General features: G+C 48.1%; 1 protein-coding gene across 1 annotated transcript; it reads left to right on the forward strand.

Annotated features, from left to right (window-relative positions):
- The first annotated feature begins 33221 nt into the window (after positions 1-33221).
- Positions 33222-36859, forward strand: LOC146177487 (uncharacterized). Its single transcript, XM_084580474.1, has 3 exons — positions 33222-34247; positions 35476-35606; positions 36411-36859. Exons 1-3 carry the CDS (start codon positions 33300-33302, stop codon positions 36775-36777), a joined length of 1446 nt encoding a protein of 481 aa, XP_084436600.1. The 5' UTR covers positions 33222-33299; the 3' UTR covers positions 36778-36859.
- Positions 36860-72089: the final 35230 nt, after the last annotated feature.

A 72089-nucleotide genomic window follows, 5' to 3' on the forward strand; every position in this document is an offset into this window, starting at 1 on the left:
ACTGGTCACGCAGATAGCCAGGCTCCAGTGGACTCCTACGGGGCGCTCGCTTCTTAGGCGACTGGGACTAGGTGCAACTGCGAAAATCGAGAATCGTACTGCGATCATACCGGACGCAATTTGCCAGACGCTAAAGGTTACCTCCCTTCCCCGCAACATGAACCCCAACTTGTATGTAGTCCGTAGAGCAGCCCGGGCGAAGTATGTACAAATAAATTTAGCTACAAGATCCACAACGGTATACACGGACGCGGCTCCGTATACAGGAAGCTCACATAACAGCGCAATGGCGGTAGCTATTGATTCCAACCTAAAGGAACTAGCTAGCGCCTCAGTCAGGGAATGCACGGTAACCAAAGGGAAAGAGCTGGCCGTTGCTCTTGCGGTGGTAGCCGGGTGTCGAATCAACACGTCCCTTACCATTCTTACAGATTCGAGAGAAGCGTGCCATAACTACATGAACGGCCGCATAGGTCGCGCCGCGCTCAGGCTCCTCCAGAGCGCGATCCCATCAAAAGTCAAACACAACATCTACTGGGTGCCAGGACACACCGACATAGCGGGGAACAAACGCGCCGATGAGGTAGCTCGAGGGTACACGAGCCGAGCTTCCCCCCAATCGGACGATCTACCCGAGCGAGTCGGCCCTACGTACTCAGACATTCTGAACTACTATAAGGAGGGGGGGGGGGGGCGGATCTGCTATCCGCCGCCTCATCGGGATCTAAAACAACAGGAGGCAGTCTACTGGCGAAGACTGCAGACAGGGACATTCCCTAACCTGCATATGCTAAGCAAAATTTACCCGTCACAATATCGGGACACCTGCCCATGGTGTGGTAGCAAACCTTCGTTATACCACATCACGTGACAATGTAGAAATACCGATAGCTTTCGTAAAGACCCAAGTGCGGAACAGTGGGAGAGCCGGCTTTCAGCGGCAATTTGGATTGCCAACTTGGTCTTATCCAGCACGCCCAGCGAGCAGCGAAGCTCAGCGGAGCCCTGGAATAGGGGCACCGACCCTGTGAGAAGACGGAAGTTGGACGTCTTCTGCTACTAGAACAAGACCTTCCTAGAGAAACTAACGTATTTCCTATCCTATCCTACACGATTGTTAATTATTTTCTCACCTGTTGGACGTCTTCTGCTACTAGAACAAGACCTTCCTAGAGAAACTAACGTATTTGCTATCCTATCCTACACGATTTTTAATTATTTTCTCACCTGTCATACACATTGTTTCATGCGGTGTTTCACAACTTTGTTGATGTTTTATTATTTTTAATGTTGTTTTCCATCATTATCTGTGAATAGGCTGTAATCAACGTTCGACAAGTGTTGATATGTCTTCGTTTCCTCCTGATGTTTTGTTCTCGGTTTCCGCACTAAGATGCAGTTTTCTTCCCGATATCAGCGGATATATATGCGCGCTTGTATCCACCGTTTTCTGTTGTAAAAGTTGGAAGTTGCGCTTCCTTTCTATTATAATCATCATCATCATCATCTTCAGGCTGACTATACGCGCAGAGGTGAAGGCCTCGCATATTTTGCTCTAATTAACCCGGTTCTGTTAAGAAAACCCTATGGCCAGTCACAATCGCATTATTGATATGGTGCCGGAAGGTGAGCCCCCCAGGTTGGAAGGCGTCCCACATGTTACTGGGGATGAACAAAGGGCGATTCCTAGTAGCTCCAGGACGAATGAAGCGGCTGGGTTAAAGCCAAAAGTTGTGGATGTCTCGGGAAGCGTTCGGAAAAGTACGATGTTGCAAGGAGGTATATCACATAGCAACTTGGAATGTAAGATCTATGACGCAAGGTAAACTGGATATCCTCAGGCGAGAAAAGGACAGATTGAACATTGATATATTGGGTATCAGCGAGCTCAAGTGGACCGGATTGGGAGAATTTAATTCCGGCTACCATTATGTCTTTTATTGTGGGCACGAATCCAAGAGAAGGAATGGAGTCGCTCTCACAGTAAACAGAAGAATGGGCAAAGCAGTGATAGATAACAACCCCATAAACGACCGAATGATTTCGCTTCGGATCCAAGGCCACCCTTTCAACATAACAGTTATCCAAGACTATGCACCAACCACTACTGCTGAAGAAGCTGACGTTGAGAGATTTTATGCAGACCTGCAATGCCTTTTAGACCGCACTCCATTATCAGACGTCCTTTTTCTCATAGGAGACTGGAATGCTAAGGTGGGGAGTGAAGAAATATCCGGAATTACAGGCAAGTTCGATCTTGGTGAGCCAAATGAAGCTGGGCAAAGGCTAGTAGAGTTTTGTCAAGAAAACAACTTGATCATAGCGAATACGCATTTTAAACCGCACAAGAGGCGCCTGTACATATGGACTTCACCGGACGGTCTGTACAGGAATCAGATCGATTATATTCTTTGCCAGCAGAGATCGAGAAGCGCTATACAAACAGTAAAAACAGGGCCTGGGGCCGATTGTGGCACCGATCATCAGCTTCTTGTTGCAAATTTAAGCTTCGATTGAGGAAAACGTTTAAAACTAGAAGGCCTTTCAGGTATGACCTGGGTCAAATTTCACCCGAATATGGTGCGGAAGTGAGGAATCGATTTCAAGAATTAGATATAGAAGACGAGCCTGAAGAGGTGAGGACTGATGTTCGTGATATAATTCAAGAAGTTGCTACTAAGGTAGTTCTAAAGCAAAAAAAAACGCAAGAAAGTAAACTGGCTACCTAAAGAGGCTTTGCAAATAGCTGAGGAAAGGAGGATGGCCAAAGTTATGGCGGAAAGAGAAAGATACAAGGTTCTCAATGGATTTCCAGAAAATAGAAAGAAGAAATAAGAATGCCTTCCTGAACATACAGTGCCAAGCAGTTGAAGACAACAACCAATTAGGAACACAAGAGCTCTGTATAAGACAATCAAAGATATCAAAGGAAGATTCTGTGCTGAGCTGGGCGTGATAAAGGACAAACGAGGCAAGGACCTCCCTGAAGCCTCACAGATAAATAAGAGGTGGCAGGAATACACGGAAGAACTGTACAAGAAGGAAGGTAGGCTGCAGCAGTATGTGGATCGGGAAGCTGGTTTCGCAAGGGCAGAGAAACTAGAGACCAGATTGCCAATCTTCGCTGGATCGTGGAAAAAGCAAGAGTTCCAGAAACCTATCTACTTATGCTTTGATTGTGCTGAAGCGTTTGACTGCGTATATCACAGCAGATTGTGGCAAGCTCTCCAAGAGATGGGAGTTCCAATTCACCTCATCTGTCTCCTCAGGAACCTGTATGAAGGGCAAGAGGCTACAGTCAGAACTGGGCATGGTCTTACTGATTGGTTTCCGATTGAGAAAGTAGTGAGACAAGGCTGCATACTGTTGCCCTGCCTATTTACCCTTCATGCAGAATGCATCATGAGGGAGGCCGGTCTGGACGAGTCTTCAGCTGGAGTGAAGATTGCTGGAAAACGTATCAACAACCTTAGGTATGCGGATTATACCACTTTAATGGCAGAAAGTGAAGTGCAACTCAAGAGACTTCTGATGCGCGTACAAGAAAAGAGTGAGAAGTTTGGGCTTAAACTGAAAATTAAAAAGACGAATATCATGGCGTCTTGCCCCATCAAGTCCTGGAGCATCAAGGGACAAGGAGTGGAAGCTGTGACAGATTTTCTCTTCCTGGGCTCCAAGATACCCACGGAAGGAGACTGCAGCCATGAAATTAGGAGACGCCTGCTTCTGGGAAAGAGAGCCACGGTTAGCCTTGACCGCCTAGTAAAGAGCAGAGACATTAATCTGCCAACCAAGATCCGTATAACTCGTGCTATGGTCTTTCCAGTTGTGATGTATAGATGCGAGAGTTGGATTTTGAAGAAGGCTGACCGCCGAAGAAGTGACGCGTTTGGATTGTGGTGCTGGCGGAGACTCTTGAGAGTTCCTTGGACTGCCACAAGATGAAATCAGTCGATATTGTCGACCATAAACCCTGACTGCTCATTGGAGGGTCAAATTATAAAGTTAAAGCTCAGCTACTTTGGTCATCTGAGGAGAAGAGAGGAGTCGCTGGAGAAAGATTTGATGTTGGGAAAGGTTGAGGGTCGCCGGAGAAGGGGTATGCAGTGAACGCGATGGTTAGATGGCATCTTCGAGGCGCTGCGAGATGAAGTTATGTGGTGTTAGGGAGATAGTGAGAGACTGCAAAGCATGGCGTGACATGGTCCATAGGGTCACGAAGAGTCGGTCACGACTGAACGACTGACCTGAACTGTGCTAGCTGCTTCCACTTTACACCGGCGAATTTCTTAATCTCATCCGCCCACCTAAGTTTCTGCCGCCCCCTGCTACACTTTCCTTCCCTTCGAATCCAGTTTGTTACTCTAAGCGACCATCGGTTATTCTCTCTTCGCACTACGTGTCCTGCCCATGCCCATTTCTATACTTCTGTCCTACACATATACTTTTTTCGGTTCGTCTTTCAAGCGCACAACATTCATTAAGTATCACGTACTAACTAGCTCACGAAAATGTTTTGCTTCAACCAGCGTGTTGTCCGTACAGGACCGAGCAAATACATTTCCGCTGTCGCGAGCCCAAGCCAACGTTGCGAAGACGAGTGCTCCTCAGGAGGGGAAACAATCCGGGTTCTTCAATGTAAGAAACCTTCCAGACGAGACAATGGGGTGCGTACAGAGCGCGTCGGCTTCCCACGCTGAAAGGACGGCGTTTTCGGATAATCTAGCGGCAAAGTACCACAAACCGACGATTTGGAGCGACATGTTTTGATCGACAGAAGGGACAGTCTGAGCGGAGCTCATCGGTCCCGAGACGAACGGAACGGCCTATAGGCGCCGTGCACATCTAACTCCGGGTAAAATTCCTCTGTCTTGGAACTCCGGGGAGATGTGCGCGCCATTAAGGGCTCCTTCTGCTTCTAAAGTATAGTAATGAGCCACATAGGAAAACACATAAACAGAAGTGGTTTGGTTGTTTTTTTTATGGGGCTTAGCATCCCAAAGCGACACAGTCTATGAGAGAGGCCATATAGAAGGCTTCAGAAATTTAGTTCTACCTGGGGTTCTTTAACGTGCACTGACATCGCACAGCACACAGACGCCTTGCTTGTCGCCTCTATCGAAAATCGGCTGCCGAGGCCAGGATTCGATCCCGCACCATTAGGCACACTAATCTAGCGCGCTAACCACTTCGCCACTCCGGCGGGACATGTAAACAGAATTCTTAAACACATTTTTAAGATTTCACAGTGCAAGTGCAATGTCGGTCCTTCATGCAGAAAAGCCAGTACTAAAACGTGTTGCAATATTGTCACGCAGTGATGACGAGGTCGACGACACAAATGAAGGGTCGATGATTGCACTAAAGAAACTCTTTATTTGGGCTGACTTGCGCCCGCAAAAGAACTAAGCAACTTGGCGGCGGCGATAGAAACAAACGTGCTCGTCGATCGTCGAAAAAAGAATACCCGTCACACTCGGCAACGCTCAATTTAAAGGCTGCACAGAACAATCTAGATAACGTCGCAAGCAGCTACCAGCACGGGCTGGAACATTGTGGAAAGACACCCGAGTGGCCGGAACCTTTGAGACAGATCTCGGTGCATCTTGCGCTACAACAAAACTGATAAAGGTGTGACTCGCGACATCGAGCATTAACAAACAAAGAATACAGAACTGATACGCGATCCAGAATCAGAGTGATAAGGCCGCATGGCAGCGGCTGTTAGAAAAGCAACAAATACTGTTTTGAAGGTTTCGCGGCATTACTCCCCCCTTAAAAAAACATCGCCTCGATGTTCCAAAACAAAGAAACTTAAACATAAACACTGAAAAGTTTAAACACCCCAGACTCTTTAACGCGCGTAATATGGCTTCTGTCGTACAACATGTACAATTTCTGGGCGTGCGCGTCGCCGTTGTGATGCTGACGTTCCGTCGGAAATGACTTCATAGTCCAGTGGTCCGACGCGGCGAAGGATTTTGCATGGCCCAAAGTATCGACGCAACAACTTTTCAATTAATCCGCGACGGCGAATTGGTGTCCAAACCCACAATTGGTCTCCTGGATTGTACTCTGCGTGGCGTCGTCGTAAATTGTATCGTCGGCTGTCGGTGCGCTGTTGGTCTCTAACACGCAGCCGTGCGAGTCGTTCCTCAGCAGGCTGCAGGTAGGCGGCGTCGTCAAGGTTGTCTTCGCTGGTTACGCGCGGCAGCATTGCGTCGAGCGTCGTCGTGGGCTCCCTGCCGTACACAAGCTTAAACGGGGTCGCTCTGGTCGTCTCCTGGACTGCCGTGTTATACGCGAAGATCACGTACGGCAAGATGGCGTCCCAGGCCTTGTGTTCAGGCATTGGTCAGGGGATGGTATGCAGTTGTTCGTCGATGGCTTGTGTGACTGTATTCCAGGATGGCTTGCGTCAACTCTGCCGTAAACGCCGTTCCTCTGTCTATGATAAACACTTCTGGGGCGCCGTGTCGCAAGAGAATTTGTTCGACAAAAAATTTGGCGACTTCTGCCGCGGTACCATTTGATAGTGCTCTTGCTTCGGCGTAATGGGTAAGGTAGTCAGTGGCCAAGATGATCCACTCGTTGCCCATAGACGACGATGGAAAGGGGCCAAGGAGATCCATCCCAATTTGTTGAAATTGCAGGATTGGGGACAAAATCGGGTTCAGTAGTCCTGCTGGTCTGTTCGGCGGCGTCTTGCGTCGTTGGCACTCACGGCACGTCTTAACGTAGTGGGTAACTTCGGCAGGCAGTCGCGGCCAGTAATACTTCTCCTGGATTCGACGCAACGTGCGCTCAAATCCGAGGTCGCCTGCTGTGGGCTCATCGTGCAACGCCTGCAGAATTCCTTGCCGAAGGGTTTTAGGCACTACGAGAAGCTGCGCGGTCTTGTTGGGTGCGAAGTTCTTCTTCACGAGGAGGCCATTGCTTAACGATAAGGATGATAAATGTCGCCTGAACACCCTCGGAGGGGAAGCGGTCTTTCCTTCCAAGTAATCAGCTAGCGCTTTCAGCTCAGGGTCTGATCGCTGTTGTTCTGCGAAACTGCTGGCGCTTACCGGTCCCAAAAAGGCGTCGTCGTCATCGTCCTTCGGGGAAGCATCGACGGGAGCGCGGGATAAGCAGTCTGAGTCGGAATGCTTCCGGCCCGACTTATAGACTACAGTTATGTCAAAGTCTTGAAGTCGTAGGCTCCATCTGGCAAGGTGGCCGGAAGGATCTTTGAAATTAGCCAGCCAGCAGAACGCGTGGTGTTCGCTTACCACCTTTGAATGGTCGGCCGTATAGGTATGGACGAGACTTAGAAGTGGCCCAGATGTTTGCAAGGCACTCCTTCTCGGTCGGCGAGTAATTGACTTCGGCTTTTGTGAGGACCTGCTAGCGTAGGCGATTACTTTCTCCTGTCCGACATTCTTCTGGACGAGAACGGCTCCTAGGCCCACACTGCTCCCGTCGGTGTGAATTTCGGTCTCGGCGTTTTCATCAAAGTGGCCAAGTACAGGAGGTAGTGGAAATTAAGAAGAAGAAATGGACATGGGCAGGACATGTAGTGCGAAGAGAGGATAACCGATGGTCGCTGAGGGTAACAAACTGGATTCCAAGGGAAGGAAAGCGTAGCAGGGGGCGGCAGAAAGTTAGGTGGGCGGATGAGATTAAGATGTTCGCAGGGGTCAAGTGGATGCAGCTAGCACAGAACCGGGTTAAGTGGAGAAATATGGGAGAGGCCTTCGCCCTGCAGTGGGTATAATCAGGCTGATGATGATGATGATGATGATGATGATGACAGGAGGCCATTGCAGGCGGCGCTTAAGTTCGTCGAAGGCTTCTCCTTGCGGCGCTTCCCATTTAAAAGGTATGTCAGCCTTTGTAAGCTGCGTCAACGGTTCGGCGATCCGCGAAAAGTTTCTGACAAATCGTCGATAATAAGCGCACAGCCCAAGGAATCGGCGCACAGCTTTCTTGTCGGCAGGCGGTGGGAAATGTGCGATTGCAGCTGTTTTCCCCGGGTCTGGGGGAATACCGTACTTGCTAACGATGTGACCTAGGAGCCGGAGTTCTTCGTAGGCGAAGTGACACTTCTGTGCTTTTAGCGTTAGTCCCGATGACTTGATGGCTTCAAGCACTGTCTGTAGTCGTTTTAGGTCGTCGTCAAAGTTTGACGAGAAGACAACAACGTCGTCCAAATATACCAAACAAAATTTCCACTTCAAGCCTGCCAGGAATGTGTCCATTACTCGTTGAAACGTGGCTGGTGCGGAGCAGAGGCCAAATGGCATCACCTTGAACTCATAAAGGCCGTCCGGTGTGGTGAATGCGGTCTTCTCGCGATCTCTTTCGTCGACCTCCATTTGCCAATATCCGCTCTTCAGGTCCATCGATGAGAAGTACCTTGCATTGCAGAGCCGGTCGAGAGTGTCGTCGATGCGGGGAAGCGGGTAGACGTCCTTCTTCGTTATGCTCTTCAAGCGGCGGTAATCAACGCAGAAGCGAAGTGTGCTGTCTTTCTTCTAGAGCAAAATGACTGGTGCCGCCCAGGGGCTGTTTGATGGCTGGATTACGTAATCACGCAGCACTTCCTCAACTTGATCGCGAATGGCCTGGCATTCTCGCGGCGATACACGATAAAGACTTTGGCGCAGAGGTCGGGCGTGTTATTCCGTTATTATGCGGTGCTTGGCCAGTGGTGTTTGTCGTACCTTCGATGACGATGACAAGCACTCCCCGTAGCTTCGAAGCAGACTGAGAATCTGGTCTTTCCTGTTGAGGGTCAATGCCGGGTTGATGTCAAATGTGGGCTGACGGAATAGGTCCGGTGCGTCTTCCAGCGTTTGGTCGTGGAGGGCTAATACATCCTTGAGGTCCGCTAATTCGTCGAGAAAAGCGATATTCGTGCTCTTGTTGAGATGCCGGTATTCTTCTGTGCGGTTTGTTACCAGAACCAGAGCTTGACCTCTCGTGAATTTCGTTATGCCTCTTGCGATGCCGACACCTCGTTCTAAGAGCAATTGGATATTTCCTTCGACGATGCCTTCAGCGGTTTCGATGTTTGCGCTACCTACGCAGACTGCAACGCTTGATCGGGGCGGGACGGTCAATTCTTCATCGAGGACGTTTAGAGGGATGTGTTGCATCGACGTCGTCGTAGCAGGAATGGCTTTGTCTGCAGAGAGCTTGATCAGCTTAGATCGCAGGTCGATGATAGCCCTATGTTCATTTAGGAAGTCCATGCCTAAAATCACGTCGCGGGAGCTCTGCTGCAAGACCACAAAGGTGGTGGGGTAAGTACGACCATTTACGGTTATTCTTGCAGTACATTGTCCCGATGGATTAATCAGGTTGCCACCTGCGGTGCGAATCAGCGGGTCATACCAAGCGGTGGTAACTTTCCTGAGCTGAGAGGCCAACAGGCCGCTAATGACTGAATCGTCAGCTCCGGTGTCTACTAGGGCAGTGACTCTACGACCGTCGATATCAACTTCAAGGTCACTTGTTCGCGTCCTCGCAATGCACGTGGGCCTTTGTGTCCGATCTCGGCTCCGTCGTTTCTTCAGGTCATGGCCGGGGCATACCGTTGTTACTTCGCTGGGCAGCGGTGTCGTCCCGCACTGTGGTCGTGTTGTCGTCGATGTTGTCGTGTGGAGCGGCGGTGAAATGGTTGCGTCGTCGTTAGTGGTCGTCTGCGGCGGAGGATGTTCGTCTTTTCGCCATTGAGCAACCTCACCTCCAAAGGTTGCTGCCTTTAGTTTCCCCTGCGCGGGCTTGGGGACCTTCCGCGCATGCTCTCATCATAGGTACGGCCTGGCGACGCAAAGCGGGCCCTGTACGGCGATGGAGATCTGAACCGACGGCTTGGTGGCGCAATCGCACCGCTACGCAGATAGTTGTCAATTTCTTGTGGTCGTTCACCTGGGCGTGGTCGTGGAGCGTCGACTGCAAATCCGCGGAGACCGATTCGTCGGTACGGGCAGTGGCGCAGAATGTGGCCGGCCTCACCGCAGTGGAAGCATAATGGCCGGTCGTTTGCAGTCCTCCAGGCGTCGCACTTCCTGAGGGGGTCGTTGGTAGGCTTGGCGGGCGGGGGCCAAGGGGCGGTTTTCAGGAACAGGACGCTAGCGGCGAGGGCGCGGAAAGTCATCACGTCGGGGCGCAGGGCGACGTAATGCACCAGCGTAGTTCATTGCTCTTGCCTCTTGTGCTGGAACAATCGCAGCCGTCGCTTGGGGAATGCCCAGCGCCTGCTGGACTTCATCACGGACGACCGCGAGCGTCGCCACCTGGTGTTGTTGCGATGATGGCATCAATCGGCGGAGCTCCTCTCGCACGATCTCGCGAATGAGGTCCCGAAGGTTGTCTCCACTTGCAGATGCGCTGGGGTAGTGGCTTGAGTAGTCTGGCTGAAGTGGTCGCTCGTAGTGGCGTGTCCGGGTGTACAACGTCTTCTCGATGGCAGACGCTTCCGTTTCAAATTCCGCCACGGTGTTTGGCGGATTTCGGACAAGATTTGCAAAAAGCGATTCTTTGACGCCTCGAATTAAAAATTTAACTCTCTCACCTTCAGTGATGTTAGGGTCGGCGCGGCGAAAGAGGCGCTTCATCTCTTCAACGTACGTCAGGACAGGCTCGTTAGGAAGTTGAAGCCTTGACTGAAGGAGGGCCTGGGCTCTTTCCTTTCGGACGACGCTTGAAAAGGCAGTCAAAAATGCTTCCTGGAAAATGTCCCAATCCATAGCTGCCTCATGATTTTCGAACCAAACTCGGGAATGTCCTTGAAGAACAAAATTGACCTGCCTGAGGTTCGCAGCGTCGTTCCAGCCGTTGAATTCTGCCACACGGTCGAAAAGGTGCATCCAGTCTCTAGCATCTTCATCCGGTTGTCCATGGAAGCAGGGGGGCACACGGAGTTGGACGAAAACAACCGGTGCTGTAGGCTGGGCCATTGTCAGCGTCGATGCCTTCCGAGATTGAATGGGGTCAGGCAGCAGACCGTGTTCGGGTTGTAGGCCTTGAAGTCGGCGGCTGGCTCGGTGACCTGTAGGCTGGTCTTCCAGGGCGACAGGAACACGGCTTGGGTCTTCGCTTGAAGGATCAAAGGCAGCACCTCCACCAGATGTCACGTAGTGGTGACGAGGTCGACGACACAAATGAAGGGTCGGTGATCGCACTAAAGAAACTCTTTATTTGGGCTGACTTGCGTCCGCAAAAGAACTAAGCAACTCGGCGGCGGCGATAGCAGCAAAAGTGTTGGTCGATCGTCGAACAAAGAATGCTCGTCACACTCAACGCTCAATTTAAAGGCCGTATAGAACAATGTAGATAACGTCGCAAACAGCTACCAGCATGGTCTGGAACATTGTGGAAAGACACCCGAGTGGCCAGAACCTTCGAGACAGATCTCGGTGCATCTTGCGCTACAACAAAACTGATAAAGTTGTGATTCGCGGCATCGAGCATTAACAAAGAAAGAATACAGAACTGATACGCGATCCAGAATCAGAGCGATAAGGCCGCATGGCAGCGGCTGTTAAAAAAAAAAACAAATACTGTTTTGAAGGTTTCGCAGCAATGTTGTAAAAGTCATTTCGAAGGTGATGTAGTGTACAAAAAAAACCGCGATACGTGCGCGTGGGGGTCGCCTTTGACCACCGGCACCCCACGGGAACGTGACTCACTGATACAATGAGTTTCTGTCGTTTCCCTGAATAGGCAGGCGTTTCTTCAGAGCTGGCGTGTACTTTGAAAAAAGCACCGTGGAAAAAATGTGCACTGACACCAAGAAGCAATAGTGAAACTGCACGAGACGTGTGTGCTGTGAAGCCAGACATACCCATGACACGTGCTCTGTGAGCTGATGCTTCACGGAATCGAAATGAATCGGAGTGGAATCGAAATGGAAGTGGTTTTCCATGAGGTACATACGCTGTTGCGAGTGCTCCACTGGTTCAAAGTACGGTCGTTGAAACTGAGCAGCTTACATGGTCTACGCGAAAAACGGCTATCAAACGGCTTGACAAGCGAACGAAAACCAATTGCGCACCGTTGCAAACGATACTCCGGCAGCTGAGGTTGCTCGCGCGCATTCGGCAGAAGCGGCCCGGGGTCTCGTTTGTACCGTCGTCTGTTCGGTGGGAGCCACCGCAGCGGCCGGGTATGGCCGGGTGTATAAAGGCGCGCAGTTTGCCTTCGTTCGTTTGCATTGCCGTTTGAAAGCTTTTCGCGTTCAGCGTTAGGCTCCCCAGTTTTAACAACCGTATTGTGAACCAGTGGAGCGCAGATAACAGAATGCTGGACACCAGGAAAAGGTTGTGCGATCCGGAAACACCAACAATCTCTTAGGGAGATGCTCGGCGTAGCAACGCTCACCTTTCGCGCCATTTTAAAAAAATTCTTAACTTCATACCAGACCGTGTCCCTGCGTTTTGCAAAGCAAATGCTAACAGAGAACTAACTGCTGCTTACATGAGCACACGATGGGAAAAGAAAATTGCTCTGAAATTTTGGTTTCAATGAGAATCTCTAAGCATCGCGCTCCCGTCCAGTACTGGCCAACCGGGTGACTCCCACGCGCGTGTACCTCACTTTTCTGAAATACAACGCCTTCGGAATGAGGCTTCATAATTTGTCAGTCTGTTTTAGGCTATACTAGGCTTTTCTTCATGAAGGGCCCATATTACACTCCCGCCCTGAAAAAGCTTTTAAGGCTGTTATGAGCATGTATTCGTATGGGTTGCTTTTTCGCTCTGGTCACAGAAGTGGCCACCAGTGGCGCTGAACGCAGTAAGTACGCAGTAAGTTGACAGTTGACAGCCGTGTGTGCGGACGCGTGTTCCATCGCTCTTCCCATTATACGTGGCTACCGGAAACGGGCGTATTGGCGACAGCGGGAGCTTCTGAAAGTGTCAAATAGATGAGTTCTTTCTTCTATTAAGTTTATTTCGTTTTCAGCTAGTTAGGTTAGGTGCAGCCTAAAGAATAGATTTTAGCTCTTTGTCCTAGCGGCATGCTTTTGTACTGGCAGCTAGAGATTTTTCCGGCGTTCATTTTTTAAAAATTTTTGTTACATAATTGTTCTTGTTTCTACGCTATTGGCATTCGCAGAATTATTTTAACCCGTGTTTGCTAGTCGTTTTTGTGTCTCTCCCTTGCAGTCAGTATATTCTGAGAAATCGTACTAGAAATAGTTCAGTTGATATATGCTTAAGATGTGCAATCAATAGAAGGCAAAGTGTAGTCAGTGTGAGGCGTAGGTTAATCTCAAGAGAACGCGTTTCGATTCCGTAGAGGAAGCAGAAGGCAGTGACTTTTTGTGGCGCTGTTACGTACTGAGTGCGCGCCTAGACAGATTTGGACTAGAAATGAGCGGTTTAGCGTCTCGTGTGGAAGCCTTAAAAAATGAATTAAGATTAAGGGCGGAAGATCAGGAACTGTTGAGACAGCTTCCTCAAATGGAAAAAAATGGCCGACATTGTCCTTGGAAGAAGCGAGGCCGGACGTTTTAGTGCGGACCACGTGGCTGGGACCAGCACTGGCATGGAAGGCGTAAGCAAAGTAGGGCAAGTGAAGTTGAACCGACAGAGTTATTTAGACATAGCTACTAAGACGCCGGGAGAAATGAAGAAATAAGGAAGAATGAAAATCCCAGAGATAAGGACACAGATAACCGAAAGCAGTAGCCAACAGTTGGGAGGGAGAGAGAGAATGCCCAGATGCTTATCGCCGGGGATTCCAACATGGCAGGTGCAGTCGAGATGTCATGGAATGGGTAAAGTGTGATAAGTGAGTGTTACTTGGAACCTTCCTAGGGATGACAATGAGCGCAGTGCTAAAAGACGTTATAAATAGGCCGTTGAAAAATTCCGCACAGCGCAATATGGTGATGGTAGCCGCGGGTCTGAACGATGTCCTAATTGGTGACGCTGCAGGACTGGTGGAAAGTTTAGCTAAGAGAGTTGACGATATCAGGGCGATAACATAGCAAGCGCAGAGAGTTATATGCACAGTACTGGAGGTGGTGGAAACGAACGGAAAGCTTGAAAAAGGCGTGGTGGAAGTTAATCCGGACATAGGAAAGTTAAGCCTGGAAGAGCGTTTCGAAGTGGTTGAGGTAAACTGGGAGGTGCATAAAATAGGTTTTAGCAGGGCTTTTGGTAATGTTAGTAATGCTAGTAATGTAGAAGCAAAAATTCATTGAATAAAATAGGTAACAAATCTAAAACAATAATTAAGATATACGGGGAAAAATGAGCCTGATAGCAACTGCTACCACCCCGTTTCAAAGGGGATGCTCCTATATTCCATCCATCCATCCATCCATCCATCCATCCATCCATCCATCCATCCATCCATCCATCCATCCATCCATCCATCCATCCATCCATCCATACGCCCATTCGTCCGTCCGTCCGTACGTCCATCTATCCACCCACCCAACCACTGACCTACTTACCGAGCGTTGTGCTGACCTACCTATCGAGTGTTGTGCGCCTAGCGGCTTGCACGGAGCCTATATTCGAACGAGCGGGAAAAAGCAACAAGGTACGCAGCAAGAAACGGCGTTGTTGATTTCTAGCTGTAGGAAGAACAAAAAGAACATACACGGGCTTTCTACTGCCTTTGTAGCTGTTGTGGCTGTAGGAAGAAGGAAAAGAAAATGCACGGGCCTGTACTGGCTCTGTAGCTGAACCACCTCCGTTGCCTGATTGATTGATTTATAGGAAGGGAAAGGTGTAACTGCCTCGCTTGTTTTCTGTGAACACCTCAACCACGCCGTAAGGGAAGGGAGGAACGTGGGAGGTAAAGTGGAAAGAGAGAAAGATGAGCCGTAGTAGAGGGCTACGGAGTAATTTCGACCACCTGAGGATCTTCGACGTACGCTAACATCGCGCAGCACACGGATGCCTCTTCGTTTCGCCTCCATCGAAACGCAGCCGCCGACGCCGGGTTCGAACCTGGGTACTCCGGCACAGTATTCGGGCGTCTTACCACTGCACCACCACGGCGGGGCCGCCTCCGCTGCCTCGTGCGGACAGAAGATGAAATATAGAAGAAAGGGAAAAGAAGTAGGAGAGAAAGACAAGCGCCGCAACAGCCGTCGTCCACCACCGAAGCAGTGGCAGGTGCAATGACGGCCTACAACAGATACAATTCGTGTGGCTGGCTAGCTCCCGTCGCAAGCGGCGTTGACCTACCGTCCCAGCACTGTAGGGCCAGGAACTGCCACCCTTCACCACCTCCTGCCCGCAAGTAACGTCAAGCTCGTAGAGTTAAGTATATGAACAATTACGTGCGCCTGAGAACCGGCGCAAAATTTGGAATGGTCGTGTCAGCGTACAGCTTTTCCATAAGATATACGACGACAGCTCGCCCAGAGAAGCCGGTTCCGAGGCGCCGGCGTTCGAGAACACGAGGGTTCGATGCTCTCAGTGCGAGGAGAATGGCCAATGCCTACACTTACTCTCCTATCATTTGCCTGCCATCGTTTGCCCTTTTTGGCGTTGGGTGTAGTGGTACATATAATTATAATTGATTTACAGGAAAGGAAAGGCGCAATAGCTGTCGTCACTTTCTCCGGCAAGTGTGTTTGAACGGTACATCGCTCCTGTCGCATAGTGTTCCTTGGCGCGCGTTCAAATGTGGGATTGCAGATAGCAGGAATGCTAGACAAAAACAGATCCCGTGGAATCACGTGGAATATGACAGAGCTCGCGCGCGAGATTTCGTTCATAAGCCTAGAAAGGTTTTCGCCTTAAAAAACGTGGTGTATCTGTCACAAGTTCCCGCGGACACCTGACCAAGCCGTAAGGAAAAGGAGGAAGGCGGGAGTGAAAGTAGAAAGAGAAAGAGAGATAGGTGCCGTAGTGGAGGGCTTCGAACCACCACGCTGGGGGTGGAGGGTGGCTGCTCCTGGCACTACGGGGCTGAGATTGGTAGGTCACTGCTGCTTGCGGCGCGGCCTGGCCTGCCACCGAATATTGAACTGTTGTAGGCCGTCATTGCAACCGCTACCGTTTAGGTGGACGACGGCGGTTGCGGCGCGCGTCTTTATCTTCCCTTTCCGTTTCTTCTCTATTTTCTCTTCTGTCCGCACGAGGTAGCGGAGGTGGCTCAGCTACAGAGCCAGTAGCAGGCCCGTTCATTTTATTTTCCTTCGTCCTACAGCCACAACAACTTTGGTGATCCAAAGTGCCCCTAGCAATTTTTGCTTTTTCATGCACATGAAAAAGCGTTCCCGCTTCTTAGTGCCGTAGCCCTGGTGGGGTTGAAAATATTTTATTGAAAACTTAGGAGGCTGTAGCGGCGGTTAAAGGCCTCAGTCCGCAACCCCATTGGCGCAGGTTGCTGTCCGCACGCGCTCTTTCGATGTGTTCTCCCTGCGTCCGAGCCGGTCAGAGCTGCTTCCCACCCCTCCTGCGTTGGCTGGTTATTAATAGTGATTGTCCGATTTCGTTGGCAGGCCTACAATGTATGGTACAGGTCCGCCTTTTCCCCGCAGAATTTGCAAGGTGAGTCAAATGACTCTGCATCTATTGCGTGTAGTCTTTGTGGGTTGTTAGAAGTGTTGGTCTGTAGCTTGCGGAGCTGTACCTCCTCGATTTTATGTCTTAGCCGGTAGATGGTAGACCTGGCGAAAAATCTTACGTGCTGAAGAATTTCAGTGTATGTTAGCAATGTGGTAGGAGGTTCCAAGAGATCCGTATTTGGTGCCTGGGGCAGAAATGCAGTGATTACAGCATGCTGAAAGGGAAGGAAGCTTTTCTTTGACGGGTGCTAATAAAGTTCGTCACCATCATCATCAGGCTGAGGCGTGTGCGCTCTCATTCCCTGGGATGCGCTGGTGACCTTGTACCCATGCGAAGTGTTTATGTGTGGATTGGTAGCCACGGGTGTAAATATCTTGCAGGATTTTAGTTGCTAGCGGTGCAATCCTTCCCCTGAGGTAACTGTGATATGCTGTCTGTGAATCTGTAAGAATGTATTTTGTGGTAGTATGTGGCAGCTAGGGCAATCGCCACTTCTTCCGCAGCCAGTGTGTCTTGTCTGGGCAATATTAGTCAGTCCACTGTTTCAGTTAAGTTCACTACCGCAACGATCGCCATTCCCCGTTCAGGATCCCCGGCATGGACATAGAACACGCCCTCGCGCCCGCCGTATAGTGTCTTTTTATATCCTAATTCCGCTCGTGCTTTTCGTCTTGGCTGGTGAAAATCAAGGTGAATATTCCCCGGCAATATGTGTTCCCTTAAATTGTCCTCTCTATGAGGCTGGGATGTCGCTTTTAGGATCTAGCTGTCAGGGGCAATTGATGTTCAAGTCGTTCAAGGCTTGTCGGCCAGTCAGAGTAGTCGAGAGTCGTACCACCTGCGCCGTGAGGTGTGCCTATATCAGATTGTCTACCGTGTTGTGGACGGCCAGTCGTAAAATCTAGTCCGTCAATGTCGTAAGAGGGAGGCCCAGGGCCTTCTTGTAGGCTGTTCTGATTATGACGTCGAGGTTCTTAATGTCAATTTCTTGAGACGAAGGTAGGGTGCTGCATAGACGATGCGGCTTACGACGAATGCTTGCGCCAGCCGGAGAGTATATCTTCTCGCATCCCTGATTTCCGTGGATAGTTCGTTTGATCATCGCCCTATGACGGAACGAATCGGCAAACTCGCTGAGAGGTGGCGCATGCGCACGCAGACAAGGCCACGGTGATAATCGTCTGCTAGGCCATTCCTAGAGCTGCACGAAGCCCTAGACCCTTTCTTTCCCTTACCGAACTATCTGGAATTCCAAGCCCTAACACAGCGAAGAAGGTAAGGGAGATTGCTGATAGTAGCAGTGTAAGCATTGCCTAAACAAACCTCGCTATATATCTGAGCTTCAGACTTACCAAAATCTTGGGCCACAGCCATATGCCCAAATGACTGCAAACAAGGCAAGAGCAAACGAAGGATTGGTCGCGAAGTTCATTTGAGAAACGCTGAGTACGCTATTTTCTGTTGAGCGGCAGGTAGCTTCTCCTAGATATCGGCGGCGTTTGTGCCAGCAGTACTACGATCGAAAGAAAGGGTCGGGGACTGCGCGGCTCCTGAAACAGCCTAGCAGACAATGTCCGCTCTGAACTGACTGACTGAAGAACTTTATTTAGAAGAGATAAGGGAGGGGGATGTGCAGGTGGCGTCCCTAGACCGGGACTCCAGCGGCGGCTGCTGCTGCTATCCGCGCGCGTGTCACGAGGCCCCATTGGGCCTCTATTCTAGAGCTCGAACCCCTATCGGTGGGGCGCTCAAAGTTATATAGTAATATAATCATGTAATTGCGCTAGCACTCTGAGTCTATGGATGGTGGTAGGGAGACCAGAACCATGTCTAACGATTAGGGGGGTTAGTGCGCCTAAAACTGTAATTTTAAATCTGTTCTCATTTTGTTGAGGAAGTCGCACCAACGACCTCTGAAGGTCCGAAATGGTCAAAATTCGCTTTTTTAGGAGGATGCGTATTTGGCGAACCACTTGCCGTAGGCACATGCGAGTGGTATCAAACGATTCGCCTCGGCGAGATCTTTGTGAAATGGGATTGTGATGAATAACAACTTACGCTCTTGCATATCAGCGCCTATCGACATGTGGCTGCAAATGTTTAGCCTTTACTGACATTCCATCATGACAAGCCGTGTTCGAGCTGTATAGCGAGCCTCCATACGAACGAAGTTCTTAGGGTGACCGTGCAAACCCAAACAGTTCTGGCGTGAGCGGGTGCCAGATTTGGTGGGCCAATAACACTGTGCGGGTAGCGGCCGCAAAATTTAGCTGGCCGCCGCCATTATCCGGAGGTCATTACTTTGACTAAAGTGTACTAGAAGAGGACAGTGAGCTCACTGGCACCCTTTCCCTGACGCCGTTCATTTCAAGTACGAGAGGTGACGCCACGAGTGACTTCACTGTAGCTTCTTGCTGGCCCAGCCTACGATGCTGCGCGGCAGCGCGCAGTTATGTACGCGTTGCTTTTATCCTTATACCTACTTTGAAGAGAGTAACGGCTGGACCCTCCGCTCATGATCTGCAGTGACATTTTTTATTTTGCGCTGCTTAATACCACTGGCAGGGGCACGCAATCGGCGACACGTAATGGCTTGATGGAGCAGATGGTATAAAAATAAATGTCAACGTCTTTAGGTTTTTGCGTCAATTTTTGCGTGCTGCTGAACTTCCTGATTTGAGAGTATCGACACTGATCATACAATCAGCCAGAACTTCACCTGGCTTTTATTTTTAACTTCATGCATGTCATCTACAAATACAACACGAGACAGGTATGATGGTTTGAACAATTTACAAAATTTTTAATGCAAATTGTAGCTCTAATTGGATGCCAAATCCTAAGCTAGTCGTTCTAGTCATCAGAATTTGAGCACGCGTAGCATTCCCCTCAAATTTCTCTTGGTAATAAAATATTAAATACGCGTCGAAGGGCAGTGAAGTGAAACGTGAAAGTGCATGCTTCTCCTTTACCTTATTTCATGTCCCCCTAGCGTTCTTTTAGGTGACTAATGTATGAACTGTAAAAAGCGGGGCCTGAAAAAGTTCACTCAGTATTGCCAGGACAAGAAAAAAGTTATTGCTCACTTATTTCAGCTTCGCCCTTACAAGCACTTATTAATTCATATCAAAGCAATCAGTCAGCTTATGGCGCTTTGCTTTTTCTGTCTTCCCCATCTTTTACACAAAAGCGCAGCCGAGGGTTACATAAAAGGTGATGATCCTGGCAGAAATAATAGGTACACGCGAGTGATCTGAGCAGCCAACGTTTCACCCAAATCTTACTTTCCCTGCCACCAGCACGTACTGGATGCTGTATACGTCAGCAGTTATTGGCAACTTAAGCATTTCGTAAACAGGTTTTCAAGTTTGCTGATGAAGATGAAGCTTAGGGACGTGACTATCTTCTGACGGCCGGTGACTGAGCTCTATCTTTATTGATATTCCACCCCCAGGTGTCTTCGCTATATAATCTCTGTCTTTTTGCAATAAACCTCCGTTGATAGTCAGCGCTTTGAGTTCGTGCTTTCTTGTGTCTCTGTGTCTCGTCGTTCGCGCTGTTCCTTAATTAAGGTGGAGAGTAGACTCGACGTGTACGACGTCCTATTCCCAGCCTCTCTTTAGAAAATGTGTTAGCCAAGCCAGTTGTAAGTCATCACGTCATCTTTACGTCGGCAGTTTTATGACGTCACACCGTTTCATATCCGTGAAATTAGACTTGCGCGGATTCCCAGCCATTGCGGAATTTCAATGAACGAATCCGTTTCTTACGTCAGCCTCCTTGGATGGCCCTATCCTTTCATTAATTCCCTACTTCTCTTTATGAATGGCGACGCGATTCAAACGATTCCTTTTTACGAAGTCTCAAATTTGGCCTTTGTATCTTTCGGTGACTTCTGGCATTTGAAGTATAAATTAAATTTTGGTCAGTGCCTTTTCAGTCAGTGTGAGGTATGTCTGACAGATTTCAAGTGTAGAATTCCTTCCCTTAACTTTTATCTTCATAGATCTCTGTTCTCCTTCAGCCATGCGTTCATACTGCAATGAACCTGAGACGTTGGATCATTTCTTTCCTGTCCTGTCGACATTTCGCCTCCATCCGAAAACTCTTCCTTGAATTTCACTGCAAAAAGGTGTCTATATATTCATGACTGTTTCAAATTTAATTTCATTTGGCATTATTCAGCTGGGCTTCAGCAGTGGGACAGTTCGCTCCACGGTACATAAATTTGTTAACGCCTCTGGTAGGATTCTCTGCCGATTTCGTAGTTTCTCCTCTTCAGATTCTTAATGAGTTGGAATTAACTTCTACGTCCTTTACCTCTACCAATGGCTGTATTTCTTCTTCTGCTTCTAACACACGTGTCACTGCCTCCTCCCCTGGAGCATCGCCCCGATGTGGTGTTACCATCAAGAAGAAGAGAAGAGAGAAAAAGCGGGTTTACACCGCGGGTCTGACATCGCGTAATAGACTGTAGGCAGCCTGAACGTCAGTCAGGGGGTCACTTGTAGTACGGCTTCATTCTCACAACGTACCCAACATTGCTGATCCCGCTGTTGTGCGATGTGTGGGCTGTTGAGGTTGGTGCAACTTAGTACGTTACGTCAGGGAGGCGGCGGGCAAGGTAAGGGCGGAAGTAGTGGCGCTGTAATTTTTCGGACAGCCCGCGGCGACGAACGGGCGTCCATAACAACACATAGTTGCTTGGGGTGTAGGTAACGAAGTGGCCTCCAAGGTTATAGCGGTCAGCATCGATCTGTTGCAGATGGTGAATTTGTTTTCTGGCCATTTGCCGCGCTTCTTCCGCGCGCTGAACATAAGTGGCGACGTCTAGGTCAAGCCCAATCTCCTGCCATGGTCCACGGGTAGCATAACGTCTAGCGGAGTGGTAACTTGGCGACCGAAGGCTAATTCGAACGAATTGAGCTGCGTCGTCTGTTGCTATGCAGTATTACACGCGAATGTTGCGTGTGGAAGAATTTGATGCCATGTATTGGGCTCGACATCAACATAGATGGAACGCATGTCGGTGAAGATCCGTTCCAGCAATTTATTTCTCTGTTGATGGTCGGCTGTTGTACATCTATGGCTGGTGTGCGTGAGCTTCAACACCGCCTGACTCAAGCGGGTCGTAAACGCAGCTCCGCTGTTGTAAGAGATATCTGCAGGAGTGCCATGACGCAAGACGATGTCGTGCACAAAGAACTGGCCGACTTCAGCAGCAGCACCGCGTGAAAGGGATCCTTTCGCAGCGTACTATGTCAAGTAATCTGTCGCGGCCACAATCCACCATTTTCGAGTGGACGACTATATGGCTGAGACGTGGAAGCAAACAAAAAGGGTTCTACTTATGTTGAGGACTACGCAGAGGGCTATGGAAAAAAAATTAGATGTGGCTTAGCTCTGGTTAAGCCTGAGTGATTGCGAAAGCTATACCTCCCTGGCTGCGCTTGGCTCTGCTGGTGGTTTGGCAAGGCTGTGCCTTCTGTGTAACTAAAGGATTTACTCTGGACACAACATGGTTTGTACTGTTTGTTTATTCCAATGAACACGCTTTGGTGGTCCGTAAAGTAATGACTGTTGGTCTGAACACTGATAATTACATAGTCGTCCGAATGTCTATACATCACCAAGTCTAGACTGCTACCTCATTGAGTAGTAGTCTCGCTCTGCACTACTCATAGACGATTCTTCGGCATTCAGAGAGTCTATGAAACTACTCTCGCTCACTGAACTTGTAGAACGCCGCCCGGGCTCGCCATTCTGCTTCATAGGCGCGTTGCTTAGCCAACCGCTCTTGCCTTTCTTCGTCTGTCTTCTCGGCACGGCGCCGGCCTTTGCGCGCAGCACGTCGCTCCAGCGACGCCTTGTACAACTCCTCAGACATGACTAAGCGGAGCGCGCCTGCGGCGCCCCGTTTATCCTCTCCTAGCGAGCAATCTCACGCAGCTGGCTGAGGAGTCCGTCACGTGGTAGCCGCCGCGTCGAGCGAAGGAACGACTACGGCCGAAGAGACGAGTTGGGGCCCTTGCTATCCTCTGGTCGTGACGTTACGCTGTCACGTGGTGCGCCGGAGCAAAGGAACGACCTCCACCGACGGAAGAAAAGTGCTAGCAGTATTGCTTTCGCAATAAAAATAGTAGAGATAAAGTTAAAAGATAGAAAACGTACAGAGCCCATGGGTCAGAGAAGTACCTCAAGTCACTGACATTCTAATGGAAATCAAAAAGAAGAAATGGGCATGGGCAGGACATGTAGCGCAAAGAAAGGCTAACGGTTGGTCGCTTAGGACAACAAACTGGATTTCAAGGGAAGGAAAGCATAGCAGGGGGCGGCAGAAAATTAGGTGGGCGGATGAGGTTAAGAAGTTGGCAGGGGTCAGGTGGATGCAGCTCGCACAGGACCGGGTTAATTGGAGGAATATGGGAGAGGCCTTCGCCCTGCAGTGGGTATAGTCAGGCTGATGATGATAATGACTTCGGAAAAGAACCGGGGAGGCCAATGCCAATTTGCTGGAAAGGGGTCTTCAGTGGTGCTATGGGCTGCAGAAATCCGGCTGGTTTAGGAAGAGCAGATTTCCGTCGTTGTCAATAGCGGCATGGTATTGGCATCAGTGCTCTGTACCGAGGTTTAGACTATCTGTTAAGCCTTTCATAAGCGTTTTTCTGCGCTCCTGACAACTTGGGAATGTTAAACTTATATGATTTGGCTTGATTTGATTTTCTTTTATAAGCAGTTCATTCGTGAACAGGATTTGACGTCACCGAGCACGAGAAACGGGGAGTACGCAACTGTTCTCACCAGTCAGCCTTCATCGATCTATCTAGCTTCCGTAACAGTTTGACGGCATTTTGCCCTTCCTGTTATTAAGAGCCTTAAATATCGACAGCACGCTGCACGAAAAGGAAGTGCTTTTGTTTTGCTCCGGCTGTTATCCGGCTCCGGAAAAACTACAAAGCGTGGTTTCGTCTCGGGTAGGAAAAAAGGCATGATTACCCTGGCAACTGCTTGGCAATCGATAGTGAACAAGTGTCTGTAGCCCGGCTTACTACTGCCAGTCCATAACGGCTTTCTCTGAGTAGATAATCAATATTGCAGCTGCTTATATATTCACCGGAAGGCAGGACGGCGTTGGAGGGTTGGAGGTATTAGGCAAGGAAGGGATGAAGGACTCATCGTCGAATACTTGTCAATACTAATCCAGAATATTGTTTTTTTTGCCTGATTTCGTATAAGCGCGAACGAGTGCTCCGCTCTTAAATGTAAAGGATCCTTTTCTGCAAGAAAGCCTAACCATTTCGAGGCTCCTTCCATAGTACCATATTAGGTATCGCGAAGAGGCCTCTAAGCCGCTCTCTGAAATCACGTCGCTGGAAAGGGTGAGTTTCCTATTACGTTTTAGGCATGTGGTAATTAGATGTTTGGTTTGGGATAGTTGGTAGCAATTTCTTGAAAACAGCGCAGTCTGCCACTGTGTTGTCGGCGTCTATATTTGCACTACGGTTTATAGAAGAGGAAAATACGGCAATGTTAGCCTATCTTCCAAGCTTTGTGGCTAGGATTAGAGCAAAGTATTCTAGTACGGGCTGTTATGAGGTACTGAAAATGCGTGCACGGCTCCATTTTGATGGTCGGGAAAAGGTAGCACTGCGGAACAAGTAGTTTTCTTCTTGGTACATGACTAAAATTGTTCCTAGCGCATTTAGTTTAAAGCCTCCATTTTTATCAGAATGTCCTTGGTTACTGCTGCCTGCACATTCTCGCAGAGGTGATTACAAGGTTTTTGAAGTAAGCACCTCTTGCGATAATAAAGTTCAATAACTGTGTCCTTGCAGTTCAAGGTAACAGGTAGTCTCTACCAGATTACAAGCAAATGCACTTAGGTCTTTGGCGGGTACGATTACTAATTTGTGCATGCAACCAATCGCAGGTATCAGCATTTTGAAACCATTTCTCCTGCTGCGGTTGAAGCAGGAGAAATATGAATATGAATGTCAACAATATGAACTAAAAAAAGGGATGAATAAATCAACGTGGCAATGTACGACAATCTCAAATAGAAGTAAAATACAAAAAACCAGTATTGTGATAGAGTAACACAAAACACAAAGCTACACTGTCTGTTTGCCACTGATGAATAGCTAGAACAATGGGAAGGGTGTTGAGTCAACGCACTACGCTAGCAAATCCAGGGCGCAGCGCTGTTATTTTTGGTAGAGTTTCTTGATTGTTTGAAGGTAGCGACAAGCCGCTGCATGACCTCCTGTGTTCCTCCTTGCGCCATGTTTGTCTGAAAGGTTCTCGCCCACATTTCTGCACGACCACAGGTTTCAACACTCGGTTGCTTTTGACAACGCATTGGTGTTCTTGCGTTTTTCTTCGATTGAATATTCAGTTCGCCCAATTTTCTTCCTATTCTCGGCATAGCGAACGTTACGCACATGGCTTCCTCTGCTGTGCATTAAAGATAAGGCGAGAAATCGCGTGCGCTCTGGACGAAGGCGCATTAAAACGACTAGACAATTTCATGGCGATACGTGAAAAAGCATGGGGCTAGCGCAAGAACAAGTTTCTCTCCTACACTTTAAAAAGGTAGAAGGTTCGAGTACTGAACTACGGTCAAGTCTTTTAGTCCTAAATAAGGCCTGGGAATAGAACTCTGGGTAATGCCTGAAGTTCGAGTCGACGAAAACGTTGCGAGTTCGATTCTCTCGCTCGCGTCGTAGCAACTGTGATGCCTTGCATGAGGTCTTGGTTTCGCGTCCTTCGCTCGAGTCACAGTTGCCATAACAACTTCCATAACAACTGTCACGCCAGGCATTGTCGAGCATTGGGCGAGTGGGAGAACAGCATGCACGAAAGTTGAAGAAAACTGTTAAAAAACAAGAAAGCAGCAAAACACACCGGGACAACCATATGGCAGTGAAACAGCACACTCTAGAAATCATATTATGCGGTGGAAACGAATATAACTCAGTTTGTATACAATATGGCGGATGAAGCAGACTCGCTCAGGAATTCTGACCATGTAGCAAATTTATTGCCAGGCAGTCAGTGCTCTTTTGGGCTCACACATACACATAGGCGAGCTGAGGGCTCATGATGTTCAAGAGAAGAACCAAGTTCCAACCAATTCCACTGCGACTGCACGTATGAAAAGGATGTTCTTAAAGCCAAATTCCCCTGTATCAAGTGGATGTGGTGAGTCCACCCCCTCCGAGGGCAGATTTTCGCCGCAAGCGCAAAGAGCTGGCTATGTAGGTAACCCAGTATTGGTAGTGAGAGCCGCACAAGTATATGGAACATTATTCACCGGAAGTATACGGCCGCGTTGCTGGTCTGCCAAAGGAGCAAGCCCACGGACTTCACCAAAAGTTTTCTAGCGGGAGCTACATTGGCCACATTCTTGCCATTCCTTCATTCCTGTCGGTGCCTGTCCGAATAGTGCAGAAAGAATAAAAAAAATCGTGGGAGGCGGTAGCTGACAGCCTACATGGCCGACCACTGACCGGACGTAGGGCTTCCTGAAATCATGCTTGGCAAGATCTGCCAACTCGGGCCTCTCCTTTCATATGGGAGAGTGGTATCACAGTCTGCCACAACCCTAGCATTCACGTTATTCCTAGGCCACGCAAGCACCTTCATACAGCTCAGCTAAAGGGGGGCTTTATATATTGGCTGGTAGCTTACGCTATCGCGTCATCGCGAACGTGGGAGTGAAAACAGAGTAAGAGGTGCCGTAGTGGAGGGCTTCGGACCACCATGCGATAGAGGCTCTCGCCTAATCGCACTTAAGCTGTCAAAAGTGCCCTCTATGGCAATAATAAAGTTGAAACCATAAAGTAAACTTCTATCTGCAAGATAGCAGTTTCTTTTAATTTCCAGCCGAACAATGGCGTAGCCAAGAAGATAGCTCTCGACTATTTGCAGGTGTCACGAAATCGGCGCCCATTTTCATCAAGCCGGTACGGCGCGAGGCCCGCACGGCGTCGCGTGGAAGACATGGAGAGAAAAGCCCCTTCCCCGCGCGGGAGAGCGCGTAGCTTTGTACGCGTTGCCGTGACCCTCTTACCCATTGCCCGGGGAGGCCGGTGGTTCATCGGCCTGGAATGTGCCAGGCCCTTCGAGAACTTTCTATGGGACCTGGCCATGTCTTCCACGCGACGCCGTGCGGGCCTCGCGCCGTACCGGCTTGATGAAAATGGGCGCCGATTTCGTGACAGCAGGTTTAAAAACAAGCTAAACCACAGCTAATTTTTTCGAATGCTCCACGCCGCCTTCCTCCGCCCGAGACCGGAGTGGAAACATTACGAGGGACTTTAGCGACTAAAGTATTAAAAGGCGAAAGACTGCGTGCCCCATCCTGCCGCGCAACTGACATAAATTAGTGATTGTTTGTTTATTTATCTAATTATTTATTGATTAGGTAATTATTAATTTATTAGTTATTAAGCAGGTAATTCACTGGTTACTCTATCAATCAATATCTTAATTATTAACTATTTAAATATTACTCAGCTCTTTAATTGAATCCCTTAATTAGTATTCAGTTATTTATTAGACGCTAATTTGTAATTGATCATTGATTTACATATGGCATTATAAGGCACTCCATTGCGCATACTGTGGTGGTGCTTTGGGATTGGTTGAGACCTCTAAAACGTCATCCCGTTTCGGCCAATTAGAGCCGCTGCAAAAGCGGGACACATTTTGTCCACCACAGCATGAGCCAATATAGCTTTCGCCTTAAAAAAGCTCGCGAGGCTAGAGGCGAAATGTCCGCTATTAGGCAGCCTTCGGGGACATGAGTGTGAGACTCTACTTGACCAGAATTGATAAAGCGCATATCAAGAACTATGCCCTGGCTGAAAGCCTGTCTTTGGCAGCGCGGGCGCCACACTGAGTGCGCCACCAGAAATCCCTCACATCAATCGGGAGGTTGGAGCAATGGCCGTCCGTCCACTATCGGCCAGGTGCGTACCTCTGACGCAATTGTAGGGGTAACAGCTAGAATAACAGAGCGGTTCGCAGCGCAAGACACGGTCATTGCTCTCCACGTTCCGCATGAAAACATCTCATGTAACTGAACGAGTATGCGGACCGAAGCGGCATAAAAGCAAAAGGAGTGTGTGCTGTTGGTGAGTTGTTCCTCAGACCACGCAGTAAAAAGGTTCACCTTCTACTTTCAAGCCAGTATAAAAGTAAAGACCTTTAAACATAATCTATGGGGTGCACTAATTTTTGTATACATTTAGTCCACAAATGTCGGCAAAATGTGACAGTGCACAACATGCTTCAGTCAATTATAGCGGGCGAGGTGTAGGCGATTGCGCATGACGAGCTCTGTTTTGCCTTCCCGAATCCAACCTGTAGAGCATGGTGTTAAGCTCTCGCACAGCCACAGCTGCGGAGTGCTATACGTGCTACATACGGAAGTTTTGAACAGAGCACATTCTTTACAAAAAACGCCTTCTTTAAAAAAAGCAAGGGTGGCGCAAACGATACTTACCCGTTGCCACACGCGCAAAGAGACGCCGCCCACTGAGAAAGTCATTCCAAAGACGGTGGCATGTTTAAAGAGGGCGAGACCTCTGGGCAGTTAGTCCAATGGATCACCAGAAGAGAGTACTGGGATGTTACATATGCGCTTATCCTACGACCAGAGAGGAGGGTGTACTCAGCGTAGTCGTGCGGGATTGTATTAAGAAGCAGCAGGGCGACATCGTCAGCATATGCTACGATGCCCGGCAGCAGCAGCCCACGCATTCCCTTTGAGGCCTGTACACAGCGGAACAACGTATCTGTCACAAGGACGAATAGAACGGGTTTCTAGAGGACATCACTGCCTAGTATCTCGATTGAGAGCAAAGCTCGACGTGTCAGCATCGGAAAGCAAAATGTCCGCCGTTGGTCTGGCGTATAGCTGGGGAAATTACAGCCCTCAGGGACCTCGAACAGATATTAATGTTCCCAACGGTCAAGTGCCTTTTCTCTGTAAATGCTGACTATATTAATACTTCTATCATGATCGTTAGTGTATAGGCTATCATATCACGAATAAGGTTCAGCGGAGCAAAACGGCTTCGGGACGGAGTGGAGCAAAACATGTGAGTACTAATTAGTCCAGGAACCAAGCCGTTAACTTGGGTGATAAGGAGGGCTTGGAGGGTCTTGTAATCGACACTGAGCTGCGGAATAGGACGCCAAACGGATGGGCTGACTTTGTATGCGTCAGGGTTAGGAAGCAGTATTATACGTCTGCGACAAAGCTAGAGTAGAATGAACTCCCTGCCGAGCGCAGTGTTCAAATTCTTTACAAGGAAGCGCAGGATGTAGGTTCAAAGCGCCCTTTAGAAGTCTACGGGGCTATATCGCCCGTTTCCGAGCACGTGCCAGACTTCACCCCCCTAGTATGAATTCCCACACCCCACTGCTTTTAATCGGGCTATACTAAAGTGCACTTCGGCATCTTTAAAGCGCGGCAGATCGCAACCGCAACGTGCAACCCAATCTGAAAATTTCGTGTCTGCGCCATACTTTTCTCGGAAAAAGTGCTCAGAGGAGTAATTACAGAACCCGCGTTCTGTATCAATCCGTTCATAGGTTTCCTCACTGTCCTCTTTCAGTATGGTTGCGACGTGTATCGACGCTTTTCCCGTGTCCCATGCATCTCGTGCAAGCGCAAGACATCTGGGCTAGTAACAGGGCGACACCGATGCATCACCCGCTATGCTGATCGACCACATATTAGCTGCAACAGAGGAAGCCTGAAATACATTCTAAGTCGAAGGACTCCTTAACACTGATCGTCATCTTGTTAATCAGTGGTCGGCCCGGAAAGAACTGCGAGCGAAATATGTAGCTAATCATCGCGCCTACCACTACGTGCTGAGAATAATAGAACCAACGGGTAAAATTCGACGCCAGACAACGCTGGGAGAAGCATTGCGAGTCGTTATCTCAGCATACTGGCGCTGGAAATCTCTTGTCTACTTTTTGGTCCTTGTACGGTCGGGAGAAGCTCCAGGATACGGTGCAGGCTGTCTTACTCCAAACCGGCGCTGCCATAAGGAGTGTAAGAAACAGGCATTACCGAAATTTTCTCGCACTCATTCACCTCCATAGCGGAGAGCGTCTGCTTCCCAGATCATGTGGACAAGTCATAGCCTCTTAGGCAACATTGAGGATAGCCGAGCTCACAGCAGACCTCGAAAAGTTCAACGTCAAAAGCTCTTCAGGAAAGGGTGATGTGGAGGAGACAATGCTTCAGAACCTCGGTGCTTTTACAAAATGAACCGTGACGGCATCATTACTGCCGTACTCGGCTCATGCACGTCGCCAGCACTTGGAATGTAATTTTTGTAATTTTTACTTCCGCCCTACGAGATGATGTCGGGGCATGGTACAAGACGTTCACACACAAAAAAAAAAAAAGCCGCTTGGGCGATTTACCTCCGAGACGTGGGGATTCGTCAGCGACGCGCCGCACATATTTATTGATAAATATGATTTATAAAGATGTCAGACACGAAATGTTGTTGAATACATGAATATATATTCATGGTCTTAAAATATAATACACCAGCTCTTAACCAGCGACTGCTTTCCTAGGCGCAAAGTCAGCTTCTTTGCGAACCATTCTTTATATTTTGTATGGTCCGCGCTACCGCAATGCATTTCTAACTTAGATTCTAGACAACGAGGGGTTTTAAATGTAGATTGCCTCCACAATGAAGCAGCATACTTAGTCACACACTTCTTCAAAGCGCTGGTCAATCTTTACCGACCAGCCACCACTACTGGTGCCCTGCGAAACGATAAAAAATGTTGCGGTAAGTTGTGTTTACATGGGTTTATATATGAGCCGCCCTCCCAACGCGCACCCCCATATACGTTTTGCGGTGCTTTAAAAATGTTTCGCCTCGATAATGACATTTCATACTTTCACGATCTGTTCTAGGATGTTCATGATCAATCTTTGCCAACTAATGACATCATAGGTGTCCCGTAAAATGAGAAAACAGCTTTGAAATATTTCGGTTCCATGTATTCCTATGGGCGCTAACCCTACTTTTCACCCCCAGTCATCCCAACCTGGCGATAGAAGCGCTACCGCATCGTGCTTATGTCAAAGATCGGTTTTGGTCTGTACCAATTGCTGCTGACAACAATGCTGCAGATAACAGCGCATGCGTAGCTAGTCCCTCTTTCCTTCTTCCCCTCCTTTCTTTCCTTCTCTATATATTTCCGAGCCGGAAATAAAGCGTCGTCTTTTCGCTCTGTGAATCTGTCTGGTTTTCATCGCGTAGCTGCCGGCCTTTGGCCGGTAGAACGCAACAGTGGCGACGAGGATTCTGCTGCAGCAAGGAAACCAGCAATACGCCCAAGCACGACAGTCACGCAGAAGGAACCCACCGCCAAGGATCAGCCATGGCACACAGGCTACCGGAATTCGAAGACGAAAAAGATAAGTGGCAGCCGTACCTTGTCAAGGTTCAAGCTTATTTCGAAGCGAATGATCTGATAGACGGTGCTAAGAAAAGAGCCCTGCTGGTAAGTTGAATCCCGCCACAACGAATACCGCCACAACGAAATTTCCGCGACAACGAATAATTTTTTATTCCCCGCGAGTATCCTATAAGAATTAATGGCCTAAATTTCTCTGCACAACGAACCATTTTTGCAGAGCGTTTCCGCTTCAACGAAATTTTCGCGTTCAAAATCGAAACCGAAACTAGTTTTATTGGCGAGAAGTCCAAGTCAAATCCAAAGCCACATTAAGCTGAAATCACGTGATTGCAGTTCCGCCATTTTGGCTTTGTGTCGTGGTCGCGTTGTTCACTCGCTGCCTTTCTCTTCGACAACGACGAGTTTTCCTCCGCAGGACACGATGGCAACGCAAGTGAAAAAACGCAAAACTCTTTCCCTTGAGCAAAAAGCTCAAATAATCGCCCAAGCAGAAAGCGGAAGGAAGAAAGCGGCAATTGCTGAAGACTTCGGAATTCCTGCAAGTTCGCTGTCAACGATTCTAGGCAATAAGGACAGCGTGAGAATGGCACTTGCTTCAGGCACATCCTCGAAGCACAAAAAGGTGACGCGGCCCCTCCATGAAGAGTTGGACAAAGCAGTGCATGCGTGGTTTGTGGAAGCACGAGCCAGCAACGCCCCCCTGTCCGGAAGCATCGTCCAGCAGAAAGCCTTGAACTATGCATGCCTACTTGGCATTGATGATTTTAAAGCCAGCATTGGCTGGCTAAACCGTTTCAAGGCCCTCCATAACATCGTTGGAAAAGTGTTGTGCGGCGAGTCAATGTCAGCAGACGTGGACGGAGCAGCTGCTTGGAAGGCGAGTAACATGGCCGGAATTTTAAGCAACTTCGCGCCTGCAGACATTTACAACGCCGACGAGACCGGGCTATTCTACGAGATGTTGCCGGCTAGGACGCTCGACTTCAAAGGGCAGCGCTGTCACGGCGGCAAACACAGCAAAAAACGCATCACAGTGCTGCTTTGCACAAACATGGATGGCTCGGACAAGCGTCCGCCGTTAGTCATAGGCAAAAGTGCCAAGCCGCGCTGTTTTAAGGGAACTCGTAGCCTACCTGTGCAGTACAAGGCGAACAACAAGTCATGGATGACCCGCGCTATTTTCACCGAGTGGATGATGGCATTCGACCGCGACATGAAGCGGCAGGGCCGTAAAGTTTGCTTGCTTTTGGACAATTGTTCAGCACATCACTCCGACGAAGTCAAGCTCACTAACACGGAGCTGAGGTTTTTCCCTCCCAATTGCACGTCTGTCTTACAGCCTCTCGATCAGGGCGTGATTCTTAGCCTGAAGCGCGCTTACCGCGGGAGGTTAATTCAGCGGCTGCTTTTTAACACTGAAACCGGCCGAGACACGAAGGTGGACTTGTACGTGGCACTGCAGATTATGTCTGCTGCCTGGAGCACACTGGGGCGCTCAGTAATTGTGAACTGTTTCAGGCACGCCGAATTTGCCGAAGGTCGACCCGTACACTCTGCTGGCCTAACACCAGGCGTTACAGACGACGACGAAGAGGCGTCACCGGCTCCGGGGATCGCGGCCGCCTGGAAAACGCTGGGAGAAATAGGAACCGTGCCGCCTAATCTCGAGCTCGACGAATACATCGGCGCTGACGCTTGTGTTGTTGTTCACGAAGATGTGAGTGATGAGCAGATCATAAAAGCTGCCCGGAATGATAAGGACTCTTCCGATGAAGAAGACGACGACGTACAGGAAGCGCCGGCTGCGGCAACCGCCGTACAGGTGATGGACGCTTTTGATGTCATCAGGAATTTCGTTGCTGTCCGAGACGACGATGTCGCAATGGGTTTGCTGACCGAGTGCGAAAATCGCGTGACGGCGTTGCTCGCCGTGAAGCGTAAGCAAACCAAGCTTACAGATTTTTGGCATTAAACGCCTTTGCTGCTGCTTGGGCAATTCTTTCTGCGTTTCACGTCAAATTTTTGCGATAACGAAGTTCCGCGAGAACGAATTTTTTTTCGTGCACCGTGAATTTCGTTATAGCGGGATTCAACTTAGCGGCGCTTGGAACAAAGACAATAGAAATTTTGAACGCGAAGGTAGCACCGCGAAAGCCTAACAACCCTACCTACAAATAAGTTGTGGAGACGCTAAGCAGCTACTACGACCCGGTACCGAAAGAAATCTCTGAAAGTTTCAAGTTCTTCCATCGCTGCCAGCAAGAAGGGGAATCTGTACATGCATTCATTGTGGCAATACGGCAGATGGCACACAATTGCAATTTTGGAACGCTGCAAGACAGAATGATAAGAGACCGTATTGTGTGTGGTGTCAGATCCAAGAATCTGCAGAAGCAGCTGTTAGCGAAGAAAAATCTGAATCTCGAAGAAGCCGAGGCTCTTGCCCTCGCCGCAGAGAACGCTGAACTCGAGTCGCAAGGGATTGTTACTGACCAAGAACAAGCGAGATTGCTAAAGCTCTCTGGTCAATACGAATCGCACACGAAGTCACAGGGCGTGCAACAATGCAAATGTTGCGGTAAGCATGGTCATAATACAAAGGCTTGTCGACTAATCAAGCGCAAATGTTTTAAGTATGCACGGCCAGGGCATTTAGCGCGAATGTGTGCGGCAAATGAGACAAGCAGGACGCTAGCACTAACAGCACAGACGCCAGAAACCAAAGAGAGTGATAGTAGCGCGTCCCAAATCTGGTCCTTGGCCACCACGCGCTCTCTTATACCCCCCATCAGAAAATCGTTTGCATGGAATGGCATCGAAATAATGATGGATATTGATACCGGCTCCCTTGTTTGCGTCATTCCCAAAAGCATTTACCAAGTGCACTCCCATCAATGGCCGCAGCTGCAAAAGTCGGAAGTACAGCTTTCATGCTATCTCGGAAAGTTGCCACTCCTCGGTACACTGACCATGCCAGTTTCCTATGAAGGTACCACAGTACAATGCTGTCTGACGGTTTTAGACTGCAATAGCCCCAGTCTTTGCGGTCGGCACCTGCTGAGAAAACTGACAGACGAACGCATTCAGGTGCTGACCATGTATGCGAAGCCTTCCGTATCAAAGCAAGCCAGGGAGGACGTGCCGATGCTGCTCCAGAAAAACTGCTACCTGTTCACGGAAGGCGCTGGTCTCATGAAAGGTCCGCCAGCCCGACTGCACATCAAGGCCAGAGCAAAACCCAAGTTCTTTAAGGCAAGAAAAATTCCTTTTGCACTTCGTGATAAAGTGTCTAAAGAGCACCAGTTCCTCATTCTGAATGGGCAACGCCCATCGTGCCAGTCTTGAAGAAGGACGGAACAGTGCGCATTTGCGGGGACTTCAAGATTACACTAAACCCTGTGTGCGAGGTTGAGCAGTACCCCTTGCCTGTCATAGACGACATTTTTGCAAATCTATGTGGAGGAAAAAAATCTAGTACTTTAGACCTTCGCGATGCTTACAATCAGGTTGAGCTAGATGAAGACTCGCGGAAATTAGCAGTGATAAACACACACAAGGGGCTCTTTTGCTACAACAGGTTACCGTTTGGCATCGCATCAGCACCAGCGATATTCCAACGAAAGATTGAATCGGTGCTGCAAGGACTAAAAGGGACTCAGGCTTATCTAGACGATGTCCTGGTAACCGAGAGCAGCGATGCTGATAACGCAAATCTGCAAGCGGTGCTACAGCGTTTCCGCGAGAACGGTATCAAACTTCGTTATGACAAGTGCAAGTTTGGCGAACAATCGGTGACGTATCTTGGTCATCGTATTGTTGTTGAAGGGCTACACCCCCTCGAGAAGCACGTGGATGCAATCAGGCTAGCCCCTTTACCGCGAAATGTTGCCGAGTTGCGATCCTTTGTGGGAATGGTTACATTTTGCAACAAGTTTTTGCCAAATCTTTCCACTATGCTTGCACCCCTGTAAGCCTTCTTGAAAAAGGTGCAAAATGGGTTTGGCACGAAAAAGAAGACGCGGCATTTAAGAAGGCCAAGGATGCTTTGTGTTCAGCCCCAGTCCTAACGTGCTTTAATCCGCAGCTGGAATTGATGTTGGAATGCGATGCTTCACCTTACGGTGTCGGTGCTGCCCTTTTCCACCGAATAAATGGTGAAGACAGGCCAATTGGCTTCCGACCACGGACGCTCACCTCAGCTGAGAGAAACTACTCCCAAATTGAGCGAGAGGCTTTAGCCCTGGTGTTTGGCGTGACACGATTTCGCGATTACCTGTTGGGCCGGGAGCTCACGCTTGTAACGGGCCACCGCCCTTTATTAGGTCTACTCCGACAGGATCGTCAAACTTCTGTCATGGCTGCCGCCCGAATTCAGCGCTGGGCGCTTTTGCTAGGGGCATACAAGTACAAGCTCATTTGTAAACCTGGAAAACAGATGCTAATTTCTGACGCTCTAAGCCGTTTGCCTCAATCGCTGCAGGAGCCGCAAGCGGAAACAGTGGATCTGTCGGAAATGGTGCTTATAATCGACGAATGGGACCAACCAGCGGTTTCCCACCAAGAGATTCAAGCGCTCACAGCAGCTGACGGGCTTTTGCAAGAGATATGCAGGTACGTGACTAACGGATGGCCCTCCGTCGTAGAAGGTGACAGCAGGGAAGTGGCGGAATTCCGGAAAAGGAGACATGAGTTGTCTGTGGAGAAGGGGCTGTTGTACTGGGGGCATCGTGTGGTGATACCAAGTGCGGCGCGTGAGAAACTGTTGACGATGCTAAACGAGTCTCATCAGGGTGCGTCAACCATGAAGACAAGGGCGAGGGCTAAGTTTAGGTGGCCCGGTTTAGATCAAGATATTTGTAGATTGGTCTCGAATTGTCGAAACTGTGTGCAGGCTCTGCCCATGCCCCCTAGGAATCCTGTCAGCTGGCCGATTTCAAGAGAGAGGTGGTCACGGCTGCATGCAGACTATGCAGGGCCTATTGGAAACAAAATGTTGTTTGTAATTGTCGATGCACACAGCAATTGGATAGAAGCCATTCCAGTATCTCGAGCAACCGCTAAAGCCACTGCCGATTGCATGAGAAACTTGTTTAGCAGGTTTGGATTGCCCCGCACCATAGTTACTGACAACGGTACACCCTTTACTGGGTTAGAGTTTGCGGTATTCCTACAGAAAAATGGAATCGAGCATATTCGTACCCCGCCTTATCACCCCCAGAGCAATGGTCTTGCGGAACGGGCCGTAAGAACAGTCAAGGAGGGCTTGAAGAAAATGCCGGGCGTGGAGTTGACAACTGCTCTGGCGAGAATTCTTTGTAACTACAGAAATTCGCCACAAGCTTCAGGCTCTACTCCGTCCGAGCTTCTTCTGGGATACCGTTTGCGTACAAAATTAGATATGTGTTTTCCTCCCAGGAACTACGAAATGCCCAAGCATTCAGAGACTGATTCCGCCAGTTGGTACTTCACCCCGGGAGACGCAGTCTACGTGCGCAACTACGGCGTAGGAGAAAAGCGGACACCAGGCAAAGTGAAATCGACGAGTGGTGCCCGTCCAGTCACTGTGGCAACTGAGGACGGAGTCGTTCAACGTCATGTCGACCAGATCCGAAAACGCTCATCAGACACCGACGGAAGCAGAGAAGTATCAAGTCCTGCAGAATCGCCTCCTGCGAGCTTAGGGGCCCCGACAGGCGAGGCTAACGACCTTCCCGAAGGGCCTGTTCCTGAGCTACGCCGGTCCACAAGAACTAGAAAGCCAGTGGAGCGCTATGGCTATTAGCGGAAGGAAATGCTGCTGACAACAATGCTGCAGATAACCAGCGCATGCATAGATAGTCCCTCTTTCCTTCTTCCCCTCCTTTCTTTCCTTCTCTATATATTTCCGAGCCGGAAATAAAGCGTCGTCTTTTCGCTCTGTGAATCTGTCTGGTTTTCATCGCATAGCTGCCGGCCTTTGGCCGGTAGAACGCAACACCAATATTTTGCATTAGCAAAACGTGGCGCTTAGTTTTAAGAATATTCACGCCACTGAATGCATTTTCATAAATTAAATTTATTTAACACTTACAAGCTGCCAGGTTTCGATTAGCATTTCCGAGTACTAGCTTATCAGTCTTCGTATTTAGACACATTTAAAACATTTCTCAATTTCAATTTCCTAATTATTTCATTTATTCATTGACCAATTGCACACTAAAAGGTTTCTGAACTAGCATCATCATGCATTGGCGTTTCCATATGAACATTTTGACACCTTCGAAGCCTCTTTGTTTAATTTTTTTAGATATTGCAGTCCATGTACATATCAAGCATTGGCTATTCGTAGTAAATATTTTGAAACACGCTTTGTCCAATTTTCATTATTTTCAATTTTTTCAAATGATTGATCAGTAACACACTATAACTGTGATTAGCATCATCAAGCACTCTCTTTTCGTTCTGAGCATTTTCCCACCTTTCAACCGCTGTATTTCTAATTGTTCCATTTTCTTTTCTTTAAATCATTATTTAATCAAATATTTATGGTGATTTCTTTAAATCCTCACCACAATCACACACTAATCATCAATCACGAGAACCACAAATTACTATGATGCAAAATGTTTAGGCAGCCCCGATTATTTGCCACACGCAGTGCCGACAACTACAACCAATGCTCCTATTATAACGCTGACTGCTTTTCAGGCGAACGAGCTGTGCAAGCTATCGCCGAAAACCGAGACGATAGCCATATTGCCCGCCATTCCAGGGATTTCAGAAGTACAGAAGCTAACATCCGTGTCCTTGTCGGGGGTTCCAACTGCGAGCATGTGGCTGTTGTAGCTGCAGATGAAGCGTCTCTGTTGCTTGGCAGCGAATGGTCGCCCCGTACGCCTTGAGATCACGCCACCGGGCCTCAGTAGAACGTCTCGGTCGTTGGGGACCAGACGCTGGAGTTTGTTTGCGATGCGTCGGAAAGGGCTTCAAGCTGCTCGCACATGTGGTACTGAGCGTTCTGTTTAGCACGCCTGAAGGTCCGGGCTCACGCTCGGCTGCTGTTTCAGCGACTCTAGTCGATGCTTTCATTCAAACCACCTGTCCCGGCTCAGCAACAGAGGCAGAACAAGATAAATCAGAAGACATCGGAGGGCGATGTTCCAGGGTCGCGGTCAGTGATTCGAAGGGTGGCACTGTGCGGAAACGATCTGCGTTTCAGAGTCGCACTCCTCAGGGCCTTCGGGAACTTTGGTGTCTAAGATGGTGGTTGTGCGGAGACTTCTATTTGTCCCCACTGAGAGTCTCGCCTCGTGCGTCTTTCTTTGGGACGTCGCATCGTATTTGGGTTCTTTGTTTGCAATGTGGTGCACCTGGGCCGCTACTGCGTGCAGTCCACAGTGGCACGCCTTCCGCCGCACCTTTGGCAGGCCGCAATGCAGGCCTGAGTTGAATGGTCGAAGACCGCACATCGCTGTCATGCATGCGGTGTTTTTTTTTATGCCGCAAGCATGGGCTTCACGTCTGTATCTGCCGGTACTCTAGCATGACCTTGTGGCTCTGGATGGACATGAAGTTGGGTACCGGGTTCCGCATTTTGAGCCACACCATCCTGGTACCAGTGAATCTTTGTGGGTTGGTTCTGAAGGTCACGTGATGGATGCCGCGCACCTTGCCGTAGAACAATGGGGAGGCCACGACACATCGGACACGAAAGGAAGCAGCCGGAAGATGACGAATGCTACTGGTGGCCCCACTGCGTCGAAGGGTACACGACAGACACCTGTGCCAGAGCGTTTTCACCCATCGCATGTAGTGTGTTATTCGCTCTTGATGAATCACTAACGGCCGTCTATATGGCACCTATAGGATACAGATATATAGCACCTATATAGGCACCTATATAGGATACAGATAGGATAGGGTAAATTTACAGCAGTGTCATGCACGCTTGGCAGCGTTATTTGCAGCATGATTTCAGGCAGAAATATTAGTCGTCAGACTTGTAAAATCTTGCGAAAGACGTCCTGTCTTGCCCTTAAAACCACCTCTGAAGGGGGGGGGGGGGCTCGTCCATCGCCATTATACCCCCCGGCGAAGTATAGAGCTTCTGTGCTCAAAGTTTCCTCTAGCTATTGTAATCACTCTTTAAGCACCCGATATTGCATGTCTTTACATTACCGTCCCTTGTAAGCATACAGAGCGCGTTGTTTCCATGCATCACTTGATGAAATTATAGTTTTCCTTTATTGCTTTATCACAACAGCCCTACAAGGTTCGCAACCAGCAACGAAGAGGAACTGAAGAAAATTAGGTAACCCTTGGAGCAGTTCCTGAGTCCCATATGCGGCGGATCAAGGAGGATAAAAACCATAGTACTCACCACGCTCCTTCGAGTTGCAGTTCTCTGATGGAACGGAGCTTCAGGATACATGCTCGTCTGTGCCGCATGTGTGGGTGTTTCTTCATTGATTTTTTCTGCGGTGGCGAAGGCCAAAGAGTGCCGAGGGTCGTGTGGAAGAGCTGGTACACAGTGTACAGCTGCGGCTGCTTGGCGGTCATGATATGGATGTACATAAGCGCCTTGCGGAAAGCCCCGTGGATGATCGAAAGCAGCCTGGAGACGAACAAAGATGTCCGTTATGTCTCCACTATTCTTCGGATTCTCACAACAACACTCACCATCGTGAGGTAATGAAATTTTTCAATATATGTTCTTAAAGACTGCACTCTTCAATAGTTGAAGAGAGAGAGAGATGACTGATCTATTCTTAGTGCATACAAGCTCTTCATAGCACAAGTGTTTCCAATATATGAAAGGAGAAAAATACGACTGGTCAATTAATGTAATTTTTATAATTATGTAGCGAAACACTTGCCGTTTTCTAATTAATTTTTCTCATGAAGTACATCATCCAGAGGCCACTCCTAACCCTTGTTTAGTAATAATCAACCATTTCCATTTTTCCCAGAAAAGAATTCTTTTTATATATCTGTACATTTCATCACCCCAGAATGTTATGCCTCACTGCAGTTGTAGCGCCTCACCAAACTCGCAAGCTGTTGCCGTAACTCTAAAAAAACTACCATGCCATTTGACAGTTCATACAAACAGTGCTTTGCTTTAAAAGTCAGCGTTTTTCATTATAAGTCATTAAATTTTTCTATCGCCTTTTCCAGGGTTCTGTCAAATGCTCTCTGGATCACATTGCACGCTTCAAAAGTTGTCGATTTCTATAAGCATGCATCTGCCTACGAGAAGTTCACCGGTGTGAAGTGCTCTGACGTTAGCGTCACGAGGCGATTCTTCTGGTCAGATGTCCGAACAGCATGTGTCTGCGTTTTATACTGCGGCGCATTCCTATATGTCTCTCCCAACCGGCAACAGCACGATATGTCCGCTGCACCCACGAAAGAAATCCTTACGACGGTGATCTCTTCATTCCTGGACCTCTTCATATTACTATTCAACTACGCTTACGGGAGTGTGTGTCTCGCATACCTACATGCATCGTCCCAAGTTCTCAATGTATACCTGGAAAGTGAACTTCGAGTCCTGGAACAATGCATCCGCTCTCTCGAAATGACGGCTGTGGGCAGTCATGATGTCACTGGATGCGTGCAAAGAGCCAGGCTGAACGTTTGCGCAATACGCGAGCTGAAAGAAGAAGTAAACCAAGTGTGGCGTTGGCCGCTTCTAATATCTACGGCTGCAGTTCTGCTTGTAACCTGCTGGTTCCTGTACTCATTTTTTGAGAACGTTGAAATGGCGGGAAGACTGCGTGTTGTCTTCAATGCAATGTACCTGGCAGAGGAATATTATACGCTCGCCACTTCGAGTCAATCTTTCATCTTCACGGTAAGGTCTAGAGTTAAATAAGCTAAATAAAATTCAGTGTTAATGCAGTATGAGATGGGTTTTAGCAACATTGCCAATATGACGATGTAATGGGTAATGAAATTTATCACGTGTAAGGTCATATTGGTGCGCAGGGGACAGTCGAAGTCAACGGACCATTACCACAAGTAACATTTAGTATGTCACGCGAGTATGCACACATGACCTCTCTTTTGGTTCAATGGGTTACAGCCTGTGCCATGGTATTATCCCTGATGATTACGTTACTTCGTGCGAAGAAAGCGATGCCTGCAATGTTATATATTGATTCCGTAGTGTATAAAAATATGCCTGACGGTTATACATATCAATACATTTCAGATATATGAAAGACGTTTAACCTAATTTTTAACAGATTTCAAAGTGAAGAAAACAGTAAATATACCTGCAGATCCTTCCTCGGCATGCTTACCTGAGCAGACTATAGGAGATAAATAATGCGACCCATTAATTTCTTCGAACATTCCTATTAATAAGTTCATAATAGTTCGTACAACATTATTCAGGCGCCTCGCAATTTTTCCAGACCTGAGCGCACTGGTTTTCCGTGCCAATTTGGCTATTTGGTGGAAGCACAGCCAAAAAAAAAAAAAATAAAAAAAAGAAAGGTTTTGAATTTTCCCTAAGATTCGGCAATTTGGATCGGGATGCGTATTGCAGTGTCTTACTATAGTGCGGAGTTTCCTGACAATTTAGGAGTGTCCCAGCCTTTCGAACCCGATTTATTAGTCTCTTAGACTTTAAAACTTCTCTGTATAGTTTACATTTTCGAAACAGTAATCATACTGAAGGAAATAATTTGAGATGTTTGTACATATTTGAGCTGTTTGGCTCGTGACGTTGCCTCTGTTGCACTGACAACAACGGCTAGGCGGTTCAACCACATAACGGGCGCGTAGGAGCTACGCTCTAAAACTGACCAACAATGAAGTAATCTTCTACCCATACCAGATACGTATTAAAGCCCCTACAAAATAGAAAAAAATACTATGCGTAGAAAGAACTGATATGGCGTATAAAAATATGGCGTTGATAGACCGGTCCTGCAAAGTATAAAGCCGGAAACACAATGCGAAGACCTCCAAAGATTTAGAATTTAGTTTAGGACCTGGATTAGCGAGGAGGCATGCTCACAGAAAGATTGCAATGTGACAAGGGACAGGCTGTCTCCAGTATACAGCGCGTTGCACAATTACGGGCGCGCTTTAGGATGCTTCTCACAACTAAACCGCGAAATACTCGCAACTGAAAGTTAGCACAGAAATGGCATTATGTCAAACTTTTTTTGCCAAATTTGTTGGGATACCTGCCTAATTCGATCAGAAGAAGTCGGATGTTCCCATCGTATCCGATGGAGACGATGGCAATGCCATCGCTGAGGCAGCGGTTCGTCTTGCATCGCCGCTGCCGCATGCGATGGGAACATCCAACTTCTGATCGAATCAGGCAAGTGCCGCAAATAAATTTATTACAAATATATTAACAACAAAATACCATTTCTGTGTGAAATTTCAGCTGCAAGTATTCCGCGGTTTAGCTGGTAGAAGCATTCTACAGCGCACCTGTGATTGCGCAACGCGCTATAGATGTTACCAACGTGCAAAATTGCGCTTTGCCGTGTTTTTTGTCAAATTCAAGGAAGGTCTAATCGATAGAGGATCCTCGTTAGCAAACGTTTTGCTAATGGAAGGCGTTTTATGTCCTACCAACGCCAGCTATCTTTCCTTCTGGCGGTCGTGTCGCAAATGGATGTTGCTGCGCTCTCCCGGTGCACAAATAAAGTTTTTTTGAGCAACGGGGTTTCTATCATTGTCTGAAGAGGGTTTCATACCTGAAAAATATAACGCGGAAGATAAAGAGCCAGGACAACGCACACGGCAGATTTAATGATATCATGATCTTCCAGTACGATGTATTGGATGCTGTAAGACGGGTAGAAGCAATGGGTTGAAAAAATGGAGGTCATTAAACTACTCCTTTAAGGGTATGACGCTATAGCGTACCGGGGGGCCTCAGCGGCACCGTATGCTGTCGCGTAGATATATTTTGCACGCCAGTCATCCTGTAATCCTCTAAATTGAGTTATGTCGCACTTTAATATTATTCAGAACATTATTATTCTACTGTAAAGTGTAGCATACGTACAAAAATAGTAATGACTGATAGTCGTGGCAATACCTCTGCATTTTCACGCGTATGCTGTCCTATGGGCTTACACACATCGGTTTTTTCCTCGAGTGATTAAACTAGGCCCACATCTCAGTAAACAACAGTGACGCGAACCTACCGCAGTGCCTGCGAGGTGCGTAATTTCGTCGTCGTTCTGTGAACGTTCTTAACCCAGCTGTGCCGAAATATGTTTTATTCTAGGCCAGATATGAGCACTTAAACGGCTGACATGATATGAGATCGCTAAGAAGCCGGAATTTATTCCTGCGCGGATTCATTCTTCCAGCAAGCTGGGCAGTATCAAAGTGGACGTTGTTTTCGAACCAGTTGTGAATAACTACTACGCTTCTTCACAGCAGTCATTCAGACAATGTTCGAAAGCCGAAAAATAGTTTTCTGTCGTATTCCATAGCTTAGTTCGCCGCGCCGAATAGGAAGCGTCTAAATGTTAACTGTTGTAAATTCTCGGACCCCTAAAATTGATATTGACAGAAAAGTGTCGAACGTAAATTTTTATTGATGACCTTTGAAGGATTTTTTCTCGATGTCTTACTTCCGCAGGATCATGTGGAAGCAGGTATTCTATTCTCATCTGAATGTTATGCTTCTGAGCATACTACGAATCTTCGGGAATTTTCGCGCTCGGAGTAAATATGCTAATTTCTCTACAAATGTTTAATATGTGGCAGTGCGTGGCATGAGCCGGCTACATATCAGCAGATAGTCTACTTCTTAAAAAAGCATGGCGGTAGACCACTTTGTGAAATTAAAAATGCAGAAAAGGAAGGACAAAGACAAAGAGACAGCCTAGGGCGGTACTGACAGATGTCTGATCCTTTCCGACTGATATTCGGTTGAGTCATGCTGCAATCTTTAGCAAGTTATGTTTTCTCCTGTCGATAGGCGACAGCTTTCAGTGCACTGTGCGCTGAGACTTACCTCGAATGTTTGCAGACACGCACGACTGATTGCAGATTTTTACAGATTGTTCTTGTTGCCTTCAGCGGCTTTATCTCGATGTTTTTTTTTTGTTTGCCAGTTGTTGTCCTGCAGAGAGCAGAACATATTCTGTTGTACAACGACTTCTGAGAACAGTTGTTTTTTTTACGCGGCGAAAAGACACCCCTTAGTCTCGTTAGGAGACCATGCGTCGCCTTCCTCAGCTCTGTACTCTCGTCACAACTACGGGACCATACGAACAATGAAATATAGTCACTGCCTGTACTCAGCGAACGTCACATACGGCTCATCATGAGATAATAACAACAGCCTTTTACGCCACTCAAAACAGTTCACCGTATTTTTCCAGACAAAGAAGCTGAAGCGGTTATGCGCCACAATTGAAGGCATACATGACATATCCTCGTGGACTGACGTGAGTGCATTCAGATTGCAATTTTTCTTTGCAATCGTTATGCCGCTTCTTGACTTAGTGCCTTCATTAGCTTCAAACAAGTGGGAGTTTTCCCCCAGTCGGAAACCGAAAAGTGACTTTATTTTGTCGTATGAAACATAAAGCGTAGTGATGCAGAAAATATGTCGTGCCGCCGAATTCTCATAATCTCTTTCTGACATTCGTACTTGACATCCTGGGGAACATCCGTGTTTTTGCTTCATTGCATTCACTATACGAGAACAGCTGGTGATAGTAGTAGGCACAGCATTATATGCACCTATGGGTGTAATCATGAAATTTCCGAAGGTACCAAATTCTTATAAATGTCTTAAAGCTGCCACAGCAGCAGTAGTTGCCCGGGAATCTCGTCAGAAGTGTCAGCATTTTATAACAATAAAAACAGCTTGCGCTTTCAATTTATTACGTACATCAAAAATAATTGTGCAACTTTGCGTATTACTATAGCTTTTTGTGGGTTATGTCTGGCTGTAAAGCCTAGATGTGATTCGTGTCAAGATTTGTGGAGTTACAAAGAACGGGATCTCTGAAAAGTTTGAAATCTTTCAATTCCTGGGATAGTAAATGTATCTACCACACAAACCGTGTGCATCCTGTACATCCGCTAGAACGAAGAAAAAAAGCAGTGTGTGCTTCCCTTAAGACTTCCGCATCGACTATCAACATCTAGTAATGTTAGCCCACTCTCCGAACTCATTGGAAAGGTGGGTGCAGACTGTCGGGAACACGTGTTACAGATTTTTCAAGAAACTGGATATGGTTTTTCCATGTTAAGTATTCATACGCAGTTCATGCGGAGCTTTTGGCTTCGGTGAGGGCCTTAGGAAAAACTGACGGCAAGCGACCATTGAAACTTCAGGCTAAGCATTTCAAGGTGGATGTGGCAGCGAAGCTCCGTTCTCGCATCCACCATGAGACCCTCAAAACTGGTAAAATCTCTAGTGCGAAAAGTAAGAGAAATCGTGAAATAGAAGCGTTGCGTGTTTTGACTCTCCTTGTGCGCTTATATTCACAGACAGTAATATCTGATACAGGTTGAAAGCCGTTTGACTTTTTTTTCTTCTGAAAACAGGTACGGCTCCTTCATGCTTCCCTCGATCCAGAAGATATGAGTCTCAACGGAGGGAATTTCTTCAGCATCAGCAAGCCTCTTCTGCTTTCGGTACGGACCACAATAATATTGTGTTTCTGTCTCGTGGCTCTTTTTGCTTTATTTCTTTTGCTCTACATTGCCACTTGTCTACGTATTGGTCCTTTCCTATTGCAGCCACTGCTGCAATTGCGTTTTATTTCCCAGATCACTTTATTCAGTGATCGGACTTAGTTTGGTTTTGTTTCGTCATGTTTAACGTCCCAAAGCGACTCAGGCTATGTAAGACCCCGTAGTAGAGGACGCCGAAAGTTTCGACCACCTGGGTTTCTTCAACGTGCACTGACATCGCACAGCAATTGAACGGCATTAGTACATCAGGCATATTTTAGTAATTTACAGAATAACTAACGTCAAGGAAAGAATCGCGATTTAAATGTCATTTTCTCCCGTCTTAAATGCAACGGTAATTGTTTCATTGTTATAGTACATCAAATATTAGAAGGGGGGGGGGGAACGTACACTTGAGTACCGACTTTAAGGGTATAATGAGCTAGGTTTAACGGCTCTTTATTTTCGGCTTCCCGCGCGGATCCTTGCTCGCGTACATGCACTTTTCACCTCACGTAACTTATAACCGCTTACGTTCTGGATTGCTTATCTGCAAATACTCTTTGCAATGCTGTCAATGTCCATCCGGCATTAATAAAAAGCTCCGTCTAAACCAAACCGCACGATCATGCCTGCATGGTCTAGGTTTCGCATGCCTGACTAAGAATGCAGCGGTCCTGAAAGTTTCGAGTCCCCTCACCATAGGATATGAAATGGGAATCCCACGTCGGAAGCCCCCGCCAAATCGGCCAGGCATAGTGGTCGTATGACCTCACACAACTCTATGGCCATACAGCCCCGACCATGTTAGCTGCGAGATGCCAACACCAAGTGCCATGCCATGTTTTGTTTTCACTCACAACTTTGGCCCAAAAGCGAACATGGCCAACACTGGATCGTTTGTTGGAACCTTTAAGACTGTGCTGAGGACGGCTGGGTGAGAATCGCATCTGGATATCCGGTTGGATTTTACTAGAGACCACGCCTTTGTTTCCGCCTGCTTGGTTATCAGGGCAATTCTACTTCTAAGCCTACGGTTGTGTTGCTCAGCTCCACAACCATACGCACCTCCCTTCCCAAATCATTTCATTGTAAATAAATGTTCTCTCCTCCTCCCCCTTTAACACTGTCGCTATAAAGAATCACAGAAAATATAAAAATATAAGCATCCTGATTTATTACATACCGATATGTTTGGGGATTATTCTTAGTATCACATATGAAATGACTCCTAGCAGGCTGGAATGTAATCCTACCTTTTCTTCTTCTTTTCTCCTTGCAGATGGCTGCGACTGTAATAACATACAATGTGATTATTATTCAGATAAGTAAAAGTTTGGGCCATCCTGTCAATGCAACATTTGTTGGGAGCGCGTAATTTAACTCATCACTGCAATGCCAGGGTTCAGAGAAGAATGTCACACTTCAGACACCAAACTCTCACCGATCACACGTTCGATGGGACATTTCACAGCTATATAGATTGATTTGTGACTTCAATAGCGTAAACCCAAACAGACAAAAGCGTTCCGTCTGTGAGTCATTTCCGTGGTTGCCTGTGTTTACGCTGTTTATGCACCAACGCATACGAAAAATGTTTTAATCGTGCAGAATTGACGAGGAAATATTGTTGCACTGCAGTGTTGCATATCTGCATATATGTGGCAGAACTTTGCACCAGGGCTCCCACCGCAATGATGTCAATGCTGCGCAAATAGGGCGAGTTTGAGAGCTAAGCAGAAACAAAAACGATATCGGAGGCGCATACACTAAGCGGTTTATTCATAAAAGCAAATACTGCAGAGTACAGAATTATGCAAACTTCGCTGCCACCAGCACCTGGACCGATAACCAGTAGGTGACCACTTTGTAATATATATATATATATATATATATTGTCACCAACACACGTAGCAAGCAGCACAACAACCGAGCTGGCCCTTTTTAATTAAGCGAAAACTCGAGAGAGAGACGAGGATGACGCTTAGCCACGTGCCAAGACATTCGGCCACTTGGTGGCGCCAGAAGATGGTCAGCGGTGTGGCATTGCCCACCTTCCAAGGGGCATCGACCCGATGCCGCAAGCGAAAGGAATAGTCGAAAAGCGGGGCAAGTTATACGGGAAAGTCTCTGGCGCTGGTTTGGATCCTGAATTGGTTTACCGATTGTAATAGGGCTTCATTCGGGCAACGTGAACTATTTCAGATTTCGGCTGCCGAGAGGAGCGTACAGTGCCTTGTGGTAGCACCTCGTAGTTCACCGCGCTGAGGCGGCGGAGCACCTCGTAAGGTCCAAAGTATCGCCGCAGAAGCTTTTCAGAGCGCCCTCGTAACCGTATTGGGCTCCATACCCAGACTTGGTCGCCGGGCGTGTAAGTCACCTCTCGGTGTCGCAGGTTGTAGCGCTGGGCGTCGTGTACTTGTTGGTGCCGAATTCGCTGTCGGGCAAGCTGGCGTGCAGCTTCTGCGTCACGAATAAATTGGTCAGCCCCCACGGCAGTGGAGGGAGCAGAATCTGGAAGAAGCATGGCATCCAGCATAGTCAAGGGTTCGCGTCCATGAACCAAATGAAATGGAGTGAAGCGTGTTGTTTCCTGGAGTGCAGTGTTGTATGCAAACGTGATGTACGGCAGAATTCGGTCCCAGTTCCCATGATCATCGTCTACATACATAGAAATCATATCGGCAATTGTCTTGTTAAGCCGCTCAGTCAGTCCATTAGTTTGAGGATGATAGGCTGTTATCTTGCGGTGGGTGGTGCCACTGAGTCGAAGTACCTCACTAGTGAGTGCCGACGTAAACGAGGTTCCTCTGTCAGTTAAGACGACTGCTGGCGCACCATGACGGAGTACAATGCTGTGAATGAAGAAATGCGCAACTTCATCTGCGGTACCACGTGGAATGGCCTTGGTCTCACAGTAGCGGCTAAGGTAGTCAGTGGCAACCGCTATATACCTGTTACCCATGGAGGACTTCGGAAATGGGCCCAGTAAGTCCATGCCGACCTGTTGAAATGGGAATTTCGGGGGATCGATAGGCTGTAAGAGCCCAGCTGGTTTAATGGGTGGTGTTTTCCGCCGCTGGCACTCACGGCAGGTACGGACGTAGCGGTGCACAATGGCAGCTAGCCTGGGCCAGTAGTACTTTCGGCGTATCCGTGCCAATGTGCGAGAAAACCCGAGATGGCCGGAAGAAAGGTCATCGTGGCACGCACGAAGAACTTCGTCATGTAGCGTTGTGGGTACTACAAGCAGATAAGCAGTTTCTGTTGGACCGTAGTTCTTCTTGTAGAGCACACCATCACGCAGGCAAAATGACGACACTCCGCGCCTGAAGAGCTGAGGAGGAGATGACACGGTTCCTTCGAGGTATTCAATGAGGGGCAAAAGTTCAGAGTCAGCCCGCTGCTTTTGGGATAAGGTGGACGCCGCGATAACGCCAAGGAAAACGGAATCGTCGTCGGAGCCGTCCGCGTGGCAGGGAGTAGGGGCGCGGGACAGACAGTCAGCATCACTGTGTTTCTTGCCGGACTTGTGCACGATTGTAACGTCAAATTCTTGTAACCGAAGGCTCCATCGAGCAAGCCGACCCGATGGATCTTTCAGGTTTGCCAGCCAACACAGAGAGTGATGGTCGCTCACGACACGAAACGGACGACCGTACAAATACGGACGAAATTTCATGACTGCCCACACAACAGCGAGACACTCCTTTTCGGTAGTTGAATAATTAACTTCGGAACGGGACAAAGTGCGACTGGCGTAAGCAATGACACGTTCTGCACCGTCCTGCCACTGAACAAGGACCGCACCGAGGCCAACGTTACTGGCATCCGTGTGCAGTTCCGTGTCGGCCTCTTCGTCGAAGTGGCCAAGTATTGGCGTACTTTGGAGACGGGACTTGAGTTCCGTGAAAGCGTTTTCCTGGTCGGGGCCCCAAAAGAACGGCTCGGCGTCTTTTGTCAGGCGGGTCAGAGGCTCAGCGATCTTGGAGAAATTGTTAACAAAGCGACGATAATACGCGCAGAGGCCGAGAAATCGACGCAAGCTTCGTTTATCCGCTGGTTTGGGGAATGAAGAGACAGCGGCCGTCTTCTCTGGGTCTGGGCTAACACCACGAGCGCTGACAATGTGGCCGAGAAATTTCAGCTCGTTAAAAGCAAAGTGGCATTTTTCAGGTTTTAGAGAGAGACCGGCAGATCGGATGGCCTCGAAGACAGCGCGCAAACGTTTCAGGTGCTCGTCGAACGTGTCCGAGAAAATCACAACGTCGTCGAGATATACGAGGCATGACTGCCACTTCAGACCAGAGAGTACAGTGTCCATCATTCGCTGAAATGTGGCAGGGGCCGAACACAGGCCAAACGGGAGCACTTTAAATTCATACAAACCGTCTGGCGTAATAAAAGCGGTCTTCTCACGGTCTCGCTCGTCAACTTCTATTTGCCAATATCCACTGCGGAGGTCAAGGGACGAAAAGTAAGTGGCATGGCGAAGGCGATCGAGGGAATCGTCTATGCGTGGCAGGGGGTACACATCCTTTTTCGTGACGTTGTTGAGGCGTCTGTAATCCACGCAAAACCTCAAGGTTCCATCCTTCTTTGCGACGAGGACAACAGGCGAAGACCAGGGGCTCGTCGACGGTTGGATAACGTCGTCCTGGAGCATTTCTGTTACTTGGCGACGGATGGCATCACGTTCTTTTGAAGACACCCGGTAAGGACGCTGACATAGTGGACGTTGGTCATCGGCAACTATAATTCGGTGCTTCGTTAGTGGCGTCTGTCGGACCTTGGAGGTTGATGCAAAACAATCTCTGAACGAATTGACAAGATTATCTATGCAGCGTTTCTCACTGGGCGAGAGGTGCGGGTTCACATCAGTCTGAATGGCTGTAGGCGTCGCATTGTCGGGGTCTGACGTGTTGGTTAAAGCGTACTGGCCTGTACATTCTCCAAGTTCTTCAAAATAAGCGACCGCCGTGTTCGCCGTCAAATGTTGGGGTTCACATGTGAAGTTTGTCACTAGCACGTTGGCTTGGCCACGGACAAGTTCGACAAGGCCCCGAGCTACACAAACTTGTCGAGTTAGAAGCAGTGACATGTTAGCTTCAGCAATGCCACTCGTGCCGGTGCTATGATCACATTCGACTGTGACGAACTTGCTCGCACGCGGAGGGATCGTTATGTGGTCGTCACAGACGCGCAACATCGTTTTCCAGAAGTCCGTGTTGCTATCAACGGCTCGCTTGGTTGAAAACGATACCATGAGCTGCTCCCGAAGGTCTATAACCGCACCATACTCTTGAAGAAAATCCATGCCGAGAATCAGATCTTTGCAGCACTCTTGTAATACGGCAAATGTGCCAGTGAAAGTAAAACCGCAGATCTCTATGCGGCAAGTGCACATGCCAATCGGCGTCATTACATGACCACCGGCGGTACGCATCATTGGCCCAGACCAAGGCGTCAGAACCTTACGGAGTGCCGTGGCTAGCTGGCTGCTCATGACGGAGAAATCGGCGCCGGTATCCACAAGTGCGGTCACATCACAACTGTCGGCGGTTACAAAAATTTCCCCGGAAACAATGCGTTCGCAGCACGTCGGTAAGTTTATCGGATCGGGTCGTCGCCGCTCGGGCCGTCGCGTCAAATCGTCGGGTGGAGGCTGTTTAATCTGAAACGTAGCGGCGGCCCCACCCCCGGAGGTCGCCGTGTTTAGTTTTCCCGGTGAGGGGACGTGCCTCTGAATTGCCCAGAGGAAGAGTACCGAGTGGGCGAAGCAAAACGCTTCGGAGATTTCGATCGCGACCGCCGTTGTGGTGACGTTGGCTGCATCTCGTTAGCAGCCAGGTACTCCTCAATCTCCTGAGGTCTTTCGCCATAGCGGGGTCGAGGCGCGTTTGGTGGAAATCCTCTCAGGCCTATTCTCCGGTATGGGCAATTGCGAAGAATGTGACCAGGTTCGCCGCAGTGATAACAGAGCGGCCGTCTGTTGGGCGTGCGCCACAAGTGCGCCTTGCTGATAGCAGGACGCTGGTATTGCTGTGGCTCGACGGGGCGTAGATCTTGTTGCTGCTCGACGGGGCGCATGTAGCAAGGCGGTGGTCCGACAACGGGACGGAATGGATTTGGCTCGGGAGCAGGTCGACGTAAGACATCACTATAAGTCATGATGCATGGCTCCGGTTGTGGTGCAGGTGGTGGTGGTGGCTGCACCGCTCGCCGAATTTCATCACGGATGACGTCCACGGTAGAATAATTATTTGCAGAGGGAGCATTCAAGTGGAGGTTTTGCAGCTCTTCGCGGACAATGCTCCTCACAAGCTCCCGCAATGCCTCACCGCTGGCTGCTGGCACGGACGAGCAGCAGGGTGTGGCCGCTACGCTTGCCTGGCGGCCGTATTGGGTACTCTGTTCCTGCAGGGAACGTTCCATGCTGGTAGCTTCTCTCGCGAAATCTGCGACAGTTCTTGGGGGGTCGCGAATGAGGCCAGCGAACAACTGCTCCTTCACCCCGCGCATGAGGTGCCGTACCTTCGTTGCCTCAGGCATGGTAGGGTCGGCCCGATTGAAAAGCCGCATCATGTCCTCGACAAACATGGCCACACTCTCATTTGACTGTTGAGACCTTGAACGGATTGCAATCTCTGCATTTTCTTTGCGTGCACTTGAGCTGAATGTTGTAAGCAACTCACGGCGAAAGGCTGCCCAGTTGACAAAGGACGCCTCGTGGTTCTCGAACCACGTCTTGGCCGAGTCTTGCAGCGCGAAGTACACATTCATTAGCTTCCGCTCGTCGTCCCATTGGTTAAATGCAGCCACACGGTCAAAACTGGCCAACCAGTCTTCCACATCCTCTAACCGGTCACCATGAAATGATGGCGGTGATCGCGGTGCGAGAAGGACGAACGGTGGGCCGTTGCTGGAAGGCTGGCTTGTCTGGCTGCTCGTCGTTGATGTCATGGTTCGTAGCGGGGTGGACAGCGGTTCAAACTCAGGTTGTAGGCCTCGCAGGCGACGGCTGGCTTTATGGACAGGAGTCGCGTCCACGCGTTGATGAGCAGCGTCACTGACGTCTACGGGGGCAACGTACATGGGATCTTATCCTGCACAATCCACCAAATGTCACCAACACACGTAGCAAGCAGCACAACAACCGAGCTGGCCCTTTTTAATTAAGCGAAAACTCGAGAGAGAGACGAGGATGACGCTTAGCCACGTGCCAAGACATTCGGCCACTTGGTGGCGCCAGAAGATGGTCAGCGGTGTGGCAATATATATATATATATATATATATATGGCTTGGTTTGGTGTGGGGGGTTTAACGTCCTAAAGCAACTCAGGCTATGAGAGACGCCGTAGTGGAGAACTCCGGAAACTTCGACCACCTGGGGTTCTTTAACGTGCACTGACATCGCACAGCACACGGACGCCTTGCGTTTCGCCTCCATCGAAAAGCGGCCGCCGAGGCCGGGATTCAATCCCGCGTCCTTGGGAACAGTAGTCGAGCGCCCTAACCACTGCGCCACCCCGGCGGGGTTATATATATCTGTGTGTGTGCGCGTGTATGTGTGTCCTTTGTCGAAATGTTGACTCGACTGAACTGCGGCTAACCCTGAACCATTGTTCAGTTTCTGTTTCATACTGCGTAGCCAACGTTTCCCCTCGTTCTACCCTCGATACTAAAATCTCTTGCATAATTGCGCTCGGCCGTGCCGTCCTGCAGTGAAGCCAGATGTCACTCTACTTTGACCTTCATGTAAAAGAATAACCCACAACAACAGCGGAGGTAGGAATTCAAGCGCAGTATGACTAGTTTAACTACAAAATAAAAGTAAGCAAAGTAAAACAACAAAGGTGACATCTGAAGATAAAGTGAATAAGCACGGCCGCAGAAAGCTATGTGGCACGGCTCCGAAAAGATTCAAGCAGTGTTTAAGAGTCCTTCTAAATAGTTGTAGTGAAACAGACGGTGCGCTAAAGCATTTGTGGCTGGTTATAATATTTTAATATGCTTCTGTGACCTTCTTTAGCTCTCATTTGTTTTATATCAACAATACTTTTAGTTTTGAACGAACGACCACGTTTAAAAAAAACTGCACTCATAATCTTGCGTTAACAGCCCTTTAAAAGGTACGGTAGGTGCTCTTCTGCAGTCTAAAATAGCAACAATGGTTTGCGTGACCGTTCATTAGATACATGTAACTATTTGTACGACATAGAACCGGCCGCACATGAGAGTTAATGTTGAACGTCTTTATTGGAAGTAACTAAGTGAACTTACCAATTGGTACGCTGTTATTTGTCATCAATAGCAAGATTGTACTAAGTACAAATGGCGCGGAGAAAACAATCTCTCTATCCTATCCGTTTATTTTCCTGATATTACGAGAAACCTTGTTCGTAGCGCAGAGAGGTCACTCGCTCTACATTACTCTGTCTACAACCTTGTATGTTGCATAATAAGATATACACATCCATAAGAGTAAATGGGGAGGCATGCGTCAGAATGGAATCGCCCACTCATTGACTGTCCCTTGGATGTACGTCATTGTACAAGAAGATATTTCAGTTTTGAAATTTAACATTTTACTGCGTTTGATAATGCCCGAGCTTGGTGGAAAAAAAATTCCATATATTTTCCAAAAGTGAAACACTTATTCATTACAGTATTATTCCTCAACTATTTACAAGAGCAAATTTATTTTACAGATATGATTTCTGGATCATGTCAAGGCATTCACAATTGCGTCTACTTATTTCAGGATCGCCGTTTGTCTGTAGCCTAATAGGAAGGAAGGAAGGAAGGAAGGAAGGAAGGAAGGAAGGAAGGAAGGAAGGAAGGAAGGAAGGAAGGAAGGAAGGAAGGAAGGAAGGAAGGAAGGAAGGAAAAATGTTTATTTCAAGTATGTGTACATACTTGAGGGGGAGGGCAAAAGGCATGCAAGCCTGACGAGGCCCATCCCTCTTGGTGCACCTGGCGCAGCAACACAGCGTAACATGTGCAACAGTAATAGAATATGTGAATGAACACACACGAATTACAAAGGCAAATTACCATAGGTACATCAAAGCTATGTTGACAGAAGTTTAAAAGACACTTCCAACATTGATTAGAGACGGTTTCATCAGCATAAGTTCATGAGGTTTCTGCTGAAAGCATCACTGCTACTTTTTTCCGGAATAAGCGCTCGTTTCTGCATTTATGGATGAGATCTTTTATTTCTTTGCTAGAATTAAGAAGAGCTGTTTTCTGGTACAATGTAGCTTGAGAGCCATAATTTGTTCTTATTCTGGGTGGCCTGACAGAATAATTTCTTAGTTCGTAGTTCTAGTGTTCGACAGCGTGCCTGATGTGTGCAAGTGTCCCCATGTAAAACAAGTGGGGAGCATGACTGGCCAGCCGCAGTGTGATCAGTTTATAAATATTTAATATCTTTAAGCTACCCCAATGTGCAACTGTGGTCTCTAGATATGGAATACCAGGGATGACTCTAATTGCTCTTTTTTGTTACAGAAAGAGTGATTTCGAATCTGTGTCAGATGTGCTACCCGAAACCAGAAGGCAGTAATGAAGATGAGATTGTACAAGCGCAAAATAAAGTTGTTTCTTTAACCAGATTGGGAGAATAGACCTAAATTTATTGATGATACCAATGGAGCGTGCGACTTTCAACCGCACAGAGCTTACGTGGTCTTTCCGCAACAATTTTTTATTAAATATGACTCCGAGGATACACACAGGTTCAGCACGTTGGATGACATTATTTCGGAACATAATAGTTTGTTCCATGTCTATGACTTTGTTTTTGGGTTTAAAGGTTACAAACTGTGTTTTGTTTACATTTAATTCTAGTCTATTAACGTCTAACTAAACAGAGAGCTCGTCCAGCCAAAGATTGCATTGTTAACTATAGTTTCAATATGTCCCCCACTAAAAAACACGTTTGTGTCGTCGGCGTATAGTATTATTTCAGGAGTGTTCGGTATGTTAACAATGTCATTTATATGTATCAGAAATAGGAGTGGCCCAAGAATGGAACCCTACGTATTAGGCCACATTCCGAAGGAACATCATTAACAATAGTACATTGCTGTCTTGATTTTAGATAGCGCGTAATTAATTGGAGTGGAGTACCACGCACTCCATAAAACTGAAGTTTGCTAAGTAATATGCTGTGATCAACTGAATCAAATGCTTTCCTGAAGTCTAAGAACAAGACGAGCGTAACCAATTTATTTTCAGTATTATTCAGTAATGTGTCCTTTATATTTAATAAAGCAGACTCTGTTGATTTTCCTTTTTGAAAGTCGTGTTGCACATTTGTAAAGACAGAGTATTTGTCAAAAAAAGTTACCGAGCGGGTGTTAATAACTTTTTCAGCAACTTTCGCAAACACAGACAGGATAGATATTGGGCGATAGTTGTTGAGATCGTTTTGAGAACCTCCTTTGAGCATGACTGATATTCTTGCAATTTTTAGCTGTTGTGGGAAAATACCTTCTTTGAGCATTAAGTCACAAATATGTGAAAAAACGGGAGCTATGATTGTGCAAACTGCCTTCACTGTTTGGACTTTAATGCTATCTACTCCAGCAGCTAAGTTATCTTTCAAGTGCATGATATACTGCGCGATTTCTGATGCGGTTGTGGAGCTCAAATGAATTGTAAGCTCTTGATAGATGTGAGAAAAGTTAACGGGTGCTGAGTGGTGCGTTGTGAATTCGCGCTATCACCTACTGTCAGAAAGTGCTCATTGAAACTGTTCGAAATTGCAAGACCTTTGTAGCTATGACCGCCGACAAGAATCTCATGGGGCACTGTTGCAGTTTTCCTGCTCAGTAAATTATTGAATGTTCTCCAGATTTGTTCTGAGTTGTGTTTGTTGTAAAAGGCCCTTTCGTAATATTCTTGTTTTGCTTTCTTAAGGTCAGAGCTCAGTTTGTTTCGAATTTTTTTAAACGTGTGTAGAACGGTTATGTCCTTGTTTTCTAAAAAGCGGGCAAATAGCTTATTTTTATGTAATATTCGTTTGTACAGTTCTTTGTTTATCCAAGGTTTTTTTGCCTTCTTAAATTTTACATGGTTGACAAGTGGGAACGCTGTGTTGTACAATTTCTTCACTTTAGTGATAAAAATATTGTAGGATTCATTCGGGTCATTTTCGTTGTATACTTCTGACAGGTCGGCCTCAAATATAAGAGTGTGAATATATTGATTGTTTCAGAACTGATTTTTCTACACCTGTGAGTGTGATTTACACCGGTAGTTTTTTTAGGGTGGGGTAGAAGGATAAAAAGCGGAAGATGATCACTAATGTCACGAGCAAATACACCAGAACGCACTTCATGCCGAGGAAAATCTGTGAAACACAAATCAATAGTAGTTTGAGTTGTTTGCGTTACAAGTGTGGGCACATTATTAACATTTGTACAACTGTACCTAAGCATCAGTTCAGATAAATTTTTAGCCGCAATACTATCCCTTTCAGCATCAATATTAAAATCTCCTAGGACAACATTGAACTTGCTCACCAGCACCAAATCTTCTAGTGTATTTTCAATGTACATCAAGAAGTTTTTTGAGCAGCATGATGGCGGCCGATACACCAACTCAATCGAGATACCACATGAGTCCATGTCCAGAATTTCAAAATCCTCATGAACAACTGAGTATTTTTCCAATAAAGCATGAGGCATCCTTTGGCGAAAACGCAGACACGCCACCTCCTTTCTTGTTCTTTCTATAAAGGGAGATTTCAGAGTAGCCATCTATATTAACTATGTCTAAGCTGTTTGTGAACCAGGTTTTAGTAAAGGCTAAAACATCAAATTCGTGTTCAAGAAGATTTATGTAGGCAAAGACATCACCAACTTGGTTTTTTAGGCTTCGAGAATTAAGGCAAAACATGGAATAGAGTCCATCTTTTGAAGCAGCCGGTTGTAAAAGTGTTTTGAAATCATCGACACTATAATATTTTTATTGAAAGGGAGGCTATAATGGGGGGGGGGCACATTTCCATTCTGCTCAGCAATCGCGGATTTACTTTAAACAGGTATCTTACTCAACTACATTCTGAGTGGCATCAGTAGCTACAGATAGTGGGCGTATCTTAGATAAGTCAGCTTCACTAGTGATGCCCAATGCCGGAAAACCGGGAGCCCTTCGAACAAACACTCTGCCGTCGTTTTGCCATGGGAACTGCTAACCGATCTCTTGAGCACGTGGGCGTGCCAACCAAAGCAGGCGTTTGTTCTGCGTTGTCAGGTTATCACACAAACTCACTTCAGAGCTTTTTTGCGTCACATTATCATACAAGCTTACTCCTGAGATAGTTCGCCGCTTTTGTTTTGCTTTTTCTTTCCAATTTTCTTTCGTTTCCCGCGAGACAAAACGAATCAACACGGGTCGCCCACGCTCACTCTTTGATGGAAGGCGATGCAGGTCGTCCAAGTCTTCTTTCTTCAGTGGAGGAACACCAATGGTTGTTGCCAACTCATTCACTTTAGCAAGAAGGTTCTCATTTTCTTGAAGTTCAACACCATGAACCTCCAGGTTATTTCTGCGACCATATTGTTCTAGGTTATTGAGTTGTTCTTTGAGGCGCGAAACTTATTACAAAGCATTATTACTTTGCACTTAGGCCTCTTTCTGATGATCAATACCTGGCCCTTCTAAGGCATTGTGTCCAGGATGTAAAGAGGTCAAATTTCTGCTCGGCGCATCTCGGTTTTTTAAACTATAAATGAAGGACTTCATTGTGCTAAAAACAAGGTGTTGTTATCGATCATCGCGTTGGGTCACTCGGGGAAACATTCCATATGTTTTAAATGGAGCCAAGAAATTGGAGGGTTGTTTAGGTGAAGCCAAAATTATTTACGAGGATCGAGGATCTCAGACAATAAAAAGCAATTGATTGAAGTGAATTTGTCGGCATTGGAATTCAAATCCAGACCCTCCGAGTTGAGGTAGACTCCGAGCGCAATCTGAGTCATTTTAGTGTTCGCAGTGTTCCCTAATACAATATCCTACGCTAAATAATGACACAACCTCTCTAAGCAGCTGTAAGTCGTTTGAAGCTTGCATATTCGCTTTGTTGTCTTGAATGTCAGTTCACACATAGGGAAAGAGATTGGTAAAGAGCGGACACTTCCATAGGGCCCAGCGGCCCATTTGACTGTAGCGCACCAAGCGGCCGGCGGCAACTACTTCCGGTCTTGCTACAAAAGGCGCGAGATTTGAATGCTAGCACGCGCTGGGCTCTTCTCTGCCCTTTCGGCGCATTATTTTGGATTTACATGGTCTACTAGTGTTTTGTATTTATTCTCAGCATGCATAACAACATAAAAAAAGATTCCCAGTGCTCTAAACTGGCAATCAACGCAGCTGCGCCACAGCCTTTGCAAAAAATTATTGCAGAAAAGATGCCAAGTGCTTTGTGAAATGAACATTTATTTTGCTGCATATAAAACACATGGGATGCAACAGATGTAGACGAAGACATTGACAAAACTTGGCACACATTAGGCGATGTGCACAGTACCGCAAAATAATATACACAACGCGAGAAACAGCACTTAGGTAGAGACAAAAAATAGCATAACGTTGATTTACGAACTATGGGAAATGATATGTAACAAAATAGGCATTATACATAAACTACACAGTCTCAATCGCGGCTACCTTAGCAAGGGTAACTTGTATTGTTCAGGGCAGAGAGGAGTACTGACGATTGGGGGAAGGCCACACCGTTCACTCGTCGCATCTGCCGCGCTTCGGCTGCAGCCCGTGGGTCCATGCAGTGCTGTTGGGATAAGGAATGAACATGATCCAGAAGGCTGCAATGAAATGTAAAGCCACTGCACCGCGCACACACCTGTGCATGTGGGTGCGTACTGAAGACTTGGTGAACAGCAGTTATGGTCCAGATCAGAAAAACGTCATTCGTGAAATTGATACAAAAGCTATGCTTGCAACGTAGAGAACAGGAAATGCAGGCTAATCGAACCTGTCTGAAAATGCATTTCTACTGTGAGTAAAATAACAGCGACTAAACTAACCATATTCCTCAAAAGCACTGAACAGCGGAAGCAATGAAGCTTGCAGCGTAATAAAACATTTCTCAGTTTAACGTTGCTCGTTAAGCGAAACGCGACACCACGCAAAACTAGCCGTTCGCAAAACAGCGGTCTGGCCTCATCACGGCCGGCGAGCACGCCATGTTGTCTTGCCCTTCATACGCGACTTTGTGAAGCGCAGACTGCCGTGCTGAGCTAAACTGTCCGAAATGCCTCGCAGTTGTCGACAAGAATGAAACATTTCTTACGGGTTGCCCTGTTAAACGCGATAACACGCAAAACTAGCCTTTCGCAAAACCGCCTCACGCCATGTCACGTCACTGCGGCCAGCACGCCTTGTCATGCCTGTTATCTTGCCCTTCATGCGAGACTTTGTGAAGCGCAGTCGCCGCCGTACTCAGGTAAACTGCCTGAAATACTGCGCAGTTTGACAAGAAAGTCAAACATGCAGCATTTCTAGCCTTACCGTCGCCCTGTTAAACGCGACACTTAGGAAAACTAGCCGTTCGGCCAACCGCGTCAGGCCTGGCCGCACCGACCGCCTAATACGCCATGTTGGCGCAACGGCGTGCCTTGGTGCCCTCACATGCCACTTTGTCCAGCGTGCTGAGATAAACTGTTCGAAATGCAGCTCAGTTGTGCAGGAACAGAAGATATTAAACCTCGCCGCGGTTGGAAACAGCATGAGCGTCACGAACTGCGCCTGAACTTCTCTATGCGTGAACATCCGGCACGGCTGTTCACGAGCTGCGAAACTTAATTGGCACCGGCCGGTGTGGTCAGGGTAAACTGCTTGAAATGCAGCGTAGTTCATCAAAAAATGTTGCTCTCCTTGCCGTCGTTCCAAACCACAGTTCCGCGTAGCAGCCCACGAGAGATAAAAATATGCGGTCTGTGCCGCATAGGCGTCGCGAGGCACGAGCAGACAACCGCATGCTCCCTTCGACAACTTCCTATCGTCTGCTCCGGCGGGCTACCGCTGCAGCGAGCGCCGTCGCGCGCGCGTCCTCGCATGTCCATGCTGGTGCCGCCATCCATCAATCGGCGGCAGCGCAACAAGTCACGCGTCATTTCCTGGGGCTAGTTTTCGCCAAGTGTCCGCTCTTTACTAATCTCTCTCTCTATGGCTCACATGTGAGCGTCCAGAGTCCCGAGTGCGGATTCTTTGTTCGTGCTGCCCAGAAGTTCTTCAACGGTTTCGCGATCTTTTCAGACGGCAGGTCTGAGCGCATCGCAGCAAACTACTTGTGCTGGAGCAGCTAACGGTTGTTTTAAATGCTTTTGCAAACGCCTTCGTCTGCTGTCGAGTGCAATGAGCTGGGCAATAGCGAGAAATTCGTGAACAAGAACATGCAGAAAACCATGTCACGCTCCGTTCGCGAAGAGCACCGATTGACTCGCGCCTCTGTTATCTATCTGTAGTATTACACGTACGCCAAAAGATAAGCGTGCGCGCTGCGTCGCTGCGAAAGCATTGAGTTGGGTGAGTGATGGTCGGCATCATCAATACAAGCAGCTAGGAGTAAACGATGGAGGGAGCTTGCATTGTTAAGTGAGCATCAGGCTGCTTCCTGTAAGAGTGGAAGCAGATACCGGTCAGCAAGTGGTCCGGGACTGAAAAATCGAATGTAAATGTACCCAATGATATGACGGACCCGCCGCCCTTTTTGCGAACACCATGGAACAGCAGTGCCTTCCGAGGCAAGACGAATGCGACACGGCGTACAGACATTCGAATTTCCAGTCCCGGACTACTTGCTGACACCTCTCTACTTTCACTCTGACAGGAAGCAGCGTAACGGTCACGTGACTTTGCAAGCTCCCTCCATCGTTTGCTTTTAGGAGACTACACCAACCATGGCGGAAGTAAAATGGTGGCGAAGGCTATGCCCAAAAGCGGTTCAGCGGTACCGCAGCATAGCCACAGGTCGGGAGGCCAACTACTCAGATTAGGAAATTATATTACTACAAATTAAAACGTATCAATCAACATAAAAAGAATAGACATTTTGATAACTTCGTTTGTGCATGAGGTAAGGTATTTTATAAATACATCCTCAACTTTTTTTTAAAAATTTTGCAACACTCTTATCGCCCCAGCCCCTTGATGTTGCATCGGTCAGGAGGCGCTGCCAGAGGTAACCTAGGCAACGGAGATAACGAAGCTGGCGAAGCACGAAACGGTTTCTTATCGCTGTCTGCTGCTCGTCACGAACTGCCGTGGTGCGGGCCTTGGTGCGCCCGTGAAAGCGTAATTTAGTTTGCAAGTCTGAAAATGTCCCTTTCGCGAAGATTTTGACGTCCTTGCTGGTCGCTGCTCTGTCGCCGTTTGGTGAGATTTAATATTTCCCTGCAGCCGTGCTTTTTTGGTTTCGTCCCCTTCGTCGTGCGGGGAGTGCGGTCTTTTTACAACAGTGTATCGCGCTTAGCTTTTTATCGCAAGATGAGCCCGCACAAAGTAAGGAAGCGATGTCCTGTGGCACGTTGCGACAGCGTGGGCTCAACCGTCGGTGTCTTACTGCTTCCTGGCTGACTTTCACCGGTGAGCAGATCTGGAGGTTGCGCGCATAGACTCAATGTATCCTCTAATGCTCATGTGTTAAGCACGTTTGTCTATTCTAAAACTGTCTGGACTGGTGCGACCTTGAAATTGCCTTGAAAACTGCTGTATAATTTCTTCCGAAGAATTTAAACTTGAAGAGTGATCCCAGTGCTCTATGCTCCACGTATGTTTTGATGCACCTACTAATTCATGACATTTTTATTTCAATTGCAGCTGTCATAGCTTTGTTTTCTCTACATGCATGTTTCATATCTGGTGATGTTTTGTGGCAGTTACTTCAAGCCTTTTCTATGCCTCAGCTGTGATCATAGAGATGATTAGCGCGTTTAAACAGCGCTACTGTTCGTGCTGTCAACGACATGCATTTTTATCGTTGTGATTTGTTGCTGTATTTTATTGGTTGATGCAATAAACCATAAACATGAAAACCATAATTGTTCACTTGGTACACTCTGTGGCGAACTGGGCACGACTGCCCCGTTGCACCAGTATTTCTGGACCGCACCTTACTGTGCTGAGGGACAAAGTAAATGGCCAAAGTACTTGCATGACTTGCAGCAGTATTTGTATTATGAATTTGCATGCGTGGTCTCTATTTGGAAGTGTTGTTGCGTTTCTATGCCGCCACCTTTGCCAACCACTTTCATTGTGCTGGAGCAACTGCTTATAAACAAGGGCGTAAACAACAAACTCGAGTTCATTTAGATGGCAAAGGTTGGCGCGCGCTGAAAGGCAACAATCTTCAAAAAATGCAGGTTCGTCAATGCAACGCGGAGGTATAAAAAAAAAAGTTTATAATTCGCGCCAAAGTGAACGTATGGGTGACGTCATTTGACGTCATGGCCCCCCAATTTTCATTGGTCGCTGGAGCCCATGAGCCGCCATGTTTTGTACGTATGGGCGTCTATGGAGCCTTCGCTACCATAGTACATATACCTTGCACCAACCATCAGTCACCACAATTAACATAACCACGACTCAGATATTTCTCAGTAACGCCGCGCGCACGTTTGTCCTTTGGCGTAATAAAGAGAGGTAAAAGAGGCGCGAATCAACCGGTGCTTTTCTTGAACGGAGCGTGGCATGCCTGAATGTGAAGCGTTTTACAGGCCTCAGTTTGGCAGGAGGTTCTTGACGTTGTTGCATAAAATTCTTCCACGTGCCCAGCTCACTGCGCTCGAAAGCAGACGAAAGTATTTGCAAAATGAATTTACAACAAGCGTAACCTGCTCCAGTAAAAACGGTTCGTTAGAAATGCATTCAGACCTGCACGCTGAAAAGAGCGAACTAGATGAAGAACTTCTGAGTGACACGAAGGAAACAATCCGAGCTCGGTGTAGTAGTGAAATTCGAAAGCGAAGACGCGAAAATCAAACGTCTTACAGCTGCTTAGAGATAATGTGTCATTGGTTAGCGCACGACATCGCATTTAGGAACACCAACAGTACTCGAATGCGCTCATGAATCTAACTCAAAATGGACTCCAGCCTAGAAGCTCTAGGGCATGTTTACTGGAGGGTGGGGCTTAAGAGCTGCCCGAAGAAAATCGGACGCCGGACACATAGAGCAAGGAAAACTAAGGAACGAGCGTGAGGCAATACTCGTGAAGCCTAGTCATAAAAAACAAAAAGGAGACAGTCGGTATCCATGTGATTAGACCACGTGATAGCGTGCGGTGATATCTTATACCACTGTGCATCGCGCATGCGCAAATCGGCGCCGCGTGGTGTTTGCCGCGCGCTCAGCATCGGGAAATCGGCGCGATAACCATGGAGGAAGTTTTTCCTTCCTCCATGGCGATCACCACTGTTCGCCCCAGCAGACAGCCGTGCGTCCGCGCCAAGGTAGATGCGGGCATTAGAACATACCGACATCAAAAAAGACGAGAGGGAAAAAACAGGGAAGGTAAATGGCTTCCTCGGCGGTTGGCTTGCGAAGTTTAGCTGCATGACGTCACGCTCTCTCCTTAGTTTTCGAACTTCTCTGGTCGGACAGCTGTCAGGAAGTAGTACCGGACAGTCGGGGACTGATAACTGAATGTACGCACTGACATCAGACGCCAAGACGAACCGCTCACCGGCGCTGCGGACAACACGGAACAGCAACCGTTTTCAGTGCGAGAAGGGCACGAAACGAGCTTCCTACGGAACGAAGGACTTGTCGCTTCTGCTCTGGAAATGACGGACGAAGACGACATCACAGATGAATTAGTAAGCCCGAAACGTCCCGGTTCCGAGGAAGACAGCTCCGTTTAACGAAACCATCGTCGCTGGGTTCTCAACAGCCAGCCGAACGTACCGCCTACAAATGCGAGCAGCTAGTTAAGCCCGACCACAGACTCATTGGGAAAGCATGCTCAAGTCAAGTACACCACAGAACGCCGGGGCAATATGACCGTTTGGCGGAGACCATAGCGATCATACCCTTTCGAACGCGAAGTCCCGAAAGCAGACGTCAGAGACTCACATTATAGTGCTTACTAAGGGATGTGTATTTAAAAGCCGAACTCAGGAACGTATAGGGTATTGGACAGAAGCTCAACTTCCAGCTTTTATAACAGAAAAAGATTATGTTGTTTTGCCATCCCTTCCCTGCTCTTAATGTTAGTATGTATGCATGTTCATTGGCTGTCTTTACACGATTTTTAGCTGGAAGACGACGAAGCCGATGTGAGTGGACGCGCTTCGCTTCAACTCCAATTTCGATAAGCTTCCGGCCGGATACAATTGCCCCCTTTCCGCATATGTTGGTACATTCTGCAAGGTCTCGCTGAGCAGGATCTGTGGAGGCAAGTCTGTTGTGCGTGAGTGCCTTCTTTGTCCGCCCGTGGATTGTGAACTGCCAAGCAGACAACGCTGAGCTAACCCTAGCTCCGGGTTATGAGCCTTACGCCGCTTAGTCATGACCACGATGACCAAGAGTGTGATGAAGGGGAGCGCGGAGGTCGGCGCCAGCCACGCTGTCGCGTCCGGCGTCATGCCATGCTTCTTAGCAAGCAGCTATCGGAAGCCACTGACGAGGAAGGGCAGTCCACGCAGGTGAATAAGGGCCCATCCACTCACGGTCGCGGCAGTAGTGACGAGGCGGAAGGTGGCCATGGTCAGACATCGTCCACCGTCGCCAGCGGAAGGACGTCGGACAATTATGAGGAACACCTGGAAATAAAACTCGACGTAGGCTGAGAACAACATCAAATCGAGGAGGCTTAGGGTGTCGATGATTTCTTGATCCCTGACGGGGGGTTCTTCACCGGCGCCGAAGAGGCAAATACCAACCAGACAGAGGACTTAGACGATTGTCCATCGACGTCCTCGGACTCTGAAGGATCGGTTAGACCCAGGAGTGGACCTAATCAGACATCGGCTCAAGGTCTGGCGAATATTCAAGAGACGAACGAATTTCCTGCCGCGACGCCGGTCAATATGAGATCCGGACTAGGGGAAACAGTGAACGAAGCCATGGAGACTTCACCACCGCAGCGGGACTGCGAGGCCGATATCCACCCACTGCAAGACGAAAATGCGGAGCATTGGGCGCTTGTTTCTTCCAAACGGCGCCCAAAAAAGACAGGCTCGAAGTTCGCTGTGCAGCATAGCGACGTCATTTTGCAGCCAGGCGAGCCCCGGAAAGAAAAAAAGAAACAACATAGCATCGAAAGCCGCAGCTGGCAGACCAGTGGCGCACGCGAATGGTGTGACGCGCTCTTTATCAAAACATCTGGCGGGAGCGCAGCGGCAGATAAGGCCACGTCCGCCGCCGCTACCGAAGGATGATATCAAGATCATCTACCGCCCCAAGGGAGGTATAAAAATCAGCGAAATCCGTGTCGACCAGGCAACGCAATCCCTCGTCGCGGCCAGCGGAGGAAATATCAAGGAACAAGACTTCATAATGAGACCTGGCCCGGTTCGAACATCATGATAGCGAGCACGCCCGACCTGGACATCGCCGACGTGCTCAGGAAGATCTAAAAGCTCACTATAAATGACCAAACCTATGAACGCAACACCTATCCAGCCCTACCGGACGACCTCAATCCTTCCGTCATCCACGGCGTTATGCCGGGGCAATCACCGGCCCTACTGAAATCGAGGCTCCGGCTTCGATCCCAAGGAGTGGAGATTCGCGAAGCGAGAATGCTGGGCTGGTCGGAAATGGCGCTCATCACTTTCGACGGCCCGTATTTCCCGCAGTGGGTCATTTACCGTTCTGGAGAATTCAAGACCTACCCATATCGTCCTACGAGGCAGATCTGCTACGTATGCGGAAAGCAAGGCCACCGTTCGGACGTCGGTCCAACGCCGAACCCCAAGCTCTGCAGGACTTGCGGCACACACTACCCACCAGAAGGGCTCCAGTGCAAGGCGAAATGCATGGTGTACCAAGGCGACCACGTCACCAGAGAGTGCCGTCGACGCCTCAAAACTACTGACGAGCTCTGGGGCAGCACTACCGGCGTCCGGCAGTCCAGGCAACAACACTGGCAGCGGCAGCAGCTGCAACAAAAACTGCAGCAGCTGCAGTGGGAGCCCCAGCAGCAATTGCAACAATTGCAGCAGCAGCAGCGGAACTGAAACCTGAGTCAAGAGCGCCGAACCAGGTGGCTGAGCTCGAAGCGGGACCATGGCCGCTCCTCGAATCAAGGCCATAGCATAGTGCAAGATCGCAGCCAGAGCCGATCCAGGGAGGACTTTTTACCGCCGCTAAACCGGTCAACGGCCAAGCTGAAGCAGCAACAGCAGCAGTCGCAGAAGCAACAACAGAAGAAGGGCGGCGTTAAGGTTAGCTGGGGAGCGGGCCCTCCAAACTCACTGTTTACGCACTCGGATCAAAAGAATATTACGCGTAACTCTGAAGAGGTTAAAGCTCGAAGAGAGGAGAATGCATATCTCCGTAGAAAAGTCAATTACCTCATCAAAGAGATGCAGGCTCAAAGAACAGGACAGGTACCGTGGCCCCCGATCGCGCCGGTCGAAGTGCAACGACCCCCGTCCGCCTTAGACGTGAGCCCCGAGGAATTAAGAGCTTCCATGCAGCATGTGGAGGATTTCACGGTTCGCATCAAAGAAGAGTTTCGCCAAACTCATGCAAGATTAGATGCTATTGATGTCAAAACCAACCTATTAGAACAGAAAGTCACGTTAATAGAGCAGAAAGTTGCGTGGCAGAACCACGTCAAAAGCCAAAATACGCAACGAATAAGAAACGAGGCCCGGGACAGGCTCATACAAGAGCGCCGTTTCGGCACTGAAGACTTCAATCCGAACAACGTCCAAAGCCATGGCTAAGCAAACACCACTAGAAATCCGGCAATAGAACTGCAGGGGGTACCGCCAAAAACAGGTACTCCTAATGCAGTTCCTACTCACGCAAGACGCCACACCCGATATAATAGCCTTACAGGAAACTAACACGACACCGACACTCAGAGGATATACGTGCTACGATACCGGACGCACGGCAACCCTGGTGAGAAAAGTTGGTAACCATAGCCACGGCCGCTCTATAGAAGCGCACTAGGTGCGGCCTGCTACGTCGCCCGAAACCGGCGGGAGGCGCCTACTTCCCGTCGCTCCCGCCGTGGCGCCACCGTTCGGGGACAGCCACGCGCGGAGATCTGCGCCTGGCTGCGCTTTCAGGAAGGTGTCGGCAAGGTAGAAGCTTTTCATTTTAAGGTTGTAAGAGCTCTGCTTCACACAATTTGGCAACACGAATTAGTATATACTGTCACGTCTAGTGTGACCATATGTCAACACCTAGCGCTTGCTCGGCAAGGATGTATACTGGAGTGTACCCCGTAAAAAATGTGACGGTAGTTTAAGGTCACTGGATTGCAGAGCTCGCATTACCATGATGTTACATTCGGATCAAATTGTTTGTCACATGAAAAAGTCACCCGGCTGTGAACACTTCGAAGCTGTTCAGCTGCCATGGTAGCCTATTGCATAACCACTTAATTAACTATGTCGTGAATTCCGTGTGTCATTTTTATACCATTTACTCATTTCTGCATACAGCTTTTATACACAAATTGATGTCAACCTGTTCTAAGTTGACAGCGCTATCCAATAAAAAAATGTCCTACTATGAGCAACCTGTGTCAAAATGCATCATGTAACCAACCTTGCTATCTCATTCTGACAAATGTCACTGTGGAAATATGAAGATGTTTATTAGGTTAAATCTAGATGATAACCTGGGACCTTGGACTCAGTTCGAGACCTTAAACTTTGCACGCCAGAACGCTATCCGTCGTGGCTTCCCGCATTTTGCATGACCGAATTAAGCGCGGTTCATAGAGCCGGTCAGCCTCAAGGTGCTACGTATATGCGCCGAAAGTTTTTATGGCTATTTTATTGGCTGCTCGTAAACCCATACAAACTTTCAGGTTTTTAATTTTCAATGGAAGAACGCGCATCGAGTGTACCTGTTTTGAAACTCTTAGCTGCGACCACAAGAATGTTCAAGCCTCAGAGCGCAACTGCAGCCGAGATTCAGCGAGCAGCAGAGTACGCTTATTAAATGGCCACACAAAAAAGGAAGAAAATTAGCAATCGCAGATGGAAAACCTTTCTTGAGAGAGGTTTAGGCCATAGCCGTAAACGTCGCTCTACTGTTGAGTCCACATTTCCAGCCCAGCTCGCTATCAGTGGGTGCAGCAACTTAAAGATATCTTGCATAGCGCCTCAGCATGGAAACGATCATTGTTTCCATAGATGAGCTGCAGGTACTGTGTACAGTGAGAAAAAATGATGAAATAAAAAGTTTACACAGCTTGCTACTGCGCCGGACCTTTTCAGGCTTCATCATCCTGTTTTTGAAAGTGCTCGTAAGCTGACAAAGCTTGATTACTTCCTTTGCGGGGTACATCAAGCCTCAATTGTCCTTGGTTTTCATTAACCTGTAACTGGTCCAGTTGACTCATATTTCCTGCAACAGGCTCTTGCACGACGGAGATGTCGCCTCAAAATCATTGCAAATATCGCATAAATTAAGCAACAACCTGGTAGAGATAAAGAAAACTTGTGGTTCTTAAATCTCCTTGCAGAGCCTCGTTGGAGTAGCCGCACTTTGTTACCTGCTTATTCACCGTATCCCGTAATTGCTGCCTCTGTCGCATATAATTAAAATGCAGCCTTAAGCCACCGAATTATATGAAACAGCACCTCACACCTAGCTATATAAAGCCCCTCTTTACCGAAGCCGTACGAACATGTCCTATAGGAGTATAGTGTGCCTGAATTGGGATCCAAGGGTCCCACTTTTAATAATTCCCATTTCACCCTTACATCTTATTGACTCTATCTGGTTTGGCAGCTCCTGCCACATTTAAGATGTCACGTGTTCTCATTGCGCCAAAGGTGTCTGGCCATATCACCAACGAACGTGCCTCTTACCAGAGAGGTATTTTTCCGACTGTCCGCCGACAGAGCGGGCGCCGGATTTTCTGTGGAAGTGGCTTTTCAGTTTATCGCGTCGACTCAGTCTCAAGAGCATAAACAGATGTTGTATGCACAGGCTGCTTTGCTTGCAAGGCCACTCAGACTAGCGCGGCAAAATTTAGAACTAATTGTATGCTTATATAAAAAAACCCTTCGTACCTTTTTCTGATATGTCCTCGCAACATAACCTGCGAGAAAAGCTTCTGGTGCTACCACGTCGTGTTTATCTGCCTCACAACACATCGTTAAAAAACCTAGTTCACTGGCCAGCTCCCTGGTAACTAAATAGGTTAAACAACGTGACGGGAACACAGGAAAAGAGGACGACACAACCAGCGCGGTTGTGCTGTCCTCTTCTTCTGTGTTCCCGTCACGTTGTTTGGACTGTTAACCTATAATTGATCACCAACACGTCCAATCTGCTGTCCCTTGCAGCAAATTAACGGCAGCTGATAGGGCATTATGCTTCGGCATCTGGACTTTGTAACCTCAGCGGCGCTTTCATTTCAGAGGAAGCGAGTGCATTTCCACTCCTCGCGGCTGCCTTTGCCTGAAGCGAGCTCAGCAGATAAAATTAGAGGGTCTCTTAGATGTCATTAAGCGGCGGACGGCGAAAGCCTACCCTTCTCCTATCATTTGCCTCTCATCGTTTGGCACAGTTCATCATTTCAAGTCGTCGTTTGATATATTGGTCGTTTCCCAGTCATGATGAGTCTGCCTGCGTACTCATTGTAACCCTTACCACTCATAACTAAGCAGGTTACTCCTTTAGAATCAGCAGTGATCATTAATGTCGTCGTTTCACATATTGGTCATTTCGTGGTAATTAGCAGTAATGATGTGTCAAGCATAGCTATTATAGCCATTACCACACATCGCTAAGCACTTTTACTCATTTGTAATCAATTGCGGTCATTACATGCCGTAGTTTGATATATTGGTCATTACAAATCATTTTAGTCATTATTAACCATTATTAGTCATTGGCATTAGTCATTACCTCTATCAATGTCTATTTATAACTTTTATCGACTACCTATCACCATGAATCATTTTTATTCTTAATCTCCCTCCTTGCATGTCCGCTTTTGCGACTGACAGACCTGTAGACAGACGCGACGCACAGATTACAGGCACAGCTTCTGCGCACAGATTTTCGCTCCATGAGCCTAGAACGGGTTTCGCCTTAAAAAACAAACGCATTCCGTCTCAACGTTAACCTGCTTGCACACGCGCACAGAAAAACGTTTGCATTTACCACGCAGACACGAGGCGAACGCGTCCAGAAAGGAAGCAAACCGCGCGCAAGAGCCGGCGACCCCGGCGGCGACGAGTCCCCGAACAGTGGCGCCGTCAGCAGAAATAGCGGGCACAACTGTAAACTTCCCAAGGGCGCGCTTTCCCATTGACGGCGGCGCAACGCAGCAGGCCGCACCCAGTGCGCTTCCATCGAGCGGCCGTGCCATAGCCCATGACCCGATTCCCAACCCGCAAATTGAGCACTTAGTGACGGAAATTATTCCCAAAAAGAAGCACAAGGAAAAGAGTGTCTTTCTCGTAAACCTCTATAGCCGCCTCGCCAGCGAGGTGCGAATTTTCATAAACTCTTTGTAGGGGCCAGCAAACTTGCTAAAAGCAACACGCTGCTCATTGTAGGTGACTTTAACGCTCGCGGACAGCAATGGGGATACCCCACAAATACTCATAAAGGTATAGAGGTCGAGAATGCGGCGGAAGCGATCCAATGTACCCTCTTAACAGACGAAACTCAACCCACGCGCCTTGGCAATTCTGTGTGCCAGGAAACGTGTCCGGACTTAACTTTTGCCAGGGGGGGCGGAACATGCAACGTGGGAGAATCTGCTGGAGAATCTAGGCAGTGACCATTATATCTTGAAGATCACGATAACAGCCACCAACATCAAGCGCAAGCTCGGCACGGTCAAGATCACCAACTGGTCGGCCTTCCGCAAGGCATGCACGGACCTGGAAGGGGGATTACTTCCATAGATGATTGGTGTCAGCAACTCAAAGCCATCCCGAAGCAGTACACTCAGGAAGTGGATCGCACCGAGCAAACACCAGAGGTGGACCCTCGGCTCCTCAGGCTATGGGAGGCACGCCGATGGCTCACCAAGCGCTGGAAGAAGCAGCGCTTTAACAGGAAACTCAAGCAGAAGATTGCAGAAGTCACCAAGATAGCGGAGGAGTACGCAGCCCAACTGGCCAGGCAGAGCTGGCAGCAGTTCAGTAGTTCGCTAGACGGCACCCTCAGCACGGCCAAAACGTGGCGTATACTCAAGCCCCTCCTCGACCGTATCCAAATCAGGGCCGAAAGCGGGAAAGCCCACC

This window comes from Amblyomma maculatum, chromosome 10 (genome assembly GCF_055883805.1).
Source record: "Amblyomma maculatum isolate TAMU_Amacu chromosome 10, ASM5588380v1, whole genome shotgun sequence".
NCBI lineage: Eukaryota > Metazoa > Arthropoda > Arachnida > Ixodida > Ixodidae > Amblyomma > Amblyomma maculatum.

Bases quoted from the DNA above. Each gene is read 5' to 3' on its own strand.
- LOC146177487 (XM_084580474.1), top strand. From the start codon at position 33,300: ATGGCACACAATTGCAATTTTGGAACGCTGCAAGACAGAATGATAAGA. The intron at 34,248-35,475 runs GCAAGAAAAATT...CAATCGCTGCAG, and splicing joins CAAAACCCAAGTTCTTTAAG to GAGCCGCAAGCGGAAACAGT. The intron at 35,607-36,410 runs GTACGTGACTAA...TTTTCCTCCCAG, and splicing joins CTTTTGCAAGAGATATGCAG to GAACTACGAAATGCCCAAGC.